The following is a 72,089-nucleotide window of genomic DNA, read 5'->3' as shown; positions in this document are numbered from 1 at the left end:
TATATCAACAGCAAAACAACTCCATATGTGGAAAGGGGCTGGAATGTTCCTAGCTCCTGCCCTTGAGTGTATGGAAACCAAAATATAGTACAAAGAGAATATGTGAAAGTTGTTAAGGGCCCTTACATAAAACGTTTTTGCCTAGTGTATTGGGTCCCCTGCAGAGGGTACAATAAAGCTTTTTCTTTGCTCTCGATAGCATTTGAGTCGAGTCGATTTGATTTCCACGGCAATCGCTCAGCAAAAGCGACAGCTCTGCTAGGTATTGGGTCAGACAGCAGTGTGGGTTTCTTCCTATGTTTGAATCACTCCATGTGGTCATTGCCTCTATCTTTCCTCCCTTTTAAAGTGCTATTATTTTGATATTTTTCCCAAAGTACAAAACAATGCCACAGCTTGTAAATGAGAAATTACTGCTCTTATAATTCAAAAGAAAAATCTCCAACACTCAAAATAGGAGCAACTCTTGGAGTGACAATTGTTTCCTGTCCTCCATCTTGGATTATCCAAAGGAGAAAGAACACGACAGCACAGGAACAAATCATTCGGCAAATCAAGACTGCACCAGTGCATGATGCCATTGTTAAAGCAGTTCAAGATATAATTCTCATATATATTGCAATTATTAGCTCTCTTAAGAATGCATCTGTTTGTATTGTACTCATCATTTGCTGCATCAGGAAATCTGACCACGTTCTGGAATATTGTTGGCGCTTCCTGCATTTGCAGTTCTGCAGTTACCTCAGGTCTCTGGATTTGTATGTGATGGCCTTCATCACTGATAATCTCCAATGTTACCTAACTGGGATTTTAAAAGTTTACCTGTGATTCTATTAAAACATTTAGGAAACACAAATGAAACTTGCCAAAATATTCACAAATAAATCGCACGTGTGGTCTTACATACAGGATAACGTGCATACCAGCACAGTAACAAATTATTTGGAAACCAAGAATGCACAGAAACGTGATGTCATTCTAAATTTGTTTTTCTTACCTCTATGCAATACCTCTTCCTTTTATTACAATGACATAACTTTGGTTAGCAGCAAACCCTCTGGAGGCTTGCCATCCACCGTTTCATTCTGCTTTGTGTGTTCTGATGTAATGCAATCATAAAGGATTTCACCCACTTCTCATTTCTCCACGTCTTCATGTTTTGCCCTTGAGTGGACCTAGCCTTTCCCAATTCTCTTGTTCTTAATATATCTATAAAACTCCTTGGGAATTTCCATAATTCTATTTGTCAAAAACAAGGATATAATATGATATGGGAAAGAATGAAAGAATTGGGATAGCAATTGCAAGATAATGTTTCAAAATAAAGTTACCTCTCTGCCCATTAGCAGCAACCCAACTTGTGAGAGACAAAAAGCTGTGGATTCTGCTTCACGTAACCTCACAAGTTGCAAACAGCAGTTCACCCACAGGTATAAATGAATTACTCAACTTATCCGAGTAATAAATGAGTCATGAAGTCATGGAAAGTTAGATCGTCTGTTAGTTCATTGAACTGTAATTGAACACAAATGTTATAACTTTCTTAATTGTCTCTAACAATGAATAAATGTGGGACTCTTTAAACAAGTTATGTTCAACTGCTCTGAAATTCATATAGTTTCAAAGATGGTACTTGGTTCAGAGAATGGGCTCTTTCTTGCCAATTGGATCCCTTCTCACTCGTACTGAGGCGCCTGGTAAGTAAAGTGTCACAGTTTAGTCGTTTCTCTTTGCCACATCTCATGACATTTTGCGATTCTTTTTCATGATTAATTTGTTATTTTTTTCAATTGTTCAGCGTATCCTGACTATGATAAAATTAACTATGAAATGTTGCAAGACGCTATTCAAATCATTTTGTTCTGCATTTACAAATTATGTAAGTTATTGCATTCCTAACATATTGACCTTCATGTATGGCATTGCATGAATATGAATTTATTCAGTATGAACATATGCAAGTGAAAGTCAGCAGTGTACCAATTCGACTCCATGCCGGCTCCACCTTTTAACACATCATACTGACATAAATGTAACCCCTAATCGACATTTACTCTAAACCAAAAAAGCATTTTGCTCTTTCACTTATAAAGCATCTATTAACATCTACTGAAATATTCTACTCCTCTGAAACCAGCACATGTTCTTGAAAGAAAAGAAGACTAGAGACTATAGTAGTGAAAAACAAACGGGTCATTTCTGTTTTGAGCGGGCCATAAAACATTTCTGAACTATGACTGCACACATGCTTTCCACATCCACCTTGTCAATCCAACATAATGTATGCATCAAGTCGTTGACTATTCTTCAAAATAACAACTGATAAAAACCAATACTGTCATAGAACGTTAAACATTACAGCTCATTACAGGCCCTTCGGCCCTCGATGTTGTGCCATCCTGAGAAAACAATCGGATGCCTTTCCAACCTAAACTATTCCAGTTTACTTCATATGTTTATCCAATGACAATTTAAATGCTCTTAATGTTAACGAGTCTACTACTGTTGCGGGCAGAGCATTCCACACCCCTGGTTCTTTCTGAGTAAAGAAACTACCCCTGACATCCGTCTGATACCGATCATCCCTCAATTTAAAGCTATGCTTTCTGTGCTGGCCATCACCATCCAAGGAAAAAAGCTCTCACTGTCCACCCTATCTAACCTTCTTCTCCTTAACCTTCTTCTCTCTAACGAAAACTGCCTTATGACCCTCAGCCTTTCCTCGTAAGACATTCCCTCCATACCAAGCAACATCCTGGTAAATCTCCTCTGCACATTTTCCAAAACTTCCATATCCTTCCTATAATGTGGTGAACAGAACTCCAAGTGCGGCTGTGCCATACTTTTTTACAGCTGTAACATGACCTCATGGCTCCAAAACTCAATCCCTCTACCCATAAAAGCCAATACATCATTTGTCTTCTTAACAAACCGATTAACCTGGGTGGCAACATTCAGGGATCTATGCACATGGACAACAAAATTTCTCTGTTCATCTAAGAATTTTAAAATTAGCCCAGGACTCAGTATTCCTGTTGCTCCTTCCAAAGTGAATCAAGTCACACTTCTCTGCATTAAACTCCGTTTGCTACCTCTCAACCCAGATCTACAGCTTTTTATATCTGCCTGTCACCTGCAACATACTTCGGCATTATTCAGAACTCCATCGACCTTCGTGTCATCTGCAAATTTACAAATCCATCCTTCCGCGTCCTCATCCAGGTCATTTATAAAAATGAAAAACAGCAGTGGCCCCAAAGCACATCCTTGCAGTACAACACTAGTAACTGGATTCCAGAATGAACAACTTCCATCAAACACCACTCTGTCTTATTTCAGCTCGCCAATATCTGATCCAAACCACCAAATCATCCTCAATCCCATGCCTCCGTATTTTGTGCATTAGTCTACTGTGGGGAACCTTATCTAACGCCTTACTGAAATCCATATACACAACTGCTTTACCCTCATCCACGTGTTTGGTCACAGTCTCAAAGAACTCAGTAAGGTTCATGAGACACGTCTTATTATTCACAAACCAACTTATTCCATTCTAGGTTATTATAAATCCTACCTCTTATAATCTTTCCAACACTTTACCCACAACTGACGTAAGGCTCACTGGTCTATACTTATCAGAGTTTTTTTTCTCTACTCCCCTTCTTGAACAATTGGGCAACATTTGCTCTCCTCCAGCCTTCTGGCACTATTCCTATAACAATGACGACATAAAGATCAAAGTCAAAGGCTCTGCAATCTCCTGTCTGGCTTCCCAGAGAATTCTAGGATAAATCCGGGAAAGGAGAGTCGCTAATTTACATCTTTAGAATCTTTTTTCGAGCGTCGGAGCCCTCCATTCTGTTTTCAGCAGCGGTAAGAGCGGAGCTTGGACCAGGGCCTGCCGGGAAAGGTGAGTCACTAATTTAAAGCTTTGCATCTGACATTGGAGAGCAGAGGTTTCCGGGAAAGGAGGGACTTCTTCCCCTCGGCTAAATAAGTGAAAGCTTTCTAAACATGATATCCTACTCTTGTAGGCCTCCCGTTCATCCATCTCCTCTAAATTTAAACACCAGGGACACATCAGGTAAGCTTCTCTTGAGGGGACTAGAAAGGATGACAGTGCAGGGAGAGAAATATTCTTCCTGCATGATGTTTGAGGTGTAGGATGCCATTAGTGTCCTATCCAAGTACATCTGCAGAACGTGCACCTAACTCTTGCTCCTCCAAGACCGCATTAGGAAGCTGGAGCGAAAGCTGGATCAACTTGTTTATTTTTCGGTAGGCAGAGTCAGTGATAGATAAGAGTTACAGGGAAAAGTTACTCCTATGAATGAAGAAAGCTGGGTAACTGTTAGAAGGGAGATAAAACAATCAGTGCAGGGATCCCCTGTGATCATTCACCTGGAAAAGAAGTATACCATTTTGGATACTGTTGGTGGTATGACTTCCCAGGGGCAAGCATTGGGGTGCAGGTCTCTGATGCAGAGTTTGTCCCTGTTCTACAGAAGGGAAGGGGGGAAAGGAGGTTAGTCATTGGGAACTCAATAAACAGAGGGTCAGACAGAAGGTTTGTTGGGAATGAAAGAGACTCACCATTGGTGTTTTGCCTCCCAGGTGCCATGGTCCATGTTGCCTTAGATCGGGTATTTGGGTTCCTGAAGGGAGAGGGTGACCAGCCATAAGTCATGGTCCACACAACATATGTAGAAAGAGGGATAGGGATGTAAGCCAGGATTTCGGGAAGCTACGGTGGAAACTGAGAGCACAAAGTTGTTATCTCTGGTTTGTTACTTGTGTCACGTGATAGTGAGGCGAGAAACAGGCAGAGATATGACCTTATCACATGGCTGCAGGGATAATGCTGGAGGTAGCATTTCAGGTATATGCATAATTTGGGCTCATTCTGGGAAAGGTGGGACTTCTACAAACAGGATAGTTTTCACTTGAACCACAGGGGTACTAATATCCTGGGTGGAAAATTTGCTAGAGCTATTCAGGTGGGTTTAAACTCGCTCAGCAGGGGGATATGAACCTGTGGTGTAGTTCCAGTGCACAGGAGACTTTGAGTAGGGAGGGCATGGGCAGGATTTCACAGCCAAGGAATGTGCTGGCAGACAGCAAGGTGGTTTGAAGTGTGTCTGCTTCAAAGCCAGAGGTATTTGGAATAAGATAGGTGAGCTTGCAGCATGGATAAGCACCTGGTACTTTGATGCTGTGGCCAATTCAAAGACATGGATACAGCAGGGTCAGGAATGGATGTTGCAGGTTCCAGGGTTTAGACATTCCATTAAGATCGGGAAGGTGGTAAAAGAAGGGGAGGCGTGGCTTTATTAGTCAAGGATAGTATAACAGTGGCTGAAAGAGCTTTTGACAAGGGCTCGTCTACTGAAGTGGTATGGGCTGAGGTTAGAAACGGGAGAGGAGAGGTCACACTGCTGGGAGTTTTTTTTATAGGACTCCACAAATTTCCAGGAATGTGGAGGAGGGGTTTGGCAAAATGATTCTGGGTAAGAGTGAAAGGAACAGGATGATCTTTAACTTCCCAATATTGACTGGAAAAGCTACAAGTCTAGTGCGTAGGATAGATCAATTTTTGTCCAATGTGTACAGGAGGGTTTCTTGACGCAGTATGTCAAAGGGCCAACAGTAGGGGAGGCCACATTGGATCTGGTGCTTGGTAATGAACCAGGCCATGTATTTGCTTTAGTGGGAGGTGAGCACTTTGGAGAGAGTGACCATAATTTGGTTCTGTTTAGTTTAGCGATTGAAAGAGGTAGGTGCATGCCACAGGGCAAGACTTATAGTTGAGGGAAGGGCAATTATAATATTAGGCAAGACGCAGGAGATATAGAATGGGGTAGCAAAATGCAGGGGATGGGAACTATCGAAATGTGGAGCTGGTTGAAGGAACAGATATTGCATGTCCTTGATAGGTATGTCCCTGTCAGGCAGGGAGGAAGTGATAAGTTAAGGGAACGGTGGTTTACTAAAGAAATTGTATTCCTGTTAAGCGGAAGAGGAAGGCTTATGTGACATTGAGATGAGATGGTTCAGATGAGGCAATGGAGAGTTACAGATTAGCTAGCGAGAATTTCAAGAGAGAGTTAAGAAGAGCAACGAGGGGACATGAGCAGTCATTAGCAGGAAGAATAAATGAGAACCTTAAAGTTTTCTATGGGTATGTGAGGAATAAACAGATGACTTGGGTAGGAATAGGGCCAGTCAAAACAGAAGTAGGAAATTGTGTGTGGACCCTGTGGTGATCGCAGAGTTGCTAAACGAATATTTCTCATCTGTTTTCACTCAGGAAAAGGAGAATATTGTAGAGGAGAAGACGGTGGTATGGCTATTGGACTAGAAAGGATGGAGGTTAGTAAGGAAGAGATGTTATCAACTCTAAAAGACGTGAAAGTAGCTAAGTCCCCTGGACAGAGGTGGGATTTATCCAAAAATTCTCTGGAATGCTAGGGAGGATATGGCAGAGCCTTTGGCCTTGATCTTTGAGTCGTCTTTGTTTATAGGTCTAGTACCAGAGAACTGGAGGATTGCAAATGTTGTGCTCTTGATCCCAGCCACCGCAAATACATCCATGTCATCAGGAATCAGCCTGTGTGTGGATACACACAAAGTGATTCTGTAGCCCATCAGCCATTTCTTCAGTTTCAACTGCTGTTTCTCTTTCGAAGCACAAACAGGCAGTCAAACGAAGTCTTTTTCTGATGTAATCAGAGTCTTTTGGCACCATAATTGTTTTAAATATTGGTCTGGGTATTAGGTTTACAAGCTAATGGGTTCAAATCTTCCCGACATTGTGTCTCACCATATTCAAACATTAAACAGGCGTCTAAAGAAATAATTTGCCAACATCGGGAAGAAATGCTTGTAAACATAGCTAAGGAATTTTGGTTTGCTAAGTTTTGATATTTAAGTAGAAGGAAGGGATTTTTGCCTCGAGGCTGTTTAATTTGAAGATCTGTCCACATGTAAAAAGCCATCCCAATGCTTCCCAATGCAGGACTGCCTGATCTTTAGGGAGGTTTCTTTCATAAACTGTTCCCAGGGGCTTCCAGCTACACAGTGATGTCATATGACACACAATGTGATGAGCTTCAACTATTGTGACGCAATAATAATGCTGGTCGTAGAATATGAATATGAATTAGTCATGGGTTACGTGGTACTGAATTATACAATAAAATGTTATCACATCTCCAGGGATTGAAATTTGCACATTACATTCACAAGCACTTCCGTGTCTGGCATCAATTTAAGCAACTGTTCTGGGCCTGTATTATTATTTCTGATGTTCATGATGTCTTTTCTTGATGAGGTTCGAAATATATTGTATCTTGATGGCTGATTTTATTGGATAATAAATGGAAAATGGCAATGGAACCAGTCCGCACCTTTTTGTTCCCCCTTGCAGATCTTTTGTCTTTCGATGTGTTCGTCCCCAGTCCGCTCTGTGACATAAAGACTGGAATCAGTCTCCACAGAGACAAGGTAAGAGCCGAATGTATGGAGAAGAAAGAGGAAGACCGATGAGAGAGAAGGTGACACAATGAAAGGGAGAAGGGCAGAATGAGGGCGTCAGAGGAACAGGCACAGACAGAGGGAGGAGGGGTAAGCTATTTGCAGAGACAAAGGGAGAGAGACAGAACAGGCATTAACTTTTGATCTCCGTTGTCAGTTGTAGTATTAAATCATTGCACTACAATCACTTCCCTTCACCCTGCATACCAGAAGCTTGTGGGGCAACGGTAGCGAGTCTAACTCCAAATTGGGAAATTGCGTGTTCAAATCATGTCAACGCAATGGACGCCTAACTACCTGGGCTTTACATTATGGCAGAGATTGTTCTCTGCATTTATTTATTGATCACAATTTTCTTTGTCGACTTTCGATCACGCATAAAGGTTTGCTGTCAGTTTTATTTGGAAACAATGTTTCATGCATGTGGTGTGCCCATTGATAGGTAAAAGTTCAGTTCCCCCAATGTGAGAAGTAAAACGCAAAAGGATCGTCACGGGGTTTAAACAAACATCTGCCTTCCTCTGGGCAGCCGTTTTGTTCAGTTGTGACAGCGTGGAGTTAGTATCATTTTACTGTTATTTTATTACTAAATCTATAAGCACCAAACTTTACTGGTTCAACTTATCAGGAGATTCTAGCTCCTCCTGTTATGGTAGAGTGAATGTGAGTTCAGAAGCAAATGTTTTCAACCAACAATTCCTTTTCTCTCAATCGACACAGTTACTCAACAGCGGGAGCGGTAACGGCAGTCTGACGGCCCGTCCACACATTAAAGGTGACCCTAAACTTTATAGATTGAGTCAGTAAAATCCAATGGCGGACATTTATTTGGTTCAATCGTTGTCTGCCAAACTTAATTGACAGGGAGGATGCTGATGTGTGAAACAGAGTGGGGAATTATTGGAGTATATAGTGCGCATGGAACACGCCACAACTGGTTACGACGTGACCAGTTTATCCCATCTGTTATGAGGTTGAAGGCGTGTACTATACCTTTGACAGAAAGTGAATGCTGTTTTTTCACTGACCGCTTACAAGCACCTGTCATATGACATAATAGCAGTCTCAGAGTGTGCTGAAAAATTGAAAATATGCAACATTTATTGGGGAAAACGACATCTGGGCTTTGGTTGCTATCTTGACAACAATTCGAATTTAGCCAATCAGTTTAAATTGTGCGCCATGATGCTAAAACCCAATTGCATTTGAATTTATTGTTTTGCCAACATTGAACCAATGTCACAATCTGATGTTGGTGTTAATAGGATTGGCAGGCAGGTTGAAATTTAGACAGAGTAACCACCATCTAGAGATACACCGCCATTCAAATCACTCTCTATCAAAGGTTCCTTTTCTCATATGAAACATGTTTGCAGTAGAAGACAGAAGATGTCCCAGGGAAGTCTTCAGCCAGAGGGAGACAAGACAGCGACGATGACTGTTGGTGAGTGCTTTTGAAATTAAGTTGATGTAATTTGAATGTGTTTATTGGAACAGTATATTATTACAGAGTAGAAGGTGGATAATAAGTAGTTAAGAGAAAAGGGGTTTAGAGTTGTAAATAGTTGTTGTGTAATATTCACTTTTAGAGCTAAAGAATAAATAGTGGATTCTTTCTTGATTATATATTTTTGGAGATAAGTCTCTTGATTAAACTTAAAATATAAGCCATAGCTATTAATTTAACCTGGGGCAGTGTTTGTAGAGGAATAAGACGGTGTTATTTTCTGGGTCTGGAGATTGTGAAGGAGCAAAAATGGCCTTTGCAGTGATATGTACTTCTTGTCAGATGTGGGAGTTTAAAGAGAGTTTAAGGGTTACTGCGGATTATATCTGCCATAAATGCTGTTGGATGTGAATCTTATCAGATCGACTGGATCAGTTGGAGAGACAGAAAGAAGCGATGAGGAATTTGCAACAGCAACAGTATGTGATGGATGGCAGATATAGGATGGGGGGAAGTCTCAGACAAAGTCACATAGATGGGTTAACTCCAGGAAGAGTAAGAGAGGGAGGCAGCTAGTGCAGGAGTCTTTTGTGGATATACCCATTTCAAACAGGTATGCTGTTTTGGAAAATGTAGGGGTTGATGGATTCTCAGGGAACGTAGCACGAACAGCCAAGTTTCTGGTGTTGAGACTGGCTCTGATGCAACGAGGGGTACGTTGGCTTCCAAGAGATCATTTGTGTTCGGGGATTCTGTAGTCAGAGGTACAGACAGACGTTTCTGTGGCGAGCAGAGAAAAAGCAGAATGGTGTGTTGTTTCCCTGGTGCCAGGGTCAAGGATGTCTCAGAGAGGGTGCAGAATGTTGTCACAGGGGAGAGGGGCCAGCAGGAGGTCATAGTCCACACTGGAACCAACGATATAGGAAGGGAAAAGGTTGAGACTCTGAAGGGAGATTACAGAGAGTTAGGCCGAAATTTAAAAAGGAGGTCCTCAAGGATTATTCCCAGTGCTACGAGCTCGTGAGGGCAGGAGTAGGATAGAGCAGATGAATGCATGGCTGAGGAGTATGGGAGAAGGATTCACATTTTTGGATCATTGGAATCTCTTTTGGGGTAGAAGTGACCTGTACGAGCAGGACTGATTGCACCTAAATTGGAAGAGGACTAATATATTGGCAGGGAAATTTACTAGAACTGCTTGGGAGGATTTAAACAGTAATGTGGGGAGATAATGAGGAAAGAGATCGATCTGAGACTGGTACAGCTTAGGACAGAAGTGAGTCAAACAGTCAGGGACAAGGTAGGACTAATAAATTGAACTGCATTTATTTCAATGCAAGGGGCCTAACAGGGAAGGCAGATGAACTCAGGACATGGTTAGGAACATGGGACTGGGATATCATAGCAATTACAGAACCATGGCTCAGGAATGGGCAGGACTGGCAGCTTAATGTTCCAAGATACAAATGCTAGTGGAAAGATAGAAAGGGAGGTAAGAGAGGAGGGGGAATGGCATTTTTGATAAGGAATAGCATAACAGCTGTGCTGAGGGAGGATATTCCTGGAAATACATCCAGGGAAGTTATTTGGGTGGAACTGAGAAATAAGAAAGGGATGATCACCTTATTGGGATTGTATTATAGACCCCCCAATAGTCAGAGGGAAATTGAGAAGCAAACTTGTAAGGAGATCTCAGCTATCTGTAAGAATAATAGGGTGATTATGTTAGGGGATTTTAACTTTCCAAACATCTACTGGGACTGCCATAGTGATAAAGGTTTAGATGGAGAGGAATTTCTTAAGTGTGTACAAGACAATTTTCTGATTCAGTATGTGGATGTACCGACTGGGGAATGTGCAAAACTTGACCTACTCTTGGGAAATAAGGCAGGGCAGGTGACTGAGTTGTTAGTGGGGAGCACTTTGGGGCCAGAGACTATAATAGTGATAGAAAAGGATAGACCAGATCTAAAAGTTGAAGTTCTAAATTGGAGCAAGGCCAATTTTGATGGTATTAGGCAAGAACTTTCGAAAGCTGATTGGAGGCAGATGTTCACAGGTAAAGGGACAGCTGGAAAATGGGAAGCCTTCAGAAATGAGATAACAAGAATCCAGAGAAAGTATGTTCCTGTCAGGGTGAAAGTGAAGGCTGGTAGGTACAGGAATGCTGGATGACTAAAGAAATTGAGGGTTTGGTTAAGAAAAAGAAGGAAGCATATGTCAGGTATAGACAGGATAGATCGAGTGAATCCTTAGAAGAGTATAAAGAAAGTAGGAATATACTTAAGAGGGAAATCAGGAGGGCAAAACGGGGACATGAGATAGCTTTGGCAAATACAATTAAGGAGAATCCAAAGGGTTTTTACAAATATATTAAGGACAAAAGCGTAACTAGAGAGAGAATAGGGCCCCTCAAAGATCAACAAGGCAGCCTTTGTGTGGAGCCACAGAAAATGGGGGAGATACTAAATGAATATTTTGCATCAGTATTTACTGTGGAAATGGACATAGAAGATATAGACTGTAGGGAATAGATGGTGACATCTTGCAAAATGTCCAGATTACAGGAGGAGGAAGTGCTGGATGTCATGAAACGGTTAAAGATAGATAAATCCCCAGGACCTGATCAGGTGTACCCGAGAACTCTGTGGGAAGCTAGAGAAGTGATTCTGGGCCACTTGCTGAGATGCTTGTATCATCGATAGCCACAGGTGAGGTGCCGTAAGATTGGAGGTTTGCTAACGTGGTGCCACTGTTTAAGAAAGGTGGTGAGGACAAGCCAGGGAACTATAGACCGGTGAGCCTGACCTTGGTGGTGGACAAGTTGTTGGAGGGAATCCTGAGGGACAGGATGTACATGTATTTGGAAAGGCAAGGACTGATTTGGGATAGTCAACATGGCTTTGTGCGTGAGAAATCATGTTTCACAAACTTGATTGAGTTTTTTGAAGAAGTAGCAAAGAAAATTGATGAGAGCAGAGCAGGAGATGTGATCTATATGGACTTCAGTAAGGTGTTTGACAAGGTTCCCCATGGGAGATTGATTAGCAAGGTTGGATCTCATGGAATACAGGGAGAACTCGCCATTTGGATACAGAACTGGCTCAAAGGTAGAAGACAGAGGGTGGTGGTGGAGGGTTGTTTTTCAGACTGGAGTCCTGTGACCAGTGGAGTGCCATAAGGATCAGTGCTGGGTCCTCTACTTTTTGTCATTTACATAAATAATTTGGATGCGAGCATAAGAGGTACAGTTAGTAAATTTGCAGATGACACCAAAATTGGAGGTGTAGTTGACAGCGAAGAGGGTTATCTCAAATTACAACTGGATCTGGACCTGGTGGGCCAATGGACTGAGAAGTGGCAGATGGCGTTTAATTCAGATAAATGCGAGGTGCTGCATTTTGGGAAAGCAAATCTTAGCAGGACTTATCCATGGGCGGCACGGTGGCACAGTGGTTAGCACTGCTGCCTCACAGCGCCTGAGACCCGGGTTCAATTCCCGACTCAGGCGACTGACTGTGTGGAGTTTGCACGTTCTCCCTGTGTCTGCGTGGGTTTCCTCCGGGTGCTCCGGTTTCCTCCCACAGTCCAAAGATGTGCGGGTCAGGTGAATTAGCCATGCTAAATTGCCCATAGTGTTAGGTTAGGGGTATGGGCGGGTTGCGCTTCGGCGGGTCGGTGTGGACTTGTTGGGCCGAAGGGCCTGTTTCCACACTGTAATTAATCTAATCTAATCTAAGTTTAACGGTAAGGTCCTAGGGAGTGTTGCTGAACAAAGAGACCTTGGAGTGCAGGTTCATTGCTCCTTGAAAGTGGAGTTGCAGGTAGTTAGGATAGTGAAGAAGGCGTTTGGTATGCTTTCCTTTATTGGTCAGATATTGAGTACAGGAGTAGGGAGGTCATGTTGCGGCTGTACGGGACTTTGGTTAGGCTACTGTTGGAATATTGCATGCAATTCTGTTCTCCTTCGTATCAGAAAGATGTTGTGAAACTTGATGTTGTGAAACTTGATGTTGCCAGAGTTGGAAGATCTGAGCTACAGGGAGAAGCTGAACAGGCCAGGGCTGTTTTCCCTGGAGCATCGGAGACTGAGGGGTGACCTTATAGAGGTTTTCAAAATTATGAGGGGCATGATAGGATAAATAGACAAAGTCTTTTCCCTGGGGTCGGGGAGTCCAGAACTAGAGGGCATAGGTTTAGGGTGAGAGGGAGAGATATAAAAGAAACCTAAGAGACAACATTTTCACACAGAGGATGGTACGTGTATGGAATGAGCTGCTAGAGGATGTGGTGGAGGCTGGTACAATTGCAACATCTAAGAGGCAATTGGATGGGTATATGAATAGGAAAGGTTTGGAGGGATATGGGCTGGGTGCTGGCAAGTGGGACTAGATTGGGTTGGGATATCTGGTCGTCATGGACATGTTGGACTGAATGGTCTGTTTCCATGCTGTACATCTCTATGACTCTATGACTATGACTCTATTTGGGAGTTCTCTGTCACTCATATTTTAACAGATTATGAGGCGCAGTGAGTTTTTCTGGGTGTTTGGTTTAATTGACAGAGGGGTTCACCACTCATTTCAGAGTAGAGCTTTTATGATTTAGATCATGATAGACAGAACAGCGAACAGGAGAGGACCATTCAGACGTTAACATTCGAGTTGCCTCAGCTGTGTAAACTTGGTCCATGTATCAAGATGAGATCTCCATTTGCATCTACTTCATGGAAGCACAGCAAATTGGAGTGCTCCTGGAACTGTCACACGGGAGAGGATTGCTTTGATTCATTGATCGCAGGGTTACACATCCAATATGCTCCCACTGCACCACTCCACTCACCTGAGCTACACAGCTGTAAAAAATTTGCTCAGTGATTCAAAAGGAAGTTTTCCATTCGGCATATGGTATGTACCTATCAGCATGATATCAAAAGACATTCATTGTTGTTGTGTAATATTCTGTTGCGTAGAATATTCATTTTGCTTAACTTTCCACATTTTGTTGGTCCAACTTTGACTTCATATTGAATCAGAAAACTTCCACAGCACAGACAAAGGCCATGAAGCCCACCTTATCTGGGAGGTTCTCCAAAATCTTGTCTTCTCTGTACATTGTTACGTTTAACACAACCATAACATTTTCTTTTAAGCTCATTGTATCTTACTCTTTGTCACTGTGATTTACAGGCCCTGATCACTCCCTGTGTGAAAACATTCTTCCTCATTTCATTTATTTTCCTAAACACTTTAAATTTCTGCCTAAACGTTTTCAATCCTTTCAGATCTGGGAGAATTTTCACTCTCTTATTTCCTTTGTTCAAACCCCTCATGACTTGGAAAGCTTCAATCAGATCAGCTTTCATCTTTCTGTTCTCCAACGAGATCTGTCCCAACTTTCCAATCTATATTCATCACTGACATTCCTTATAAATGGCACCATTCATCTGGACCTGTTCAGCTCCAAACACTTCACCACCCCACTTCCTAAAGTTTCACATTCAGAACTGAGCACTAATGCAGTTGGAGGATTTATTCAGAGTCGGATTATGTGGGCAAGCAACCTGAAACACTTGTTTTCACTTTGAACAAGTGTTTTCCTTTGCTATGTTCGTGCAATGATAGCTTTGTCTCATCCCTACTTCAGGCAGTCTGATCTTATTTAATGAAACTGCTTCTTCAGAAAATTGATTAGGCATTACTGCAAAAATGATGACAAGAAATGAGCGCTTGAGCCAACTTTGATTCCAGGACCTCTCACACAGCAACACTACACAACGCCCAAAGCAAAGGTCATACCCCTAACCTAAAGAGCCACAACCAGCCCATGCTGTCCAATGCTGAACAAGCTGAGACTCTCCACTTTGCTGTAGGAATTCCAAGCAGCAAAGAGTTTCCAGAACATCTGCTTATCATTCTGTCTCCTTCGTCCCGCAAAGCTGCTGTCTGTACCTTCGCCAGAGATTAGGCTCTCTCCACTGGCTGACACTTGAATCATTCTTTTTCTACTTACAAGCTTGATGTCCAGAATTTGTCTTCACACAGCAATCCTGCAGAAAGTCTTTTGCAAAGTGAGTGTCAGTTTCTTTGCTGCGACCGAGGAGCAGTTAACATCTGACCCCTATATGCACAGATTAAGAGAACTGAGTGAAACGCTCACTCACTGAGACTCATCCCCACGGCCTTGTGCTGCAGAGAGTACCAACGCAGAAGGGAGGGTTAAACATGAGCCATTGTTTCTCCCTCAGCTGCTCTGTCCCAGGGACAAGGAGAGGGATGGCATAAATGTGTGGCGTCAGTCCCACACAAACAGAAGCCATTTAGCCTATCAGGTGTACCACGACTTTATGTCTCTTGTTACACTCTGAGGTTGTTCACAATCGATGTCTGTCCTAATAATGATGAACTGTGTCTGTGTGTTGATGCTGTCTCATTCATGTCTGAACCAGCGTGGGAATGACTGCAGGGTATGGACAAAACTGCAAGCAATATGCTTTAACTTCACCAGTTTATTCAAGTCTGTTCTCTGTTTATGTAGTTCAGCTCCCAGCATGCCCTCTGGCACTGCACTCATAGAATCCCTACAGTGTGGAACTGGCCATTTGGCCCAACAAGTCCACACCGACCCTCCAAAGAGTAACCCATCCAGACACATTCCCCTATCCTATTACTCTACATTTACTCCTAATTAATGCACCTAACCTACAAATCCATGAACACTATGGGCAATTTAGCATCACCATTCACCTAACCTGCACATCTTTGGATTGTGGAGGACACTGGAGCACCCAGAGGGAACGCACGCAGACATGAGGAGAATGACACGGACTGTTGCACGAGGCTGGAATCGAACTCTGGTTCCTGGTGCTGTGAGGCTACCGTGTTGCCCTGTTTGGTCGAGATAGACTATAATTGCACGATAAAGCAGGTTTCCTGGTGGCAAGTTAGTAACAAATATGCAAGGAACTGATATATGAAGCTTTGCAGGATGAAGAAAAATTATGTGGTCGTTGCCATGCCCAACATATGACCATGCTGAATTGCCCGTAGTGTTAGGTGGATTAGTCAGGGGTAAATATAGGTTTCTCTTCAGAGGATCGGTGTGGACTTGTTGGGCTAAAGCGCCTGTTTCCACACTGTAGGTACCCCAAATCTAAATCTAAATGTGAGCTGACTAGGGACTGTGAAAACAAATCTCAACCGCAGTAGTGACCTCCTGTGCCTCCACGTGTGAAAGCAACCCATAGCACTGTGGATGTTCCTGAGGATCAGATCCTAAAGCCGACCTGCCGCGTGACCAGAGGCAGAGTGACGTCATGAACTACAATGGAGAGCAAAAAAGATGTGATGAACTTCGACCATCTAAAAAGAAACCCAAAATGGACAACTTCCTCATGGATTTAGAAAATACATTTCGGCTTGTAACATTAAATGATAAGAGGTTTTGCTTTACATTTCCACCAACGTACATTAATAAGTAAAAATGGGAATTTGGCACACTATCACAAAACGATGTACGGTAAATTCAAGGATTTTCCTTATAAAGCATGCTTCAGATGAAGAATGTTGTCTAGGTGCAGACTATTTTGAAAGCTCACCAGTTGATTTTCTTTTATTGAAACCAGCTGCAAAACGTGCAGTCTGCGTTGAATCTCCTAGCAAAACACAAATCATTCACAAATGGTGATGCAGTCTTAAAAAAAAACAATGACTGTGTGTCACTGACCTTTTATTCAAAGACTTTAAGAATAAAGGAGAAATAATGGAAATAATAAGACCATTGCTAATCCATTCCTTCAAGCCATCATTGGTGGCTTGATCACCACATTCCACCAGACATTTGATTTAAAAAGCAGTGGAGTTGATACAGAGATAATTGTTTTGCCAAAATGATACTGAACTGAAAGTCAAATAAGGGGACAGCGATTTTTGGCAACTCATAGACAGAGAAAAATAATCACTCCCCAGCATACTTAGTTTGGGAAATTTGATCGTCTTGGACTAGTTGCATGGAAGGGTCTGTTTCCATGCTGTATGACTCTACCTGCTTCGAAAGTGGATTTAGTTCCACATATCTCTGGTTCCACATACGTCTGGCAGACCATATGCACCCAAATGAAGATAATCAGGTCCACGTATTGCATTCCCCTCTTGGTTGCCTATTTGACGAACAGTTCACAACAAGCAGTCTCAAGCCACAACCCAGACTTCATGGCAATGGTAGAGCCTAAGTGGGTGACACTGAGACTTATTGTGTTGAGGACAAAATGAATTATCATCTATAGTGATTTACAGCTCTAAAAGTAAACTGTCTATTCTTTATTTTCTGGGGGTAGATTCAAAGTGATCTTGTGCTTAGACAAAGTTGGAGCTGCGCTTTTCTTACAATATTCAATAAATTTCTGAAGATTTTATGAAGTTAATGGAAGGGGATTTCTACTTGGTCAGCAATCAACCACCTCAGGCGATGCAGTGGGAAGGATCGTCATCACTCAACTCAACCATGACAGGAAGCTGCAGGAGTGTGTCAAATAGAAATAGGAAGATGTCTGTTTGATAGGAGTATGTTCAATAGTATATTAATAGTAATGTTCAACAGAGCAGACCATCTTTGGTCGATGAGCACTTCCCCATCTACTGATCTCAGGGGTTATGGTTGCACCAAGAATCCCATCATACACAGCATGTAGACTTCCACTGTCAGAGGCAGCTCAGCGTTCTGACCATGATTGATACAGTGTTTATTTGCACTGTATATCTGGTTGGCATGGACGGGTTGGACCGAAGGGTCTGTTTCCATGCTGTACATCTCTATGACTCTATGTATCTCTCTGAATTGGCAACTTTTAACTGATACAGTTTCTAACTGTTAGATTTATGTTGTCTACAAGGGCTTTTTTTTATCTGCTGCTGATCAGGTCTCAATACAATCTTTGCCCTGGGATCCACTTTTTCAAAAGGTTGCTGCTGCTGGGTCATAAACAATTGAACCTCCTGATTTCCAGATGTCATCAGTATCAAGTGTTGATTGATGAGGCTTTTATTGATAGTCTGTAAAATATTTCACAATCTGGTTTCACGATTCCTTGATAATTTAATTTCAAAACGAAGTGTCAATGACTGCAATGTATTAGTAAGAATTGTCAGAGAGAATTATTCTGCACATTTTCATCAGAGATGTTAATCAATGGAACCTTTTCAGATATTGAAGTTAGAATTTGAAAGATTAATGATTTAAAGTGACTTTAAATTTAAGCAAGGGTGATGTGAGAAGAAAACGTTTTCACAAAGCAAGCTGTTGGGGCATGGAATGCACTGTCTGGAAATGTGGTAGAGATATGTCCAATTAAGACAATCAAGGGGGCACTATTTGTTTTGGATAGTAATTATGTGCACGAATACGGGAAAAGGTAGATGATTGGTACTAGATAGTAGAGCAGACTAGATAAAAGGCAGTGCAGGTATATGGGCCAAATGATCATACATGCCTGTGATCAATTTAAGATTGAAGTAAAAGTTCATAATTTTATTGAAAAGGCTTTCCAATACTGAGAGTTCTTGATTAAAGGGGAAATATGATGATTTTAAAATGGGACACTGCAGCCGTTAAAAGAATTAGCTACACACTCAAAACATGAAACTCCAGCCATTTACAGAGGTTGTCAAAACAAGCAGAAACAAACCCAATACTGTCAGACCATCAATGGTGGAAGTGACAGGACAATCTATTAACTTGTTGATGGTTTAACAGGTTGAAGGACTAAGTGAATGCTTTCCAACACACAGAGCAGCTGAATGGCCTCTCCACAGGGTGAGTGTGTTGGCATACAGAAAGGTCAGATGACTGCCTGAAACTCTTTTCACAATAAGGGCAGTTGAGTGGCCTCTCTTCAATGTGAATTCAGAGGTGCAACTGGAGGATAAATAATCCAGCAAATCCCTTCCTACAAACAGAGCAGGTGAATGGTTTCTCCCCTGTGTGAGTGTGCTGGTGTGCAGTGAGGGCAGATGACTGTTTAAACCATCTTCTGCAGGAAGCACAGTTGAAGGGCCTCTCCTCAGTGTGAATTTTTGATGCATTGATGGGCCAGGTGACCAAGTGCCCACAGACAGCACAGGTGAATGACTTCTCACCAGTGTGAATTCGCTGGTGAGAGTGTAGATCGTTAGTGTAGATGGGCTATTGAACGTTTGCCTCCAGTAAGTGCAGCTGAAAGGCCTTTCTTTAGTGTGAATTTTCAGGGAGATTGTCTGTGTAAATTTCTTCCCACACACAGAACAGATGAATGGCTTCTCTTGGTGTGAATGTGCCGGTGGATTTCCAGCAGGAATGAATAATTGAATAATTTTTCGCAGTCCTCACTTTTCCATGGCCTCTCACCAGTGTGAATACTTTGATGGTTTCTCAACAGGGATGGATAACTGAATCCTTTACCACAGTCCTCACATTTCCATGGTTTCTCCATGGTGCCAGTATATTGGTGTTTTTCTTATTGGATGATCGGTTATCCCTCATCCACACACGCTCCTGCTCTGAAATGTGCAATGTTTTTAGCTCTTTCAGGTCTCAGTGCTTTGGCACACTCTCATTCATTGGTAAATATCCAACTTCTTTTCCAGTGAAAGTGACATTTGAAATGTCTTGAATCAAGAAACGTTATCAGATCTGGACATCAAGTTTGAAGCTATCCTTCTGCAAAACTTCCATGCCTTACAGCCTGAAAAAGAAAAGTACAAAGCTCTTTATGTCTTGGTTCACCATTTCCTTCTTACTTTTACTCTGGCTAGTTTCAGTTCTCAAGCCTCAGTGTGCACAGTGGGATTAGACTGAATGAGAAGCAATCATTTTCTCTAAAATCTGATTGAAGATTTGTAGCTCGGGTATCCGTTGTTGTGGTTCTGCTCGCCGAGCTGGAAGTTTTTGCTGCAAACGTTTCGTCCCCTGGCTAGGGAACATCGTCAGTGCTGTTGGAGCCTCGTGTGAAGCGCTGCTTTGATGTTTCTTCCGGTATTTGTATTGGTTTGTTCTTGCCGCTTCCGGGTGTCAGTTTCAGCTGCAGTGATTTGTATGTGGGGTTCAGGTCGATGTGTCTGTTGATACATACAAATCACTGCAACTGAAACTGACACCCGGAAGCGGCAAGAACAAACCAATACAAATACCGGAAGAAACATCAAAGCAGCGCTTCACACGAGGCTCCAACAGCACTGACGATGTTCCCTAGCCAGGGGACGAAACGTTTGCAGCAAAAACTTCTAGCTCGGCGAGCAGAACCACAACATCATTTTCTCTCCCAAATGCAGGGATCTTGATGCTCTTGCTTCACCAACACGGTGGCATGCTCCGGAAAGTGACCTGTTCCCCGGAAAAGCCGCAAACCCAGGACCCTCAGAGATTCCTCCTCCAGGTTTGCAACCTGCAGTGGATGTTTCTGAATCCTCACTGTACATGTTATCCCTCCTCACCAGAAATCAAAGGACTCATTGATTTCCTCCCAACAGTATTTTTTTCTTCACTGTCCCCTTCACTTGCTGCCCCACGATGGAGGACGTAATTTTGGACTTATTCTCGGGAAGGAGAGGCCCACCACCTGCAGTACAAACCTGGGAGCTGCTAATGTTGGAGTAAAAAGTGAGGTCTGCAGATGCTGGAGATCAGAGCTGAAAATGTGTTACTGGTTAAAGCACAGCAGGTCAAGCACCATCCAAGGAACAGGAAATTCGACGAATTTCCTGTTCCTTGGATGCTGCCTGACCTGCTGTGCTTTAACCAGCAACACATTTTCAGCTGCTAATGTTGGCCAGAGTCTGCAGCTGTACAAAGTGTTACTCACATCACCCGAGCCAGCACGACTCCATCGCGCCCTCTACCGACGGCAGAAGTTACAAACATCCGGCACGCGATCTGTATCTCTGAGCATTGGTCAAGGAGTGATTGACGGGAACACGGACCAAGGACAAACGGGACATACACAGTAGGCGGGACAGGTGTCCAGCTGTGCGGCTCATAAAAACAGTGGCCGTTAACGGGGCATCGAAATCACGGAAACTATCCAAGCGTCTGTCGCCGGATTAAAACTCCAATCACTCGCTTCCAATTCAGAGTTTAAAGCCTTGATGTTCATATGAAACCTCCCAACCTACCTACTGAATTCCATCCCTCTCCCCCAATCCATCCGCCATCATGCTTTGGAGATGCCGGGTGTTGGACTGGGGTGTACAAAGTTAAAAATCACACAACACCAGGTTATAGTCCAACAGGTTTAATTGGAAGCGCACTAGCTTTCGGAGCGACGCTCCTTCATCAGGCGGTAGTGTAGGGCTCAATCCTAACACAGAATTTATAGCAAAAATGTACAGTATGATGTAACTGAAATTATACATTGAAAAATTGATTGTTAAGCATTTCATCTGTTAGAATACCGTGTGAGTTTCACTTCTTTCATGTGTAAATCACAAAAACCTTTTTTAAAAAAAGTTGCATTCTCGGGTTAGCGGTTAACAATAGTGATAGCTAGACAATATGTTGAAGGTGTTGGCCCCCTGTGTTCTCTGTCTATGCCATGATGTTTAGATTGATTCTAATCAAAAAAGTGCGATAACAGAGTTTTACATGAATTCATGCAGTTTTTGAGCATAGTACAGTGTAACCCTGCAAGTACAAATTCACCCCACAAAATATATGTATGCAGGGGGTCTTTGTCTGTGCATGTGTCTGTCTGGGTTGGGGGTTGTGAGTGTGAGAAAGTGTATGTGTGTGTGTGTAGTTAAGTCTGTGAGGGGGTGCATGTATGAGTGTGTGTGTGTGTCTGTAAGGGTGTGTGTGGCTGTCTGTGTGCGCATCTGTGTGTCCGTGTGTATGTGTGTACAGGAGTGCCTGTGCGTGTGTGAGTGCGTGTAGGAATATCTGTGTGTGTGTATAGTGCAATGGTGATCACCTGCAATGTGACATGAACCCAAGGCCCTCCCTACGGGTACCGAACTTAGCTATCAGTCTCTGCTCGGCCACTTTTCTCTGCTGCCTGTCCCGAAGTCCACCTTGGAGGATGGTCACCTGAAGGTCCGAGGCTGAATGCCCTGGACCACTGAAGTGTTCCCCAACTGGGAGGGAACACTCCTATCTGTTGATTATCAATGAGGATGAGTACCTCACCAAGACCTTCCCCACACCTCCAATACTAGCCTTTAAACAACCGCCAAACCTCAAACAGATCGTTGTTCGTAGCAAGCTGCCCGGCTCTCAGGACAACTCCATAGAACCCGGTCACGGTAGGCGCTGCAAGACGTGTCAGTGTGGACATAGATACCACCATTATGCGTGGGGACACCTCCCACCTTGTACATGGCAGGTACTCACGTGACTAAGCCAATGTTGTCTATCTTAAATGTTGCAGGCATGGTACATTGGGGAAACCGAGCAAAGGCTACAACAACGGATGAATGGGCACTGCACAACAATCAACAGACAGGAGTGTTCCCTCCCAGTTGGAGAACACTTCAGTGGTCCAGGACATTCAGCCTCGGACCTTCAGGTGACCATCCTCCAAGGCGGACTTCGGGACAGGCAGCAGAGAAAAGTGGCCGAGCGGAGACTGATAGCTAAGGTCGGTACCCATAGGGAGGGCCTCAACTGGGACCTTGGGTTCATGTCACATTACAGGTGATCACCATTGCACTATACACACATACAGATACTCCTACACACACACACACACAGTGGCACTCCTATACACACATACACACGGACACACATACACACAGACACCTCCACACACCCTTACAGACACGTATACTCCCACACTCACACATGCACCCTCTCACAGACTTAAGACACTCTGCCTCACTACACACACATACACTTTCTCACACTAACAACCCAGACAAAGACTCACATGCACATATATATTTTGTGGGGTGAATTTGTACTTGCAGGGTTACACTGTACTTTGCTCAAAAACTGCAAGCATTCATGTAAAACTCCGTTATCTCACTTTTAGATTAGAATCAATCTAAACATCATGGCATAGACAGATGGGGGGCCAACACCTTCAACATATTGTCTAGCTATCGCCATTGTTAACAGCTAACCCGAGAATGCATTTTCTTTTTAAAAAAAAGATTTTGTGATTTACACATGAAAGAAGTGAAACTATCACGGTATTCTAACAGATGAAAGGCTTAACAGACAATCAATATTTCAATGTTTAATTTCAGTTACATCACTGTACATTTTTGCACTAAATTCTGTTAGGATTGAGCCCTCCACTACCACTTGATGAAGGAGCGACGCTCCGAAAGCTAGTGTGCTTCCAATTTAACCTGTTGTTGTGCGATATTTAACTTTGTACATTCTCCATTATAACTGTCCAAACATTTCTATGACGCCCCATGAGCCCAAACTCAAAGACACCACCGAGCATGCGCCTGGCGGAAAGATGATTGACAGATAATTCGGGCCAATAACAAGAGGGAAAGGTGGAAACCCGACTGGGAACGTTTGGTCTACCAACCAATTGGACTAAATGAGGAGCGAGACTCGTCATAGAAAGAAAATAGGAGCGGGAGAAGGTCACGGTCCTTCAGAGTCAGCGCAGACACAAACCCTTCGGTCCAACCCAGTCCATGCAGATCATAATCCCAAACTAAACTAGTCCTACCTCCCTGATCACATCCCTCTAAATATTTCTTATTCATGTTTTTATCCAATTGTCTTTTAAATGGTGTAACTGCATCTGCATCCATCGCTTTCTCTGGCAGTTCATTTCCACACATTAACCACTCTGTAAAAAAAAAGTCGCTCATGTCTTTTTTAAAATTGTTCCCTTCTCACCTTAAAAATATGCCCCATAGTCTTGAAATCCCCCACCCTTGGGAAAAGGCACTTGTCGTTCACCTTTTGTATACCTCATGATTTTATAAACTTCTACAAGGTCATCCCTCAAACTCCAATGCTCCAATGCAAAAAGTCCCAGCCTATCCAGGTTCTCCTTATAACTCAAACCCTCCATGCCAGACAACATCCCAGTAAATATTTTCTGAGGCCTTTCCAGCTTAATATCCTTCCTATAACTGGGCAACCAGAACTGGACACAATACTCTAGAAGTAACTTCACCAACACCCTCAGCATAATATCTCAACACCTATACTCAAAGGTCTTTGTAATCTTAGATAACCTTCATGACTGTCCACCATACCACCAATTTTGGTGTTGTTATCTGAAAGCCTTTGAGTAATCTCCACCAATCAATACGATCATAGCAAATCATCAAACTCAGTACCCTGAACCTGCTTTGTCCCCATAGCCTTTTATCCTTTTAGCCCTAAGAACTGTATGCAAGTACTTAAAGTCCCTAAAACTGCAGATGCTGGAAATCTGAAGCAAAAATACTCATTACTCTTTTTGTACTTACTCACTGTGTTGCCATGATGGTATTGTGGCTCAATGTCACAATGCTCAGGAAAAGAACACAATGCAACATTGAGCTGTAATGATGGCCTATTTGGATCATCACTGAACAATTAATCTAGAGACCTAGATCATGTCTGGGGACTTGGGATGGAATTCAGGCACAGCAAATGTTGGAATTTGAATGCTGGTGTGGTTCATTAATTTCCTTTTGGGAAGGAAACTGCTATGCAATGCATTTGATTCTTAGTTACACTCTGGGATTAGCTACCAATTAGGGACAGTCTAGGCAGTGATGCCCTCATCCCATGAATGAATAAAGTATAATAAACTTCATTGATAAAGAGGAGTTCCTGTGTCATTCTGTATTGTTTAGTTTACTTATGAATTTTGTCTCATTTAGATTTTGAAATTGTCCATTCGCTAGACAAGTGTAGATTAATTTGATCCCAACACTGACACTGAGTACTGTGCACACTCCTGGAGCCTGGAAACCAATTCCTCGTAGTCTATTTTACATCTCCACTGTTACGGGGCTTTTAATTCCATTGTCTTCAATTCTTCATAGAATTCAATTCAGTGACACTTGACCAACTTCCTCTGCAAAGTTCCTTCAGACAATGGGATGTTTACTACACGCACTATCGTCAACTTTCACCATTATTTCATTCAAGGACACGTAAAACTTGCATGACTACTGAATGTACAAGAATATAATCCAAAGATAAGTTAAATTTCACAGTTAAAATTGTAATTTAGTAGGAGGCCAGAACTGGATTTGGTATGTCGGGAGATCATGTTCAGCACTGCAGTCACTGCACAGACCAGCAAGTGAGAAATCTACTACCTGAATTCCTAGCATTCACACAGACACTTCTGTGGCCACTTGGAAACCTGCATTAAGGAGCATACAGGCTGAGAGAGCGTCTGTGACAATCCTCCACTGTTTGATCTGAAGCATCAACAGGAACTGTCTATTCCAGCTGTGACAGCAATGCAATAAGAAGGATGAACTTGATATTCAATGGTGCAGATTCACCACTGTCTTCATCATGATAGCAACATTTCAGAGGCATTTAGACAGACCCATAAACAGGCAGGAAATAGGGGGATATGGATCCATGAGCAGGCAAATCGGATTAGTTTAGAATGGCAGTTGCCACAGACTTTTGTTGTACTGTTCTATGTTCCACGTTACTGTTGAAAATTCCCTGCCTGAAGCAACACCGAATGATATGAACATTGGAACAGAAATAGGCCATTCAATCCATCTCACTTGGCTCACCATTCTATAACTTTATGGTTTATCAAAATCTTCAGTGAGTTTCCCTCCTCCCACCCATTCTTCCAAATCAGTATACCATTGGGAACTTGAAATTTAAAGATCTCTACTTTAAACATATTCAAGGTGACAAATTAAATGTATGACTGGGATGTTATTTTGGATTTGTCCATCCACAATGCATGTTTGCCAGTTGTTTCTGGTCTACTCTCTAAAAACTTACGTGAGCGAATGAAGAACTTCCTCTAATCAGCAGCAGGGACTAGAATTCCAGATGACAGGAAGTGACAATGAAGCAATTTCCACAGAATATCATTGATTCATTTGAAACCTACAATGAAAGTGGACTTGAACCTACAACCATAGAATGTGCAACTGCTTAGAAGTCCAACCCATTGCCTATTGTGACACAGAACCCTAACTCTGGGTCTCTGGATAGAACATTCCAGAATAGAAAGTTGTCTTTAGCCCATTGTGTTCACATCTTTCCTTTCAAGTATCTGTCTCGCCACCAGGTTAATAAGGACTGTCGGAAATATTGATCAGAATCTTGAGTCGACTGTAAGCTTAAAATACTCATCAACAATTCCATTGGATAAAACCTACGCTGCCACTCACTTGTTATTTATTTATCTTATTTCTGTTTCATTTGATGGGGGTCCATAATATGACAAGTTGGAAGGAATGGTGGGAGAGAAAATTCTGTTCCTTTGCATTATCCCACTTGAATAGAGATTAGATGGCAGGTTATAATTCTTGATAATTAATTTACTGTAGTGTAATCTGTTCAAAATCTCTGGTGAGGTAAATTGAATTCCAGTCCCAAATAATCTCAAGATGGTAAGATGCAATGAAGACGGCAACATCGAGTATCCTTGAAAACAGTAATGAGGATGTCAATCCCAGGCGTATAGAAGACCTTACCAATCCAAACAGTCTAACGTCTTAACCACCTCACCAAAAGAGCAACATGCAGGGCATGTCATCTCGACAAGACCTCATATTTTTCTTGTTCTCAAAGCAGTTGAGTAAATTGTGCAGAGCAGCAGATATTTCACCTAGGTGTTAGTGAAATGATGAACAGCAGGGTACAGTTCCCAAAGTATGGTCCTACATCTAGGTCATTCTTACTGCAATACTCTGCTCGCATGAACTAAACAAAAATGAAAAAAAATCTCAGTGACAAGATTTGATTAATTGAATTCTATGAAGAATTGATGTCAATGGAATGAAAAGACCCGTGACTCGAGGAGTGCACAGTGGCATTTCCAGGAATCACCATTCGAACCACCTCTCCTCCTGATGGATAATAATGAATGGGCAAACCTCACTTCTTTTTACTAAGTTCAAAATCCATCGAGTACTTTTCTAAAGTATGTTTGGAAACATTTCTTACAATTTTGAAAATGGTTAGCTCATTAAAGTCTGAAACAGTGAGAAGGGAGTAATCAAGGGTCCAACCCATTAGATTTTTAAAACAGCGCCCAAAACATTCGACCACCCTTCTGATACTTAGAGCAAAACTACAGTCGGATTACAGCAAAGACTCCATTTGGGTTGTCCTGTTCATGCCTCAAAAGAGAAAACTAGTGATGCTGGACGTGAAATAGAGGAAATAGCAGACAGGCTGCCAAATCACTTTTAGTTTACCCACACATGTGCCTGGTTCCCAGTGACATGTGTTTGCAGAGGTTGGGATCATATTGTTTCCATGTCTCCACAATTAAAGTTTCAGCCTTTATTTTGAAACAATAACACTGACAGAGTTCATTTTGAATTTCAGTAACTGCCATTCTAACGTTTGCACTTGCTGACACCCGGGTATGGTGATCTTACAGGTTTGTAAGATCTGAAACAGTGAGAAGGGAGTAATCAACAGTCGAACCCATTAGATTTTTAAAACTCAGACTCTGAGTTGAAACGGCGCATCATCTGAGAATTACAGCCATAAGTTCAGGAGAGATGATGTGGATGTGTCAGTGTTGGACTGGGTGAACAAATTCAGAAGGCATACGACATCAGGTTGTAGTTCAACAGGTGTTGTTTAAAGAAAAATGAGCTTTTGGTCCATCATCAGGTGAAAAGGAGGGAAGTGCACAGACACAAAAGACCCAGGCAAGCACATTATAGCAAGAGAATTCTAGGGAATTAAACAAGTCTACAGATAAGTAGAAATAGTGTAAATGGCCTCCAGTTCTCCCTTCAAATAGCCACCTAACCTCAAACAGACCATCGTTTGCAACAAACTACCCAGACTTCAGGAGAACAGTGACCACAATGCCACACAAGCCCGCCACAGCAACCTCTGTAAGACATGTCAGACCATCAACATAGATATCACCATTTCATGTGGGAACAGCACCCACCACGTGGATGGTATAAACTCATGTGACACAACAAATGTTGTCTACGTATATGCTGCAAGAAAGGAAGCCCCACTGCATGGTATATTGGTGAGACCATGCAGATGCTAAAGCAATGGATGAACAGACACCATGTACAATTGCCAGACAGGAATGTTCCCACCCAGCCAGCGATTAAGGACATTCAGCCTCTGATCTTCAGGTAAGCATGCTCCAAAGCAGCCTTCAAGATACACAACAAAACAGAATTGCCGAAAGAAACTGATAGCTATGTTCCATACCCATTAGGATGGCCTCAACTGTGATCTTGATACTACACATAACCCCACCACACTGTTCTGCTTGTAAAATATTCCTGATTATCAAGGTGAGGCTGTCAAAATTGAACAATTTATTATCTTTCTACTTTAAATAGATTATACAGGTTTGGATTACTTGTTACTTTGGTTAGAGGCCAGTCATGTGACTCTGATATCTAGCAGATTATTCCAGCCATTTGGTTTTTCTTGAACACCATTTTATCTTTCGTAATTACCTCTTTACCTTAATGAATTGGCTCATGGATCATCCCTTCACTTGCTATTCAGTTGTTTACTCACACCACTTGCCGCTTTTGATCACCTGGAAAGACTTGTTATTCAGCCTGCCGACACTCCACTCACACTATCCGTAATTATCTGCCGATACCTGATTATATTGCCATTATCTCTCCACACATTATATATATTTTGAGCCTGTGCGCTTCCCTCCACTTTAGCTGATGATGGAGCAGCTCTCTAAAACATTGTGATTTCAAATAAATCTGTTTGACGATAACCTAGTGTCGTGTGAATTCTGAATTTATTCAGGAGAGATGTCAGGAAGCACTCCTCCACACAAAACGGTGCATGTGTTTTAACTCTCTTACACAATTAGCAATTGATGCATGTTAATTTTAATTCTAAGATGATACAGAGGTATTAGAGATATGTGTCAAAGGCAGGAAAATGGAGTTAGACCACAGATCAGCCTTGATTTCATTGAATGTTAAAGTGGACTCAATAGCCTGAATATACTCTTCCTGTTTCTGTGTTCCTATAACTTACTGTTTTCTTGTCACACATTTCCACCTATTAATAGCAACATTAAGAGCAAGAAAATATTATTGAGTTATTAACTATTCTGTGAACATTTGGGACATTTATGTCCAAGCATCTGATAGCAATATTCTTACAAACACAGGAACAAAACAATTAACTGACCATATTCTGACATAAATCTGTGCATTATTCATTTACACAAACCTGATCATGATTGGCTTTCCTCATTTTCATATGGAGCAACACAGTGAACTGCGGAGAACAGAACATTCCAGTCCCACACTCTCTAATCCATTCTGAATAAAAACTGCAGCTTCAATCAGTCAATTACTGTACGTCCTTGAGACTCGAGATACTTCAACCCGGGCCATACCCTACCAATGCACCAAGCACAGGCTCCGGAAAATGAAGGGAGATTAGGTCTTGATTACTAAATGTCTGAGCGTCATTTGTAAATTTCCCAGTGACTCCTCCAGAAAAGTCAGGCATCAATTTTGTAAAGGTGCCAATTGTGCAATTCGTTCATTTCATAAAATATTGGTCATTGTAAACCTGAGCATGAGCACCGAGAACATCTGTTAGCAGTCTCTTTGTCGGTTGTGGAACAGCCCATCTTCCGCAATTCCACAACTTAAGGTGGTACGGTGGCGAGCACTTCTGCCTCACAGCACCAGCCTCAGGCGAGTGTCTGTGTGGAGTTTGCACATTCTTCCAGTGTCTGCGTGGGTTTCCTCCGGGTGCTCCAGTTTCTTCCCACATTCCAAGATGTGCAGGTCAGGTGAATTGTCCATGTTAAATTGCCCATAGTGTTAGGTGCACTAGTCAGAGGGAAATAGGTCTGGGTAGGTTGCTCTTTGGAGTGGACTTGTTGGACTGAAGGGCCTGTTTCCACACTGTAGGGAATCTAATCTAGACTGGCACCATTCCCTCACTTTATCCTCCACTACAGCGATGACTGACTGACAGTACTGGCATGATCTTGTGCTCCCACGAGGAGATTGAACAGTTCATCTACTTTGCCAATACATTGCACCTCGACCTCAAGTTCACCTGGACTATCTCAGACACCTCCCTCCCCTCCCTGGATCTCTCCAACTCCATCAAAGGTGACTGATTCAACACAGACATCTTCTACAAACCCACTGACTCCCAAAATCTACCTGGACTACACCTTCTCCCATCCTGCCTCCTGTAAAAACACTATCCCGGATTCCCAATTCCTCAGTCTCTGCTCCCAGGAGGACCAGTACCACCATAGAACACGCCAGATGGACTTCTTCAAAGATGGCAATTTCTCCTCCGACATAGTTGATGATGCCTTCCAGCACATCTCATCCACTTCCCGCACCTCTGCCCTGAAACCCCACCCCTCCAACCAGAACGAGAACCAAATCACTCCGGTCCTCACCTTCATCACACCAACCTCCATATAAATCGCATCATCCTCCGCCATTCCCACCACCTACAAATGGATTCCACCATCAGAGATATATTTCCCTCCCCACTTCTACCCATTTTCTATAAAGATCATTCCCTCCTCGATGCCCTTACCAGGTCCACACCCCCAATCAACCCACCCTCCCCTCCAGGAACCTTCCCCTGCCATTCATAGGAATTGCAGAAAATGCACCCACACCTTCCCTCATCTCCGTCCAAGATACCAAAGGAGCCTTCCACATCTATCAGAGTTTTACCTGCACTTCCACACGTCATTTACGGTATCTGTTGCTCCCGTTGCGATCGCCTCTACATTGTGGAGACAGGACGCCTACTTGCAGAATGCTTCAGAGGACCTCTCCGGGACACCCACATCACTCAATCCCACTGCCTGTGGCCGAACACTTCAACACCCTCTCCTACTCTGTCAAGGACATGCAGGTCCTGGGCCTCCTCCATCACCACACATCCGATGCCTGGAGGAAGAACGCCTCAATTTCCACCTTGGGACCCTCCAACCACACACCATCAACATGGATTTCACCAGTGTCCTCATTTTCCCTCCCCTCACGTTATCCCAGATCCAACCTTCCAACTCTGTATCGCCCTCATCACTTGTCTATCTTCCTTCCCACCCACCTGCTCCACCCTCCTCTCCGACCAACCACCATTACCCCAATCTGTATTTACCTATCACACCCCCCTCCCGTTTATCTCTCCACCCCATTGGCTCACAAGCCTCATTCCTGATGAAGGGCTTTTGCCCACATCAATTCTCCTGCTCCTCTGATGCTGCCAGACTCTGATCTCCAGCATCTGCAGTCCTCGCTTGTTCGAACTCAATTACAGAGTCATAGAGATGTGCAGCATGAAAACAGTCCTTTTGGTCCAACTCATCCAGGCCAACCAGATATGCTAAATTAATCTAGCCCCCAAATCCTCCCTAGTCAAATACTCATCTAGATACCTTTTTAATGTTGTAATGTACCAGCCTCCACTACTTTCTCTGGCAGCTTATTCCATACATGCACCATGCTCTACATGAAAACATTGGCCCTTCGGTCCCTTTTAAAATGTTCCCATCTAACCTTAAACCTATGCCCTCTAGTTCTGGACTCCACCAGCCCAGGTAAAAGACTCTATCTATGCCCCTCATGGATTAGAGTGTAAGCCAACCAATTACCATCGTCATGACTCCTGGAACTAACTGAGAGCCATGGTGTAACAAATCTCACACAGATACAGGGGGCGAAAGAATAGCTTTGGAAGACATGGAAGAAATACTCGAGGACCAGGATGCGTTAAATCTGATGTACATATTAGTACCATCCTGCTGCAATAGCAATACCCGGCAGCTCTTTGACTGGAAACAAGTCAGTAGTGGTGAATTTACATATAGTCATATAGCAGCACACCCTTCAGTCCAACCAGTCTATGCTGAACATAATTCTAACTAAGCGTGTCCCACCTGTAAGCTCCCGGACCATATCTCTCAAAACCTTTCCTATTCATGTACCCATCCAAATGTCTTTTAAACTCTAATTGTACCTGCATCCATCACTTCTGCATGGGCAGCACGATGGCTCAGTGGTTAGCACTGCAGTCTCTCAGTACCAGGGACTCTGATTCAATTCTCACCGCGGGCAACTGTCTGAGTGGAGTTTTCACATTCTCCTAGTGTCTACATGGGTTTCTTCTGAGTGCGCTGATTTCTTCACAACCCAAAGGTGTGCAGGTCAGGTGAATTGGCCATGCTCAATTGCCCATAGTGCTAGGTGCATTAGTCAGGGATAAATATAGGGTAGGGGAATGGGTCTAGGTTCGGCGAGTCGGTGTGGACTTGTTGGGCCAAAGGGCCTGCTTCCATACTGTAGGGAAGGTAATTTTTTTTTAAAAATTCATTCCAAACGTAACCCACCCTCTGTGTTAAAAAAAATTGCCTCAATGTATTTTTAAAAACTGTCCTCTCACCTTAAAAATATGTCCCCGACTCTTGAAATTCCCCATCTCAGGGAAAACTGCCACTAACTCTATCCATATCTTTCATTACTTCATAAACTTCAATCAGATCACCTCTCAACCTCCTGCACTCCAGTGAAAAGAAGTCGCAGCCAATCCAGCCTTTCTTTACAACTCAAACCTTCCATAGGCGTGTGGGCGGCACAGTGGTTAGCACTGCTGCCTCACAGCGCCAGAGACCCAGGTTCAATTGCCACCTCAGGCGACTGACTGTGTGGAGTTTGCACGTTCTCCCTGTGTCTCCCACAGTCCAAAGATGTGCGGGTCAGGTGAATTGGCCATGCTAAATTGCCCGTAGTGTTAGATTAGGGGTATGGGCGGGTTGCACTTCGGCGGGTCGGTGTGGACTTGTTGGGCCACACTAAGTAATCTAATCATAGCAAGCAACAGCATAGCAAGCTGCCTGTCTCCAGCTTGATAATTTCTTTCCTATAACTGGGCGACCAGAACTGGACACAGCATTCCAGAATAGTCCTCATCAATGTCTTGTACAATCTAAACATAATTTCTACATGCAAAGGACGGAACAAACAAGGCAAGCGTGTCAAACACTGTTTAAACCATCCTGTTGATATGTGACGCAAACTTCAAAAAGTTATGTACCTGTTACTGTAGGTCCGTGTGTTCAACAACACTACCCAAAACACTAATTGCATATGTTCTACCCATGGTTGTTGCACCAGAATGCAACACCTCACCTTTATTCAGACTGAACTCCATCTGCCATTTTTTAACCTGTTGACCCATTTGATCAAGATCCCTTTGTAATCTACACTGTCCACTGTGCCACAAATTATCATCCACAAACTTACTGACCATGCCTTCTCTATTCTTATCCAAGTTATTTATATAAAACGACAACCAGAGGACCCAGAACCGATCACTGTGGAACACCACTAGTCACAGGCCTCCAGTCTGAAAAGTAACTCTCCACCATTACTCTCTGCCTCCTGCCATTAGCCTGTTATGATGCAGAGGTCGAACCCCTCTGCTACTTTAAACTACAACACCCTGATCAGCTCATCTCGCAATCTGCTAAAAAGTGAGAGTGAACAAAAGAAAACCCGATTTCCACTGCTTATAGAAAAATAGTAAGTTTATTTTCTTAATTCTAACAGTGAACACTAAACAAAAACTATTAACAAACCCAAACCTCCCTTTTTTCTTAACTAAATCACTATCTGACCCCAACTCTATTAAAATGCTGATCCAATAACAATTATTAAACATCAAATTACCTTAAGCTCTCAGAGTCCATACAGTCTGTTATGCAGTCTTCCTCCTGGTGTTCCAAATCCACTACTTTCTTTCATCCTTCCAATTCTGCCGTTTTCTCCTGTCTTTCCAATTCCCTGTCTTCTCCCAGGGTCATCTACTATGATCTTTCTTTATTACTGCATCTTTGTATAAAATTTCTTGGTACCTTTAATGGACAATGCCTTTGAGAGATTTCTTTTACAGTATTATGATGTTTATTTCTGCGGAGGCAGTTAGCTCAGACTAAATTTTAAAATACCCTGACGTTTTATGTCCCCAAGATTCATACCTTCGCATTAATCCGACGTTTTCAATACAATCAAATTCAAATGGCTTGTGGTATCCTGGGAAAATTTAAATCAATTAGTTAAATTCAAATCCAGTTGCCTCAACACCAAAACACAACCCAAACTGATGGTTACGTATCAATTCTCAGCACTTGTTGGCTAATGACAGACATATGCTGTCACAATCTCTCAGCTCAGAAAAAGCACTTCTCTTCAAGTGACCATACACTCTCTCAACTTTGTAACAAGCCATTGTGCATCTGATTGGCAAGCTTACCTTCAATCCCATGTGATGTAACTTTACTAATTAGTCTACCGTGCAGAACCTTGCAAAAGGTTTTACAAAAATCCAAATAAATGTCTACTGCTCTGCCATTATCAACCTCAAAAACCTCAAGTTTGTGAGAAACTATTTTCCCCACATAAAACCATGCTCACTATCCCTAATCAATTTGTGCATCTTTAAATATCCATAAATCCTACCTTTTGTAATCACCTCCAAAGATTTACCCACAAATGAAGTCAGACTCTCAGGTCTATAGTTCTCCAGTTTCACCTTAAAGCCTTTCTTAAACAAATGAACAACATTAGCCACTCTCCAGTCATCAGGCACCTCACCACTTTTGCCCGGAACATTGATTTTCCTGCTCCGTGGATGCTGCCTGACCCGCTGCACTTTTCCAACACCAAACTCTCGACCTGAACCGTAGTTATAGATGATACAAATATCTCTGCAAGGCATAATTTTCTTCCTTAAAGTTCTGGGATACATGCAATCAGGTCCTGGAGATTTATCCACTTTCATATTCCCTAAGATCTCCCCAATGTTCTCTTCTGTAATGCAAGCTATTCTTCAAAATTCAATGTTTATTTCTCTGCACTGTCTATTTCTTTCTCCACAGCAAAAACAATGCAAAATATTCATTTAGTATGTCTCCAATCTCCTGGAGTTCAACACAAAGACAATCTCCTTGATCTTTAAGAGGCCCTACTCTCTTTCTAGTTACCCTCTTGTTCTTACTGTAGTTGTACAATCTCTTTGGATTATCCTTAGCATTGGTAGATTAAGTTATCTCATATTCCCTCTTTGCCTTCCTGATTTCTCTCTTAAGAATGCCCCTGCACTCCTCATATTAACAGATTCAATTGAGCCAAGTTTGCTACACTTGAAATAAGATTCTCTTTTATTCTCAACTAGAATCTCAATATCTTTGCTCATTCATTGTTCCTTAATCTTACCAGCCTTATCCTTCTCTCTAACATGCTGAACTCACACCTCCTACTTGTCAGACATCCTATTCTCTGCGAACAATCTACTCCAATCAACTTTTGAGAACGTTCTTGTCTCAAATCATTAAAACATGCTTTATTCCAATTAAAAACTTTTAATTTTATGCAAGGTTTATCCTCTTCCATAACCATTTTGAAATTAATAGAATTATGTTTGCTAGACCCAAAGTGTTCATTTTTACTATAGTCATTTGCCTTGCGTTACTGCCCAAAAGGTCTAAATTTTGTTCCTTCTCTACTAGCAGCATCCAAATATTGATAAAGAAAATTTCATTTACACACTTGTCACATTCTTAGTTACTTTAACACTATGGCTGTCCTAGTCAATGCCTGGAATATTAAAAATCCCCCATTATTTCAACTTATTATGTTTACATAAAATTGAGATCTCCCTATATATTTGTTTCTCGTTTTCTATCTTACTATCAGGGGGCCAAGTACAACCCCATCAAAAGTGATCTTTCCTTTCTCACTTATAATTTCTAACATATATATTTTGAGGAGGAGGAAGAGAGGGTTGGTACAATTCGCATGAGCAGGCGATGCATCAGGACTGGCCACTGTGAGCACCCTTAAAACAGCAGACTTCGAGGATCAGTTAAGTTCCTTGGAGGAAAAAAAGGATAATAGTCAGCCAGGAACACCAGGATCAAGGAAAAGTGTATAGGGTATGCCAGCAAGCAGCACAGATAGCCCTAAGCACCAAAATGCTGAGACACTTCAGAATATTACCAATGACATTGTAGCTCATGAGGCAACCTGCAATAATACAACAGTATTTTGTTCAACATATTAGCTGGCTCCTTGTCTATGGTTAGCACAAATATGCTGCAATTAGATGCTCGTAGAGTACTGAACTGGGTGTCAAATGAGCAACTGAGGACCTGGGTGGGGACAAAGATGCCCCTGTCAGCTCAGAAGCTTCAATTTCACCAACCAGGTCTTAAGCACGTGTGACAATAATAAAGGTCAGCTTTATATTAGTGTGGTTCTTCATATACCTCAACATGGGGAAAATCTGACACACCCATAATGCGAGTTCATAATGTGGGTAAATACCACGAAGAAACTGGATCACAAAGTAACCCAGCAACTCATGCTACAGTTCTAAAGGGATTCCAAAAAGGGATGGATTGGCTTCAATCCAAGGGAACCACTGGGCATGTCTGAAAGAAATGATAAAAGGGCTATCTCAGTGTGGATTTTTCTGTTACAAAAATTGATCATTGTCTATCCTGCTAGTGAAGAACCAAACTTTTAAGTATACCTTCCTGGGAGAAACCTACTATGTCACCAAGATAGCCTAAGGATAATAAAAAGGAAGGACGTGGTGCATCCGAGATGAACAAAACGTGGCGATCCACAATACTTATCCAACAGTCTGACTTAACTGGTAGCCACAAAATTCTGTTTAAGCCAGAACCCGATGAGAAACTGTATATAGCTCTATCTGTCCACCCAAGTGATGTAGCTGAAAATTTATGGCAGTTTGTACCCCCTGGACTTCCATTATTCCACACTTCACTGCAGATTGAAGACAATTTTCGAGACAAAGAAGTTATCCATTAATGGGCAATGCACGAAAGAAGATTAAAGCTGACACAGAAGGCGTAGGCACTGACTTGCAGGCTCCATGTTTCTCGTGGAAAACCTGGAATGAGGAACTGAATATTCAAGTCTATCCGTGGATCAGAATTGCATTTCATGTGATTTTTCTCCCGTAATTGTTATACAATACCTATTGTTGCAATTGTTTTAACAAACAAAACGTTGGGGCAGCATAGTGGCTCAGTGGTTAGCACTGCTGCCTCACAGCGGCAGGGAGCAGGCTTCGATTCCCGCCTTGGGCGACTGGCTGTGTGGAGTTTGCACATTCTCCTAGTGTCTGCATAGATTTCCACCGGGTGCTCCAGTTTCCTCCCATAGTCAATCGCGTGCAGGTTAGGTGGATTGGTTATGCTAAATTGCCCATAGTGTTCAGGGATGCTAAGGTTAGGTGCGTGCATCAGGGATAAATATAGGGTAGGGGAATAAGTCTGGGTGGGTTACTATTTGGAGGGTCGGTGTGGACTTGTTGGGCTGAAGAACCTGTTTCCTGACTGTAGGGATTCTATACAAAAAAAAACTGAAAATTAAGAAATGGAAGGGATTGACAACAGGGATTGATCTCAGACACTAAAAGATAACTCATGATTGCTGACTATCGGGTAGGAATAATATAGATGTGGCTAGTTAGTGGCATTCCTCACTATTTGTTCATTTGTACTGATATGCAAGATGTTGAAAGCTTATAATAACATATTTTGTGCAAAAAAGGGAAGTGAGTAAGATATTGTAAACTGATTTGTAACTGCTTACACTTATGACTGTAGTTTTAGTAAATGCAATGATCTAAATGGATTTCAAATAACTGAAATAAAGTAACGTTATGCTGAGAATACATCACTGCAAGAAGGTAATGCTCACCACTGTCTGCAGGTACCCTGAACGACAAAAACCCAGTAGGGATGATCCTCAGATAAACCTTTGAATTAAAAGGGAGGAAGATATTGGATAAAGCTGAAGATAACAGGAACTGATACAATGGGCTGTGAGTAGAATTACACCGAGTGATTCAGCTCTGCTAAGAGCTAAGATTGCAGAAAATCAGTAACTGCCAACTGTATCAAATAGGGACAAAACATTCAGGATTGCTCACATGCATGGATAATTACAAAAAAGGCATACAATTGGCACAGAGACCAATAGAATGTAAGGACTGCAGATGCTGGAGATCAGAGTCAAAGAGCGTGTTGCTGGAAAAGCACAGCCGGTCAGGCAACATTTGAGGAGCTGGAGAATCGATGTTTCGAGCATAAGTCCTGATGAAGATTTCTGATCAAGGACGTTCGCTCGAAACGTCAATTCTCCTGCCCCTCTGATGCTGCCTGACTGCTGTGCTTTTCCAGCACCACACTGTTTGACACAGAGACCAGTGCATAAAGCAGGCCAGGAAAATCCTTGATTTTCAACAGAACTTTGAAGAATATCTTTGCCAGAGGTACCCCATGTCAGGAGGCATTGGGAAGGGTTAAAGAAGAGTTCCAACCTAGCAAGTTGTGAACTCTGATGGGTAATAATGTTTGGGGTGAGTTGCAGAACCCAGAGTGGTGAAAAATATTGATTGAGATATCTCTAGCAGTTAAAAGCTTGTTAATCGTTGAAGTACTTCATAAATTAACTGAATTTTATAGAGCTACAAGCTTCTCTGCTGCATGGCTATCTAAAAATACACTGTTGTTTCTCAGAGACGGTCAAGAGTATTGTTCATTAGGTCTTCCAGCAGTGAAGGAAGGACATGATGAAGCAGGGATACATTCAGAGTAAAAACCAGTCAGTCCCTTGCTCACAAACTCACTGATGACACAGCAGTTTAGATTTCACAGTGAATCCCATGTGCACATGAATGGTATCTCCCCAGTGTGAGATCGCTGGTGATGCTGCAGCTCAGATTTCATACCAAATCCCTTCCCACAGTCAGAGCAGGTGTATGGCCTCTCCCCTGTGTGCGATCGCTGGTGTACAGTGAGTTGCGTTGACCACTTGAACCTAGACCCACAGTGAGAGCACCTGAATGGTCTCTCGTCAGTATGAACACGTTGATGGGACACCAAGTTCCCAGATCTTTTAAAGCACTTCCCGCAATCTGGGCATTTAAAAGGTCTCTCCTCTGTGTGAAGTTGCTGGTGTTTCTGCAGGCTGGATATTACAGCGAATCCCTTCCCACACTCAGTGCAGGTGAATGGTGTCTCCCCAGTGTGAGATCGCTGGTGTACAGCAAGTTGGAATGATCGCCTAAACCCAGTCCCACAGTGAGAGCACCTGAACGGTCTTTCATCAGTGTGAATACGTTGATGCAACATCAGGTCCCCAGACCTTTTGTAACACTTTCCACAGTCTGGGCATTTATAAGGTCTCTCTTCTGTGTGGACATGCTGGTGACTCAACAGGATGGATTTCCGTGCAAATGTTTTCCCGCATTCTGAGCAGATGAATGGTCTCTCCCCAGTGTGAATCCGCTGGTGATTAATGAGGTCACATGCCTGCTTGAACCCAGCTCCACAGTGAGAGCAAGTGAAAGGTCTCTCATCAGTGTGAACACGTTGGTGCAACTTCAGGGCCTCAGATCTTTTATAGCACTTTCCACATTCAGGGCATTTAAAAGGTCTGTCCTCTGTGTGAACTTGATGGTGTTTCAACAGGGTGGACGATCGAGTGAATCCTTTCCCACACTCGGAACAGATGAATGGCCTCTCCCCAGTGTGACTGTATTTATGTTGTGATAGGGCAGATGACCTGCTGAAGCCTTGTCCACACGTACAACACGTGTACGGTTTCTCCCCACTGTGAACAGTGCTCTTTTCTTCCATGTTCAAAATCCAATGATATTTAGGCTGCAACAAACTGGGCGACTCTGTCAGATCCTGAAGTGATGCTCGGTTTTAACTCTCCTCACTGCAGATCTTCCTAACACCCTGCGAAATTAGTTGAAAACATTAAAAAAAGGGAAGCAAGTGAGAACCCAGAAAAAGAAAAAAAAAATTGATAAGGCCATAAGACATAGGAGTAGAAGTAAACAATTCAACCCAGCGAGTCTGTTGTCACTATTCAATGAGATTAAGACTGATCTGGTAACCCTCAGCTTGACTTTCCTGTCTTCTCCCATAAAACTCAAATCCCTTACTGATTAAAATCCTGTTTATCTCAGAGTTGGATACACTGAGCAGCCCAGCTTCTCCAGGCCTGCAATTCAGTACCCCCTTGGTCCATACCTTGGTCTTAAATATGTGACTCCTTACTCTGAGATTGTGTCCTTGGGTCCTTGAGCGTCAAAGAAGGAATAATCTCTCTGAATCTACGCCGTCAAACCACTCTGAGAATCATTTTCTCAGAGGTCTTCTCTCATTCTTCTAAACCTCAAAGAGTACAGTCTGCTCAATCTCCTGAGAAAATCCTCCCATGATCGGGATCAAACTCCTGAACACGCTTTGGTCTGCCTACCTTAAAATAAGGAGACTAAAACTGTTCACAGTATTCCGGGTGTGATGTGACTAGTGTTTGGTCCAGTTTCAGCAGACATCCTTATTTTTATCCCCTATCCTCTTTAAAATAAAGGCCAACAGACCACTTACCTTTCTGATTACCTGCTGGATGCCATCTCTTTGTCTTTCAAACACAAGACCCACAATTCTCTCCACTTGCAGCTTTTTGTCTTCCTGCCAAAATGCCTAAACCTTAATTTTGTTTTTCCCCACGTTGTATTTTCCATCTAATAAGTTTTGCCCACTTGCTTAACTTGTCCCTATCTCTGCTGTTTCATTGTGTCACCCTAACTACTGCTTTCCTATCCATTTTGTGTCATCTACAAACTTGACAGCAAAAAACCCAAGACCACTTCTACCTGGAACGACGAGGGCAGCAAGTGCTTGGGATCATCACCACCTGAAGTTCCCCTCCAAGCCACTCACCACCCTGACTTGGAACATACCACCCTTCCTTCATAGTTATTGGGTCAAAATCTTGGATTTACCTTCCTATTGACATTGTGGGTCAACCCAAAGCAAGTGGTCTGCAGCGAGTCAAGAAGGTAGCTCACCACCACCTTCTCAAGGGCAAATAGGGATGGGCTATCAATGCTGGCCAGCCAGCAATGTCCAAGTCCCACAAATGAATAAAAAAAAGTGAAATAGAATCAGAAGGGGGAGAATCCATGTGGGTAGAGTTAAGGAACCACAAAGGTAAAAAGACCTTGAAGGAACTTGCGTACAACCCTCTTAGCAGTCATCAGGGTGTGGGGAAGAAAATAAATCAGGAGACAGAAAAGACACGTAAGGCACTATTGCAATAATCATGGGGGACTTCAAAACGCAGGCGGACTGGGAAATTTAGGTTTGCAGCAGATCTAGAGAAAAGATTTTGTGGAATGTCTGCAAGAATGTTTTCGGAGCAGATTGTGGTAGAGCCCACTAAGGGACAGCAGGTCAGGCAGCATCCGAGGAGCAGGAAAATCGATGTTTTAGGCAAAAGCTGTTCACCAGGAATAGAGGCACTGGATGGAGGTAAGAGAAGTGGTGTACCAGCAAACATAGAACATAGAACAGTATAGCACAGAATAGGCCCTTCAGCCCACGATGTTGTGCCGACCACTGATCCTCATGTATGCACCCTCAAATTTCTGAGACCATATGCATGTCCAGGAGTCTCTTAAATGTCCCCAATAATGACCTTGCTTCCACAACTGCTGCTGGCAACGCATTCCATGCTCTCACAACTCTCTGTGTAAAGAACCTGCCTCTGACATCCCCTGTATACTTTCCTCCAACCAGCTTAAAACTATGACCCCTCATGTTAGCCATTTCTGCCCTGGGAAATAGTCTCTGGCTTTCGACTCTATCTATGCCTCTCATTATCTTGCATACCTCAATTAGGTCCCCTCTCCCCCTCTTTTTCTCCAATGAAAAAAGTCCAAGATCAGTCAACCTCTCCTCATAAGATAAGCCCTCCAGTCCAGGCAATATCCTGGTAAACCTCCTCTGAACCCTCTCCAAAGCATCCACATCTTTCCTATAATAGATTAGATTAGATTAGACTTACAGTGTGGAAAGTCTACAAGTCCACACCGACCCGCCGAAGCGCAACCCACCCATACCCCTACATTTACCCCATTACCTAACACTATGGGCAATTTAGCATGGCCAATTCACCTGACCCGCACATCTTTGGACTGTGGGAGGAAACCGGAGCACCCGGAGGAAACCCACGCAGACACGGGGAGAACGTGCAAACTCAACACAGTCTGTCGCCTGAGTCGGGAATTGAACCCGGGTCTCAGGCGCTGTGAGGCAGCAGTGCTAACCACTGTGCCACCGTGCCGCCCAAAAAAGCAGCATATCGCCCAACGTGGGGCTGGTCGCAGTATTCCAAGTGCGGTCTAACCAAAGTTTTATAGAGCTGCAACAAGATCTCACGACTCTTAAACTCAATTCTTCTGTTAATGAAAGCCAAAACATCATATGCTTTCTTAACAACCTTGTCCACTTGGGTGGCCATTTTAAGGGATCTATGTACCTGCACTATGTACCAACAGCTGTTCCTCCACACTGCCAAAATCCTATCCTTAGTCATAGAATACATAGATTACATAGAACAATACAGCACAGAACAGGCCCTTCGGCCCACGATGTTGTGCCGAACATCTATCCTAGATTAAGCACCCATCCATGTACCTATCCACTTGCCGCTTAAAGGTCGCCAATGATTCTGACTCTACCACTCCCACGGGCAGCGCATTCCATGCCCCCACCGCTCTCTGGGTAAAGAACCCACCCCTGACATCTCCCCTAAACCTTCCACCCTTCACCTTAAATTTATGTCCCCTTGTAACACTCTGTTGTACCCAGGGAAAAAGTTTCTGACTGTCTACTCTATCTATTCCTCTGATCATCTTATAAACCTCTATCAAGTCACCCCTCATCCTTCGCCGTTCCAACGAGAAAAGGCCGAGAACTCTCAACCTATCCTCGTTCGACCTATTCTCCATTCCAGGCAACATCCTGGTAAATCTTCTCTGCACCCTCTCCAAAGCTTCCACATCTTTCCTAAAGTGAGGCGACCAGAACTGCACACAGTACTCCAAATGTGGCCTAACCAAAGTCTTGTACAGCTGCAACATCACTTCACGACTCTTGAATTCAATCCCTCTGCTAATGAACACTAATACACCATAGGCCTTCTTACAAGCTCTATCCATCTGAGTGGCAACTTTCAAAGATCTATGTACATAGACCCCAAGATCCCTCTGTTCCTCCACCTGACTAAGAACCCTACCGTTAACCCTGTATTCCGCATTCTTATTTGTTCTTCCAAAATGGACAACCTCACACTTGGCAGGGTTGAACTCCATCTGCCAACCCTCAGCCCAGCTCTGCATCATATCTAAGTCCCTTTGCAGCTGCCAACAGCCCTCCTCACTGTCCACAACTCCACCAATCTTCGGATCATCTGCAAATTTACTGACCCACCCTTCGACTCCCTCATCCAAGTCATTAATAAAAATTACAAACAGCAGAGGGCCCAGAACTGATCCCTGCGGAACTCCACTTGTAACTGGGCTCCAGGCTGAATATTTACCATCTACCACCACTCTCTGACTTCGACCGGTTAGCCAGTTTTCTATCCAATTGGCCAAATTTCCCTCTATCCCATGCCTCCTGACTTTTCGCATAAGCCTACCATGGGGAACCTTATCAAATGCCTTACTAAAATCCATGTACACTACATCCACTGCTCTACCCTCATCCACATGCTTGGTCACCTCCTCAAAGAATTCAATAAGACTTGTAAGGCAAGACCTACCCTTCACAAATCCGTGCTGGCTGTCCCTAATCAAGCAGTGTCTTTCCAGATACTCATAAATCCTATCCCTCAGTACCCTTTCCATTACTTTGCCCACCACCGAAGTAAGACTAACTGGCCTGTAATTCCCGGGGTTATCCCTATTCCCTTTTTTGAACAGGGGCACAACATTCGCTACTCTCCAATCCCCTGGTACCACCCCTGCTGACAGTGAAGACGAAAAGATCATTGCCAACGGTACTGCAATTTCTTCTCTTGCTTCCCACATAATCCTAGGATATACCCCGTCAGGCCCGGGGGACTTGTCTATCCTCAAGTTGTTCAAAATGTCCAACACATCTTCCTTCCTAACAAGTATCTCTTCTAGCTTACCAGTCCTGTACTCAGCTTTCAAATTCGACCTTCCAAAATGCATCACCTCGCACTTATCCAGACGTTGCATCTTTTCCGGTTGCGCAAACCAAGGACTGTAAAGAGGAACGGTCCTTGCGGAAGGCAGAGAGGGATGGGGACAGGAAGATGCTCTTGGTGGTGGGGGTCTAGTTAGAGTGGGTGGAAGTCTTTAAGGATGATGAATTGGATGCGGAGAAAGGGAGTGGTAGACGAGGACAAGGGGAACCCTGTCTTTATTGCCTTGGGGAGTGTTTAGAGCAGTGGAATGGGGAATGGAGATGCTCCAGTGGAGGGCTGACTGGATAACAGAGGGAGGAAAAGCATCTTGTTCAAAATAAATGGGCATCTGGGATGCTCACAAGTGGAATGCCTTCTCATCCGAACAGAAGCATTGGGCGGAGGAATTCAGAGAATGGGATGGAGTTCTTGCAGGATACTGGGTGGGAGGTGGTGCATACAACACATCATCCTTAAAGACTTCCGCCAACTCCAACTGGACCCCACCACCAGTATCGGAACTGGGTTGTTATGTTGAGGTTGACAAGGATGTTGGTGAGGCCTTATCTGGAGTACTGCATCCAGTTCTCATCACCCTGTTATAGGAAGGATATTATTAAGCTGGAGAGAGTTCAGAAGAGATTTAGATTTTTTAGATTCGATTCCCTACAGTGTGGAAACAGGCCTTTCGAACCAACAAGCCCACACCGACCCTCCGAAGAGTAATCCCACCCAGACCCATTTCCCTCTGACTAATGCACCTAACACTAGGGGCAATTTAGCATGGCCAATTCACCTGACCTGCACATCTTTGGACTGTGGGAGGAATCCTGAGCACCCAGAGGAAACCCACGCAGACATGGGGAGAATGTGCAAACTCCATACAGTCAGTCACCTGAGGCTGGAATCAAACCCGGGTCCCTGGTGCTGTGAGGCAGCAGTGCTAACCATAGAGCTATCGTGCCACCCCTTTTACCTTTTCTTGTAAAAAGAATTTTATATACTTCTTCAGATACTCATTCAACCCTTTCTTTTTCCAAAATCTACTTGTGAACCTACATCTTTTCAGGAATTCCAAATTATAAACAATTTATTGTGTAAAGAAATTCTTAAGTCTCCCACCTATATCTCATCAATTCAATGTTATATTTACCTATGAAGTCCTTGACACTAATTCCTCTACACTGATATCTCATCAGCCCAAAGAGTCTATACTACAACGTTAAATATGAACCAACCAACCTTTCTGAAATCATGAAGTGAGGATGAGTAAAATTTACATTAGAAATGCAATTCATTTGTTACTTCGAGAAAAAACTTTTCAAATTAAGAGTGTTAAAACCCATTCCCACCCACATTCAAAGACTACAGACACCTATTAATAACTGTGATATTTTCTGTACATTCCATTTACAGTTCAATGGTCGGGTGTACTTTCCAATAAAAGGAGATGAAAAGTCAAATGTTAACTGGCTGTTCTAGTTATTCTGCCATTTCTTAGTCCCCGATGTACTTTCACATGTTTGGATAAGTGATCGCTGCGGGCAAATTTCTTCTCACAGATGTGGTATGGCTTCACTCCAGAATGGGATCGTTTCTGTCTGGATAACTCATCTGAATGAGAAAATCGCCATCCACAATCAGGCCAAGTGCATGACTAAGGTTTCTCCCCTGTGTGGCACCTGTAGTGGGCCTTTAAATGGTTGCTTTTTGTATACATCTTGTTACATCCCGGGAATGAGCACTTATGCACTGATTACATCAGCAGAGGATTTATCAGGATATTGCTTGGAATGAAGGGACTGAGTTATAAGAAGAGGCTGGATAAGTTCGGAAATCTTCCATAGGAGCATAGGAGAATGAGGGGTGACCATATAGATCTTTATAAAATCCTGAAGGGTATGGATAAGGTCAATTGCAAGCGAACTTTCCCTAGGGTGAGGAATTTCAAGAGTCGGGGGCATATTTTTAAAGGTGTATTATGAAGATATGGGTGTATTGTACCTTTAAGAGAATTAAAAGCGGGCAGAGGTGCCTGACAGCACCAAGTGTTCTCAGTAAGATAACAATGTAAATTAGCTGGTTGCCTGGAAATAACAAAACAGATTTGAATTCGGCCAATCAATTTAAATTATACACCAAAAAATTCCAAATTCTAATCAGGTTTGAATGGGGTAAATTGACAATTTTAAAAGCAAATGGCACAATCCAATGCTTTGAGAGCATAAGACCGGGGGAAATTGAACAGTAGAGAGGAGAACTGTCAAGCTACCAGCATGTAAAAAGGCTTCCTAAAAAATAGTTATCTTAAAAAGTACAGTTATCGATCAGTAGCCTGTGAAGCCGAATCCCTAAGAAGAAAAGATGACGCAGGAAGATCCAAATAGAACAATTGAAAGCTGCCTGATTTTGACATAAGAAGTTGTTTTTGTAAATTGGGTGTTTTATTGGACTAGTATTGGGGATGGGGAAAGTAAATGATAGGTTGGAGGACGGAGTTGTAAATAATTATTAATTAATTTATTTCTTACAGTATAACAGAAAATAAGTTGTTAATGTTTACTTCAAATTATTCTTGGCCTCTTGAATTTTCACAGATTACTGCACAGGATAAATCTTTTCTATTTGCTGGTTTTAAATTAGGGAGAGTTTACCCCACGTCCTAACATTTTGGGTGCCCGGGTCCGTGAGCTGAACTGGTTTAGACAGATTTGAATGGATCTGGGGGTACAAAAAAATCCCAGCAGATTTAAACACTTGCAAGTTAATGTCCTAGACCTTTAAATAAAACATAGACGAGACAATTTGTTTAATTTCAGTGATGAGTGCTTGATTACATTAAAAGTGACAGATCTGGCTCTTAAAATGGCTAAAGAGGTTCTGGGATTTGAATTTGTTCCTCAAATTTGCCAAGAAAAGTTTTGAAAGAAAGAAAAAGGCCATACTTTTAGAATTAGCAAAGAAATTAGATTTGGGTTTAACAAAGCACAAAAGGAAAGCTGAAATTGGAAGGGAATTACTCAAATACTCAGGTCTATCAGAAACACAGACAAGTGCAGCAGAGGCAGAAAAGCTTAAATTACAATTGAGGAAAATGGAGTTAGAAGATAACTAAGACAGAGAGAAAGAGAGAAGTTTCTTAGCTGAGCAAAGAGGGGAGGGGTGAGGGGGCAGAGTGGGGGGGGGGGGGGGGGGGGGGGGGGGGAGCGGATTTGACCTTAAGAAGTTGCAATTTAATCAGCAAAGTCAAGTTAACAGGATGGAGATTTTAAAAGAAGGTAGCTACAACTACAAATATGTCAAAACTCTGGCACATTTTGAGAGAAAGGTGTTGAAGCCTTCTTTATTTCATTGAAAATTTGGCTTGGCAGATGGAGTGGTCCGAGGATTTATGGGTAATGCTAGTTCAGGCTAAATTGATCGGCAGAGCTACTGAGGTATTTGCCGCACTGTCAGATGAGGAGTCGAGATTATAAAGAGGTGAACAGGCTATTTTAAGTGCTTATGAATTGGTACCAGAAGCATACAGACAGCGATTCAGAAACACAAAGAAGGAACCAGGTCAGATTTATGTTGAGTTCGAAAGAACTAAACAATCATTTTGATCGTGCTTTGAAAATAGATAAGACCTTTGAGGATCGACGAGAGATTATTCTGCTGGAGGAGTTTAAAAGCTCACTTCCAGAGATGGTAAGAATTCATGTAGAGGAACCGAAGATGCAGGAATTGAGAAGGGAAGCAGAATTAGCAGATGAGTACTTGTTGGTGCCTAATACAAGCTTCCAGCCAGAATTTCATCCTGTTAGGGATAGAAGTTGGGAGAAGGGAAGATTCTACACTATTAAACCAAGAGTAGAGAACACTGGTAAGAATTTACCACAGGATAAAAAAGTCCAAGAGGGTGGAAAGGTGGTGAAAGGCCTCAGGTATTTCCACTGTGGTAAAGTAGGGCACATAAAGTCACAGTGTTGGTTGTTAAAGAAAGGAGCTGTGGGGAAAGATGTGGTAAAAGAAGCTAAGCCAGTGGCATTAGTGAAGATAGTAAAGAAGACCCTAAGAAGAACTGAGGAGCTGCAGGACAGTGCACAGCCTAGTCAGGGGCTGGGTATGGAGTTAGTACCTGATCTCGACAAAGAATTCGTCACTGTGGGTAAAGTTTACTCAGAAAGAACAGGAGAAGAAGGACAAGAAGAGGAGTTAGTAGTTTTCTTCACATGGTATGGGCTACAGAGAGAGATTCAATCAGACCAAGGGTCAAATTTTACTGCTAAGCTGTTTGAGGTATAGATAGTTTTGGAATACAGCGCTTTAAATCCAGTGCATATCATCCTGAATCCCAGGGAGCTTTAGATAGGTGGCATCACACCTTGAAGACCATGTTGAGAGTATACTGTCAGGGTTACCTGAATGATTGGGATCAAGATATCCCATTCATACTGTTTGCCATTAGAGATGACCCAAACTAATCTACTCAGTTCACTCCCTTTGAGTTATACTTGGTCACGAAGCGAGAGGCCCCTTGAAATTAATTAAAGAAAAATTGACTGGACCAAAGTCAGAGATCTCACATTTACATTATGTATTGGAGGTGAGGGAGAGACCAAATCGAGTAGGTTAGTTAGCTAAACAGCACCTAAAGAGGGCACAGTGTAGAATAAAGCAGGTGGCAGATGAAAGCTCTGAGACTCAGACTTCTTCCCAAGGAGATGATAGGAGATCCCTTCAAAGCCAGGTTTAGTGGTTCCTATCAAATTGAGAAAAAGTTGAGTCAGGTGAACTATCTAGTAAAGATGCCAGACAGAAAAAAAAGGTAATGAGTATGTCATATGAACTTATTGAAACCGTATTGCACTAGAGAGAAAGAACTGGAGGAACAAGTTAGTTACTGCCCCACAAAATAAGGAATCAAATCCAGATGATGTGGATTTTGATACGCCTCAAAACAGATTTAAAAATGAAATCGTCCCTGAGGAGTGGGAGGGGTTAGTAGGCTGTCTGTCTTGGAATGCAGTTGAAAGATTTGTTACTGCAGTATAAGGACATATGTAAAAATCAGATGGGGAGGACTAATGCTATTGTACATAATACTGCTCTGATAAAACAACATCGCTATTGGCTTAATCCTTTCAAATCCAGATAGGTCCAGATGGGGTTGGAGGCCATGCTCAATGGCCTCCATGCTCATCGAACCAAGGTAGAGCGAGCGGAGTTCACTGATCGTCTTAGCTCCCAAACCAGATGGGACTCAACAATTCTGCGTGAATTATCAACGCCGTTACAAAATTGGACTCATAACCAATTGCTAGATTGAAGGACTGCATCGAGAAAGTCAGACAAGCCAGTTACATCACGAACTTGGACTTAATGCAGGGTACTGGCAGCTATCTTTATCAGAGATGTCGAAAGACATTTCTGCGTTTGTAACCCCAAATGGGCTAGATCAGTGATGCCCTTTGGAACGAAGAACACACCTGCCACATTCCAAAGATTCATGAACAGAGTTGTGGCTGGGTTCACAAACTGTGCGGTCTATTTGAACAATGTAGCGATCTTTAGTAAGTCCTGGAAAGATCACGTGGTACTGTTGGCAGAGCTCTTTGAACAACTACAAGCAAAATTGGTGATAAACTTAAATAAAATAGAACTCGCAAAAGTGGAGGTGATGTACTTGGGACACAACATCAGTCATGGGGATGACCCATGGAATGCAAAGACAAAGGCCATTGAGGAATTTCCATAACCCATCACGGAAAAAGAGGTGCTTTGATTTTTAGAACTCTGTGGATTCTATCAGGTGTTTGTTCCAAACTTCAGCAGTGTAGTGGCAGCACAAACTGATTTGCTGAAGAAGAACACAAAGTTTCGGTGGACAGAACAATGCCAGGAGGCATTCAACCTTTTGAAAGCCATATTAACCATCAAACCAGTTTCAGCTACATCAAACTTTTCAAAACCTTTTAGAGTCACCATTGATGCTCGTGACATATGAGTTGCAGCTGTAATCCTACAGGAAGATGAAGATGGGATTGAACTGCCAGTTGGTTACTTTTCAAAGAAGATCAACATCCACCAGGGAAATACTCAACAACCAAAAAGGAACTACTGAGTTTGGTACTGGCCTTATAACATTTTAATGTGTTTGTCACTAAAAATGTGTCAGAGATGGTTGTATGCACAGATCACAATCTGTTTGCATTTTTTGATGCTTTAAAGACAAGAATATGAGACTATTTCGTTGGAGTCTTATGGTACAGACTTTAAGTTTAAGTCATACATGTTGCGGTCAGAAGAATGTAATCACAGACACGTTATCGCAAATTTAACTGAAAGAGTTTAAATAAAAGACAAATCTCATCTAATGTATACACATCGACACACATATATGGGAAGTAGTTAAGGTGAACTTATATTAAAGTGATCTGTATTTTAGGGTAATGTACTTAAAAGCAGAGAGAAACAAAAACGAAGCCATATTTTCATTATTTTCTTAGGGTGGGGGGGGGGGGGGGGGGGGGGGGGGGTGTTATGAAGATGTGGGTGTACTGTACTTTTAAGAGAGTTAAAAGTTGGTAGAGCTACCTGACAGCACCACGTGTTCTCAATAAGATTATAATGTAACACTTGGTCTAAAGCTAAATTAGCTGGTTGCCTGGAAATGATAAAAGAAATTCGAATTACGCCAAATCAATTTAAATTATTATACCAAACTCCAATCAAGATTTAATTGAGTATATTGACAATCTTAAAAGCCAATAACACAATCTGATGCTTTGGGAGTATAAGACTAGGGAAAATTGAACAGTTAAGAGAACTGCTAAGCTACCAGCATGTAAAAAAACTGCCTGAAAATACCTCTCTTAAAAGCATCATTATCGATCAGTAAGCTGTGAAGCAGAATCCCCAAGAAGAAAAGACACAGAAAGGTCCAAATAAAAGAACCAAAAGCTGCCCCGTTTTGAGATAAGTAGTTTTGTTTTCGTAAATCTTAATTGGACTAGTGTTGGACTTATCGGACTAGTATTGTGGAAGGGAAAGTAAACGATTAGAGGATGGAGTTGTAAATAGTTTAGTTAATTATTCTCTGTTATACTTGAAAAAATAAAGTTGCTAATTTTTACTTCAAATAATTCTTGGCCTCTTGAATTTTCACAGATTACTGCACGAGATAAATCTTTTCTGTGTTGGTGTTTTTAAAATTAAGGAGGAGAGTTTATCCCGTGTTGTAACAGATGAGACAAGGAAAATTTTAAAAAAGGCATGAAGGGCAACTTTCTTTTCTTCACACGGATTGTCCGGAATTTCATTCCAAAGCAGTAAATGTGGATACAGTTACAATGTTTAAAAGACATCTGGATAAGTACATGAATACGAAAAGTTTAGAGAGATATGAGCCAAATGCATGCAGGTGGAAGTACTTGAGGTATAGAACATGGTTGGAACAAGCAATCGGTTTCTGTGTTGTCTGACTCGATGACTCGGTGTGATTGAAATTTACAGAATACTGAGAGGCCTGGATACAGTCACTGTGGGGAAGATGTTTTAACTAGTATACGATACTAGAACTTGATGGCACAGCCTCAGAGTGAAGGATGACCCTTTTGAACTGAGATGAGGAGGAACATCTTCAGCCAGAGCATGGTGATTCTGTGGAATTCGTTGCCGTAGAGGGTTATGGACGCCAAGTCTGTGAATGCATTTATGACAGAGATAGAGAGGTTCTTGATTAGTGAGGAGCTGAGAGGTTATGGAAGAAGGCAGGGGAACAGGGTTGAGAAGCATATAAGTCACAATTATAGAATCATAGAGATGTACAGCATGGAAACAGACCCTTTGGTCCAATCTGTCCAGATATCCCAACCCAACCTAGTCCCACCTGCCAGCACCAGGCCCATATCCCTCCAATTCCTTCCTATTCATATACCCATCCAAATGCCTCTTAAATGTTGCAATTGTGCCAGACTCCACCACCTCCTCTGGCAGCTCATTCCATACACGTACCGCCCTCTGCATGAAAAAGATGCCCCTTAGGTCTCTTTCATATATATCCCCTCACACCCTAAACCTATGCTCTCTACTTCCGGACTCCAGGACGCCAGGGAAAAGACTTTGTCTATTTACCCTATCCATGCCCCTCAATTTGGTAAACCTCAGGTCACCCCTCAGCCTCCGACGCTCCAGGGAAAACAGCCCCAGCCTGTTTCAGACTCTCCCTATAGCTCAAATCCTCCAACCATGACAACATCCTTGTACATCTTTTCTGAATCCTTTCGAGTTTCGCAACATCTTTCCGATAGGAAGGAGACCAGAATTGCATGCAATATTCCAACAGTGGCCTAACCAATGTCCTGCACAGCTGCACTATGACCTCCCAACTCCTGTACTCAACACTCTGACCAGTAAAGGAAAGCATACCAAACACCTTCTTCACTATCCTATCTACCTGCGACTCCACTTTCAAGGAGCTATGAACCTGCACTCCAAGGTCTCTTTGTTCAGCAACACTCCCTAGGACCTTACCATATCCTGCTAAGATTTGCTTTCCCAAAAATGCAGCACCACGTATTTATCTGAATTAAACTTCATCTGCCGCTTCTCAGCCCATTGGCCGATCTGGTCAAGATCCTGTCGCAATCTGAGGTAACCCTCTTCACTGTCCACTACACCTCCAATTTTGGTGTCATCTGCAAACTTACTAACTGTACCTCATATGCTCACATCCAAATCATTTGTGTAAATGACAAAAAGTAGAGGGCCCAGCACCGATCCTTGTGGCACTCCACTGGTCACAGGCCTCAGTCTGAAAAACCTACCACCACCACCCTCCGTCTTCTACCTTTGAGCCAGTTCTGTGTCCAAATGGCTAATTCTCCCTGTATTACATGAGACCTAACCTTGCTAATCAGTTTCCCATGGGAAACCTTGTCGAACGCCTTACTGAAGTCCATATAAATCACATCTATTGCTCTGCCCTCATCAATCTTCTTTGTTACTTCTTCAATTCCACGCACAAAGCCATGTTGACTATCCTGAATCAGTCCTTGCCTTTCCAAGTACGTGTACATCCTGTCCCTCAGGATTCCCTGCAACAACTTGCCCACCACCGAGGTCAGGCTCACTGGTCTATAGTTCCCTGGATTGTCTTTACCGCCCTTCTTAAACAGTGGCACCACGTTTGCCAACCTCCAGTCTTCCAGCACCTCACCTGTGACTATCGATGATACAAATATCTCAGCAAGAGGTCCAGCAATCACTTCTCTAGCCTCCCACAGAGTTCTCGGGTACACCTGATCAGGTCCTGGGGATTTATCCACCTTTTAACTATTTCAAGACATCCGGCACTTCCTCCTCTCTAATCTGGGCATTTTGCAAGGTGTCACCATCTATTTCCCTACAGTCTATATCTTCCATATCCTTTTCCACAGTAAATACTGATGCGAAATATTCATTTAGTATCTCCCCCATTTTCTGTGGCTTCACACAAAGGCCACCTTGCTGATCTTTGAGGGGCCCTATTCTCTCCCTAGTTACCCTTCTGACCTGAATATATATTTGTAAAAATCCTTTGGATTCTCCTTAATTCTATTTGCCAAAGCTATCTCATGTCCCCGTTTTGCCCTCCTGATTTCCCTCTTAAGTATACTCCTTCTTCCTTTATACGCTTCTAAGGATTCACTCGATCTATCCTGTCTGTACCTGACATATGCTTCCTTTGTTTTCTTAACCAAACCCTCAATTTCTTTAGTCATCCAGCATTCCCTATACCTACCAGCCCTCCCTTTCACTGTGACAGGAATGTATTTTCTCTGGATCCTTGTTATCTCATTTCTGAAGGCTTCCCATTTTCCAGCTGTCCCTTTACCTGCGAACATCTGCCTCCAATCAGCTTTTGAAAATTCTTGCCTATTACCATCAAAACTGGCCTTTTTCCAATTTAGAATTTCAACTTTTAGATCTGGTCTATCCTTTTCCATCATTATTTTAAAACGAATAGAATTATGGTTGCTGACGCCAAAGTGCTCCCCCACTGACAACTCAGTCACCTGCCCTGCCTTATTTCCCAAGAGTAGCTCAGGTTATGCACCTTCTCTAGTATGTACATTCACATACTGAATCAGAAAATTATCTTGTACACACTTAAGACATTCCTCTCCACCTAAACCTTTAACACTCTGGCAGTCCCAGTTGATGTTTGGAAAGTTAAAATCCCCTACCATAACTACCTTATTATTCTTACAGATAACAGATCTCCTTACAAGTTTGCATCTCAATTTCCCTCTGACTATTAGGGGGTCTATAATACAATCCCAATAAGGTGATCATCCCTTTCTTGTTTATCAGTTCCACCCAAATAACTTCCCTGGATGTATTTCCAGGAATATCCTCCCTCAGCACAGCTGTAATGCTATCCCTTATCAAAAATGTCACATCCCCTCCTCTCTTGCCTCCCTTTCTATCCTTCCTGTAGCATTTGAATCCTGGAACATTAAGCTGCCAGTCCTGCCCATCCCTGAGCCATGTTTCTGTAATTGCTATGATATCCCAATCCCATGTTCCTAACCATGTCCTGAATTCATCTGCCTTCCCTGTAATGCCCCAATAGGGAAGCAGACTAGATGGGCCAAATAGCCTAATTCTACTCCGATGTTTTATGATCTTATAGTTATTATCAGTCACTTACATCTGCATATAGAGTGAGCAAATTAAATCAGTACCAATGCTATGGTTTGAGTACTTTAGATGGGTCAATTTTTGTCCAATGTGTTCAGGATGTTTTCCTGACAGTATGTAGACATGCCAACAAGGGTGAGGCCACATTAGATTTGGTACTGGTAATTAATCCAGCCAGGTGTTAGATTTGGAGGTAGGTGAGCAATTTGGTGATCATGACCATAAATTGGTTATGTTTACTTTAGTGATGGAAAGGGATCGGTATATAATGCAGGACAAGAGTTACAGCTGGAGAAAAGGCAATTATGATGTGATTAGGCAAGATTTAGGATGCATAAGATGAGAAAGGAAACTGCAGGTGATAGGCAGAATTGAAATGTGTAGATTACTCAAGAAACACTTTCTGCGTGTCCTTGATAAGTATGTATCTGTCAGACAGGGAGGAAGTGGTCGAGACTGGAGGATAGCAATTCTTGTTCTAATGTTCAAGCAGGGCAGTTGAGACAACCCTGTTAATTACAGGCCAGTGAGCCTTACTTCGGTTGTGGGTAAAGTGTTGGAAAAAGTTATAAGAGGTAGGATTTATAACCATCTACAAAGGAATAAGTTGGTTATAGATAGTCATTATTTTGTGAAGCGTTGATCATGCCTCACAAACCTGATAGAGTTCCTTCAGATGGTAACCAAATAGGTGGATGAGGGTAAAGTGGTTGATGTGGTGTATTTGGATTTCAATAAAGCGTTTGATAAGGTTCCCCATGCTAGGATATTGCACAAAATATGGAGGCATGGGATTGAGGGTGATTTAGCAGTTTGAATCAGAAATTGGCTAGTTGAAGGAAGACAGAGGGTGATGGTTGATGGGAAATGTTCATCTTGGAGTGCAGTTACTAGCGGTGTACCTCAAAGATCTGTTTTGGGGCTACTGCTGTTTCTCATTTTTATAAATGACCTAGACCAGGATGTAGAAGGATGGGTTAGTAAATTTGTAGATGACACTAAGGTCGGTGGAGTTGTGGATAATGCCAAATGATGTTGCAGGTTCCAGAGGGACACAGATAAGCTGCAGAGCCGGCTGAGATGTGACAGATGGAGTTTAATGTGGAAAAGTGTGAAGTGATTCGCTGTGGTAGGAGCAACAGGAATAAAGAATACTCTTGGTAAGATTCTTGGTCGTGTAGATGAGCAGAGAGATCTCTGTGTCCATGTTCACAGATCCCTCAAAGTTGCCACCCAGGTTGAAAGGGTTGTTAAGAAGACATCTGGTACATTAGTGTTTACTGTTCGAGGGACTGAGTTTCAGAGTCATGAGGTCATGTTGCAGCTGTACAAAACTCTGGTGCGTCCATGCCTGGAGTACTGCATACAATTCAGCTCACCACATTATAGGAAGGATGTGGAAGCTTTGGAAAGGGTTCAGAGGAGATTTACTCAGATGCTGCCTGGTATGGAGGGAAGGTCTTATGAGGAAAAGCTGAAAGACTTGAGGCTGTATTTGTTAGAGAAGGCGAAGAGGTAACTTAATTGAGACATAAGGTAATCAGAGGGTGGACAGTGAGAGCGTTTTTCCTCGGTGGTGACGGCTGGCACAAGGGGGCATAGCTTTAAACTGAGGGACGATAGATTTAGGACAGATGTCAGAGGTACTTTCTTTACTCAGACAGTAGTCGTAGCATGGAACACACTGCCTGTAACAGTAGTAAATTCGCCAACGTTAAGGGTATTTAAAATGGTCATTGCATAAATATATGGATGAAAATGGAACAGTGTGGGTTAGATGGGATTCAGATTGGTTCCACAGGTTGATGCAACATCAAGGGGCGAAAGACCTGTACTGCACTGTAATGTTCCATGTTCTGTCATCGAGATGGCATTCTTGGAGTGTCAATGAGATGGTTTGGGACTAATACATTAAGGATCCAAATAGGGTACAGGCCATACTCCACTTTATACTGTGTAACGGTCAAGGGATGGTTAATTCAATTGGTTTGCGATGCAGAGTGTCACTAACAGCACGTGTTCAATTCCTGTACCAGTTGAGGTCACCACATTCTTAACATAGAACATAGAAAGATACAGCGCAGTACAGGCCCTTCGGCCCTCGATGTTGCGCCGACCGAATCCTACCTAACCTACACTAGCCCAATAACTTCCAAATGCCTATCCAATGCCCGCTTAAATGACCATAAAGAAGGAGAGTTCACCACTGCTACTGGCAGGGCATTCCATGAACTCACAACCCGCTGTGTAAAGAATCTACCCCTAACATCTGTCCTATACCTACCACCCCTTAATTTAAAGCTGTGTCCCCTAGTAACACCTGACTCCATTAGCGGTAAAAGGTTCTCAGTGTCGACCCTATCTAAACCCCTAATCATCTTATACACCTCTATCAAATCTCCCCTAAACCTTCTCTTCTCCAATGAGAACAGCCCCAAGTGCCTCAGCCTTTCCTCATAAGATTTTCCTACCATTCCAGGCAACATCCTGGTAAACCTCCTCTGCACTCGTTCCAATGCCTCCACATCCTTCCTATAGTATGGCGACCAAAACTGCACACAATACTCCAGATGAGGCCGCACCAGAGTCTTATACAGTTGCAACATGACCTCAGGACTCCGGAACTCAATTCCTCTACCAATAAAGCCCAGTACACCATGTGCCTTCCTCACAGCACTATTTACCTGGGTGGCAACTTTCAGAGATCTGTGTACATGGACACCAAGATCCCTCTGCTCATCCACACTACCAAGTAGCCTACCATTAGCCCAGTAATCCATCCTCTTGTTACTCCTACCAAAGTGAATGACTTCACACTTAGCTACATTGAACTCCATTTGCCACCTTTCTGCCCAGCTCTGCAACTTATCTATATCCCGCTGTAACCTACCACTTCCTTCCTCACTATCCACAACTCCACCGACTTTTGTGTCATCCGCAAACTTGCTTACCCAGCTTTCAAGCCTTTCCTCTAGATCATTTATAAAGATAACAAAAAGCAATGGTCCCAAAACAGATCCTTGTGGTACACCGCTAGTAACTGCACTCCAAGATGAACATAGTCCATCAACTACTATCCTCTGTCTCCTTCCAGCCAGCCAATTCCTAATCCAAACCTCTAATGTATCCTCAATGCCATACATCCGTAGTTTTAGCATTAGCCTACCATGGGGAACCTTATCGAAAGCCTTACTAAAATCCATATACACAACATCTACTGCTTTACCCTCGTCCACTTCCTTGGTCACCTTCTCAAAGAACTCAATAAGGTTTGTGAGGCACGACCTGCCCTTCACAAAACCATGCTGGCTATCCTTGATCACGTTATTCCTATCCAGATGTTCATAAATCTTATCCCTTACCATTCTCTCTAAGACTTTGCCCACCACTGAAGTCAGACTCACTGGCCTATAGTTACTAGGGCTATCCCTACTCCCTTTCTTGAACAAGGGGACCACATTCGCTATCCTCCTGTCCTCTGGTACTATTCCCGTTGACAATGACGACATAAAAATCCAGGCCAATGGCTCTGCTATCTCCTCCCTAGCTTCCCATAGGATCCTAGGATAAATGCCATCAGGCCCAGGAGACTTATCTATTTTCATCCTCTCCAATATTCCCAGAACCTCTTCCCTGCATATTTCCAGGCCATCCATTCTAATCATTTGTGACTCCATATTCACATCAGCAACAGTGTCCTGTTCCTGAGTGAATACTAATGAAAAGTATTGATTTAGTGTCTCTCCAATCTCCTCCGCCTCCACACACAACTTCCCACTACTATCCTTGACTGGACCGATACCTACCCTAGTCATCCTTAACCTTGCCCTTGATCTGAGACATGAAAACCCTCAGGTTGAAGCACAGTCGTCATCTCTCTCTAATGAGAGCGCAGTCCTATGATCTTCTGGGACGACAGCAACTTTAATTTCAAATTTCAATTGTGTAATGAGAAGGAAATAACTGGTAATCTAGCTGGGTGATTCCCCTTGGGGAAGAGTGAAGCACTCTGAATGATGGACAGTGACAGAGTTGATTCTGAGACTAGGGGGTCAAAATGTAAATAAAGAAAATTATGACGGTATGAGATACAAACAGGTTACATGGACTTTTGCCTGAAACATTGATTTTCCTGCACCTCAGATGATGCCTGACCTGCTGTGCTTTTCCAGCACCACTCTAATCTACAATAACTTGGGGAATATAGCTTCAAAGGATGACAAACATTTACAGACCAAATGGAGGAACTGCACAAAAATAAAATGGAAAAGGAGGCCCTGCCATGGCTAACAAGGAATACTAGGGATAGTACTGGATCCAAGGAAGGGGGGTACAAATTGGTTTAAAAGAGCAGCAGACCTGAAGATAGGGAGCAATCCAGATTTCAGCAAAACAGGACTGAGGGACTAGAGTCATAGAGATGTACAGCATGGAAGTAGACCCTTCGGTCCAAACTGTCCAGATATCCCAAACCAATCTAGTCCCACCTGCCAGCACCCAGTCCATAACCCTCCAAACCCTTCCTATTCATATATCCATACAAATGCCTCTTAAATGTTACAATTGTACAAGCCTCCACCACTTCCTCTGGCAGTTCATTGCATCACTATCAGAGGATCAATATGGAGGGAGTGCAGCATTGTCAGAGGGTCAGGATGGAGGGAGTGCAGCATTGTCAGAGGGTCAGGACAGAGGGAGTACAGCATTGTCAGAGGGTCAGGACGGAGGGAGTGCAGCATTGTCAGAGGGTCAGGATGGAGGGAGTGCAGCATTGTCAGAGGATCAATATGGAGGGAGTGCAGCATTGTCAGAGGGTCAGGATGGAGGGAGTGCAGCATTGTCAGAGGGTCAGGACGGAGGGAGTGCAGCATTGTCAGAGGGTCAGGACGGAGGGAGTGCAGCATTGTCAGAGGGTCAGGATGGAGGGAGTGCAGCATTGTCAGTGGGTCAGCACAGAGGAATGCAGCATTGTCAGAGGGTCAGGACGGAGGGAGTGCAGCATTGTCAGAGGGTCAGGACGGAGGGAGTGCAGCATTGTCAGAGGGTCAGGATGGAGGGAGTACTGCATTGTCAGAGGGTCAGGACGGAGGGAGTGCTGTGCAGTGAGAGGGTTAGTAATGATAAAGTGCGCACTCTCTGAGGGTCAGTACTAATGGATCGACATGCTGTCAGAGTGCCGCAATGTGAGAGGGTTACGACTGAGGGAGCGCTGCACTGTGAAAGGGTAACAACTGAGGGAGCACCACACTGAGGGGGTTAGCACTGAGGGATCTCCGCGCAGTGAGGTGGTCAGTACTGAGGGAGCGCCACGCTAAGTGCGTGACTAATTCAGAGAGAAAAATAAAGTTGAAGAGCAACCCTGAGTGGAATATGCAAAGTAAATGTTCGAGCTCCGAAAGGTATATGAAGCAAAAGACAATTAAGAGAGTCAGAGATGTACAGCATGGAAACAGACCCTTCGGTCCAACTGTCCATGTTTGACCAGATATCCCAACCCAATCTCGTCCCACCTGCCAGCACCCGGCCCATACCCCTCCAAACCCTTCCTATTCATATACCCATCCAAATGCCTTTTCAGTGTTGCAATTGTACCAGCCTCCACCACGTCCTCTGGCAGTTCATTCCATGCACGTACCACTGTGAAAATGTTGCCCCTTAGGTCTCTTTTGTATCTTTCCCCTCTCACCCTAAAGCTATGCCCTCTAGTCTGGACTCCCCCGCCCCAGGGAAAAGACTTTGCCTATTTATCCTATCCATGCCCCTCATGATTTTGTAAACCTCTATAAGGTCACCCCTCAGCCTCTGACGATCCAGGGAAAACAGCCCCAGCCTGTTTCAGACTCTCCCTACAGCTCAAATCCTCCAACCCTGGCAACATCCTTGTAAATCTTTTCTGAACCCTTTCAAGTTTCACGATAGGAAGGAGACCAGAATTGCACGCAATATTCCAACAGTGGCCTAACCAATGTCCTGTACAGCCGCAACATGACCTCCCTATTCCTGTACTCAATACTCTGACCAATAAAGGAAAGCATACCAAACGTCTTCTTCATTATCCTATCTACCTGCAACTCCACTTTCAAGGAGCTATGAACCTGCACTCCAAGGTCTCTTTTTTTCAGCAACACTCCCTAGGACCTTACCATTAAGTGTATAAGTCCTGCTAAGATTTGCTTTCCCAAAATTCAGCACCTCACATTTATCTGAATTGAACTCCATCTGCCACTTCTCAGCCCAATGGCCAACCAGGTCCAGATCCTGTTGGAATCTGAGGTAACCCTCTTCGCTGTCCACTACACCTCCAATTTTGGTATCATCTGCAAACTTACTAACTGTACCTCTTATGCTCACCATCCAAATCATTTATGTAAATGACAAAAAGTAGAAAATCCAGCATCGATCCTTGCAGCACTCACTGGTCACAGACTTCCAGTCTGAAAAACAACCCTCCACCACCACCCTCTGTTTTCTATCTTTGAGTCAGTTCTGTATCCAAATGGCTAATTCTCCCTGTATTCCATGAGACCTAACCTTGCTAATCAGCCTCCCATGGGGAACCCTGTTGAACACCTTACTGAAGTCCACATAGATCACATCTACTGCTCTGCCCTCATCAATCCTCTTTGTTATTTCTTCAAAAACAAATCCCTTACAATCAAACAGGGGAAGTTATAATGTGAAATAAAGATATGGTACACCAATTAACTATATATTTTGGCTCTTATCATCTCAAAGGATGACAGAAATAATATCCCTGAAATGTTGGGGAACATGAGTGGGATGAACCAAAGGAAATCAGTATTAGCAGGGAAACGGTGTTGGGGAAATTGATGGGATTAAAAACCAACAAATCCCAGCATCTGTTACTCTTACCCCCAGAGTTCTGAAAGTCATCCTAGATATTGTGAATGCATTCTGAAACTAGAATCTAAATAGAGTAAATGGAGTGTCATCTTTCAAGACTTATAAACTCTGGAACAATTTCTTTGGATTGGAAGGGAGCTAATGCGACCCAACCAATTAAAAAAGGAGGTAAGACAAAATAGGGAATGATAGACCAGTTAGCCTAACATTGGAAAACAGTGACAGGATTGGATAGTCAATCAGCATGGATTTATGAAAGGGAATTAGAAACGAGACCAAGTTGCTGAAAGAAAGCATGCAGGTGCAGCAGAAGGTGAAGAGAGCCAATGATATGTTGGCCTTCATAGGTGGAGGATTTGGGTACACGAGCAAGCATGTCTTGCTGAAATTGTACAGGGTCTTGCTGAGACCACACCTGGGGTATTGTGCGCAGGTTCAGAATATTTATCTGACGAAAGATGTTCTGGTTATGTAGCTGCACGACAAAGATTTACTAAACTGATTCCTGTGATGGCAGGATGGACATATGAGAACCGAACATAGAATGAAATGCACTGGAGTTGAGAAGGATGGCGTAGGATGTCACAGAAACTAATAAAATTCTAACGCACGAACACGGTAAATGCAGGAAGGATGCTATCAACGCAGTGAGGGGGGGTGTTGGTGAGGGCGGTTTGTGTGTGTGTGCGCGTGTGTGGGTTGGTGAGGGCGGTGTGTGTGTGTGGGTTGGTGAGGGCGGTGTGTGTGTGTGGGTTGGTGAGGGCGGTGTGTGTGTGTGGGTGGGTGAGGGCGGTGTGTGTGTGTGGGTGGGTGAGGGCGGTGTGTGTGTGTGGGTGGGTGAGGGCGGTGTGTGCGTGTGGGGGTGAGGGCGGTGTGTGCGTGTGGGTTGGTGAGGGCGGTGTGTGCGTGTGGGTTGGTGAGGGCGGTGTGTGCGTGTGGGTTGGTGAGGGCGGTGTGTGCGTGTGGGTTGGTGAGGGCGGTGTGTGCGTGTGGGTTGGTGAGGGCGGTGTGTGTGTGTGGGTTGGTGAGGGCGGTGTGTGCGTGTGGGTGGGTGAGGGGTGTGTGCGTGTGTGCATGTGTGTTGGTGAGGGTTGTGTGTGTGTGGGGGGGGCTGTGTGTGTGGGGGGGGGCTGTGTGTGTGGGGGGGGCTGTGTGTGTGGGGGGGGGCTGTGTGTGTGGGGGGGGCTGTGCGTGTGGGGGGGCTGTGCGTGTGGGGGGGGCTGTGCGTGTGGGGGGGGCTGTGCGTGTGTGGGCTGTGCGCGTGGGTGAGGGCTGTGTGTGGGTGAGGGAAGTGTGTGCGTGTTGGTGAGGGCGGTAAGTGTGTGTGTGTGTTGGTGAGGGCGGTTTGTGTGTGTCTTGGTGAGGGCGGTTTGTGTTTGTGGGTGAGGGCTGTGTGTGTGCGTGTGAGGGCTGTGTGCGTGGGTGAGGGCTGTGTGTGTGTGTGGGTGAGGGGTGTGTGTGTGTGTGTGTGTGTCTGGGTGAGTGGTGTGTGTGGGGGGTGTGTGTGTGTGAGGGTTGTGTGTGTGGGTGAGGGCTGTGTGTGTGCGTGTGAGGGCTGTGTGCGTGGGTGAGGGCTGTGTGTGTGTGTGGGTGAGGGGTGTGTGTGTGTGTGTGTGTGTCTGGGTGAGTGGTGTGTGTGGGGGGTGTGTGTGTGTGAGGGTTGTGTGTGTGGGTGAGGGGTGGGTGTGTGTGTGTGTGTGTGTGTGTGTGTGTGTGTGTGGGTGGCTGAGGGCTGTTTGTGTGCAGGTGAGGGGTGTGTGTGCGCGTGTGTGTAGGTGAGGGGTGTGTGTGTGTATGTTGGTGAGGGCGGTGTGGCGTGTGTGTTGGTGAGGGTGGTGTGTGTGTGTTGGTGAGGGCGGTAAGTGTGTGTGTGTGTTGGTGAGGGTGGTGGGTGTGTGTGTGGGTGAGAGCTGTGTGTGTGAGGACTGTGTGTGTGGGGGGGTTGTGTGGGGGTGAGAGTTGTGTGTGTGGGTGAGGGCTGTGTGTTGGTGAGGGCAGTGTGTGTGTGTGTGTTGGGGTGGGCGGTAAGTGTGTGTGTGTTGGTAAGGGTGGTGGGTGTCTGTGTGGGTGAGAGCTGTATGTGTGGTTGTGTGTGTGGGGGGTGTGTGGGGGGGTGTGGAGGGGGGTGATGTGTGGGGGGGGGGATGTGTGGGGGGGGATGTGTGGGGGGGGATGTGTGGGGGATGGGGGTGAGAGTTATGTGTGTGTGAGGGCTGTGTGTGTGTGTGGGTGGGGGCTGTGTGTTGGTGAGGGCGGTGTTTGTGTGTGTGTGTGTGTGTGTGTGTGTGTGTGTGTGTGTGTGTGTGTGTGTGTTGGGGTGGGCGGTAAGTGAGTATGTGTTGGGGAGGGCGGTAAGTGTGTGTGTTGGTAAGGGTGGTGTGTGTGTGTGGGTGAGAGCTGTGTGTGTGAGGGGTGTGTGGGGGAGTGTGTGGGGGGGGTGTGGGGGTATGGGGGGGAGTGTGTGGGTGGGGGGGGTGTGGGTGGAGGGGGTGTGGGGGTGCGTGTTGGGGGGATGTGTGGGGGGGGAATGTGTGTGTGAGAGTGAGAGTGGGGGGGGTGAGGGCTGTGTGTGTGTAGGTGAGGGCTGTGTGTGTGCGTGAGTGAGAGAGGGCTGTGTTTGTGTGTGCGTGCGCGTGGGTGAGGGGGGTGTGCGTGTAGGTGAGGGGGTGTGTGCGTGTGAGGGCTGCGCGCGTGGGTGTGGTGTGTGTGGGGGTGAGGGCTGTGTGTGTGGTGTGGTGTGGGTGGGGCGTGTGTGGGGGGCGTGTGGGGGGGCATGGGGGTGTGTGAGGGGGGGGATGTGTGAGGGGGGGATGTGTGAGGGGGGGGATGTGTGAGGGGGGGGATGTGTGAGGGGGGGGGATGTGTGAGGGGGGGGATGTGTGAGGGGGGGGATGTGTGAGGGGGGGGATGTGTGAGGGGGGGGATGTGTGAGGGGGGGGATGTGTGAGGGGGGGGATGTGTGAGGGGGGGGATGTGTGAGGGGGGGGATGTGTGAGGGGGGGGATGTGTGAGGGGGGGGATGTGTGAGGGGGGGGATGTGTGAGGGGGGGGATGTGTGAGGGGGGGGATGTGTGAGGGGGGGGATGTGTGAGGGGGGGGATGTGTGAGGGGGGGGATGTGTGAGGGGGGGGATGTGTGAGGGGGGGGATGTGTGAGGGGGGGGATGTGTGAGGGGGGGGATGTGTGAGGGGGGGGATGTGTGAGGGGGGGGATGTGTGAGGGGGGGATGTGTGAGGGGGGGATGTGTGAGGGGGGGGATGTGTGAGGGGGGGGATGTGTGAGGGGGGGGATGTGTGAGGGGGGGGATGTGTGAGGGGGGGGATGTGTGAGGGGGGGGATGTGTGAGGGGGGGGATGTGTGAGGGGGGGATGTGTGAGGGGGGGGATGTGTGAGGGGGGGATGTGTGAGGGGGGGGATGTGTGAGGGGGGGGATGTGTGAGGGGGGGGATGTGTGAGGGGGGGGGATGTGTGAGGGGGGGGATGTGTGAGGGGGGGGATGTGTGAGGGGGGGGATGTGTGAGGGGGGAAGTGTGAGGGGGGGAAGTGTGAGGGGGGGGAAGTGTGAGGGGGGGGAAGTGTGAGGGGGGGGAAGTGTGAGGGGGGGGAAGTGTGAGGGGGGGGAAGTGTGAGGGGGGAAGTGTGAGGGGGGATGTGTGTGGGGGGGCATGTGTGAGGGGGGATGTGTGAGGGGGGGGATGTGTGAGGGGGTGTGTGTTTTGGGCGGGTTGTGTGGGGGGTGTGTGTGGGGGGTGTGTGTGGGGGGGGTGTGGGGAGTGCGTGTGGGGGATATGTGTGTGGGGGATGTGTGTGTGTGGGGGATATGTGTGTGTGTGAGTGTGAGTGGGGGGGTGAGGACTGTGTGTGTAGGTGAGGGCTGTGTGTGTGAGAGAGAGAGAGAGAGCTTTGTTTGTGTGTGAGGGCTGTTTTTGTGTAGGTGAGGGGGGGTGTGTGCGTGCGTGGGTGAGGGCTGTGTGTGGGTGTGGGGTGTGTGTGTGCAGCGTGTGCGTGAGGGCTGTGTGTGTGTGTGTGTGTGAGGGTGAGGACTGTGTGTGTGCGCGCTTGTGTGAGGGCTGTGTGTGTGTGTGTGTGTGTGTGTGTGTGTGCGCGGACTGTGTGTGTGTGCGCGTGTGTGAGGGCTGTGTGCGTGTGTGTGAGAGAGAGAGGGCTGTGTGTGTGTGTGTGTGGTGTGTGTGTGTGTGCGTGTGTGTGTGCGTGTGTGTGTGTGGGCTGTGTGTGTGTGTTCAGGTGAGGGGTGTGTGTGTGTGTGCGCACGCGCGCGAGTGGGCGAGGGGTGTGTGTGCGCGCGCGTTGGTGGGGGCTGTGTGTGTGGGTGAGGGGTGTGTGTGCGTGTGTGTGTGTGTGTGTGTGTGTGTGTCTGTGCGCGCACGTGTGTTAGTGAGGGCGGTGTGTGCGTGTGCGTGTGTGAGAGAGCGGTGTGTGTGTGTGTTTGTGAGGGCAGTGTGTGTTTGTGTTTGTGTGGGCGGTGTGTGTGTGTGTGTTTGTGTGGGCGGTGTGTGTGTGTGTGTGGGGGCAGTGTGTGTTTGTGTTTGTGAGGGCGGTGTGTGTGTGTGTGTGTGTGTGTGCGCGCGTGTGAGAGAGAGGGCTGTGTGTGTGTGTGTTCAGGTGAGGGGTGTATGTGTGTGCGCGCGCGCGAGTGGGCGAGGGGTGTGTACGCGCGCGCGTTGGTGGGGGCTGTGTGCGTGTGTGGGTGAGGGCTGTGTGTGTGTGTGTGCGTGCGCGTGTGTTAGTGAGGGCGGTGTGTGCGTGTGTGTGAGAGCGGTGTGTGCGTGTGTGTGAGAGCGGTGTGTGTGTGTGTGTGTGTGTGTTTGTGAGGGCGGTGTGTGTGTGTGTGTGTGTGTGTTTGTGAGGCGGTGTGTGTGTGTGTTTGTGAGGGCAGTGTGTGTGTGTGTGTGTTTGTGAGGGCGGTGTGTGTGTGTGTTTGTGAGGGCAGTGTGTGTATGTGTTTGTGAGGGCGGTGTGTGTGTGTGTGTGTGTGTGTGTGTGTGTGTGCGTCTGTGTGTGTTTGTGAGGGCGGTGTGTGTTTGTGTTTGTGAGGGCGGTGTGTGTGTGTGTGTGTGTGTGTGTTTGTGAGGGCGGTGTGTGTGTGTGTGTGTGTCTGTGTGTGTTTGTGAGGGCGGTGTGTGTTTGTGTTTGTGAGGGCGGTGTGTGTTTGTGTGTATGTGTGTGTGTGTGTGTTTGTGAGGGCGGTGTGTGTTTGTGTGTGTGTGTGTGTGTGAGGGCGGTGTGTGTTTGTGTGTGTGTGTGTGTGTTTGTGAGGGCGGTGTGTGTGTGTGTTTGTGAGGGCAGTGTGTGTATGTGTTTGTGAGGGCGGTGTGTGTGTGTGTGTGTGTGTGTGTGTGTGTGTGTGTGCGTCTGTGTGTGTTTGTGAGGGCGGTGTGTGTTTGTGTTTGTGAGGGCGGTGTGTGTGTGTGTGTTTGTGAGGGCGGTGTGTGTGTGTGTCTGTGTGTGTCTGTGTGTGTTTGTGAGGGCGGTGTGTGTTTGTGTTTGTGAGGGCGGTGTGTGTTTGTGTGTATGTGTGTGTGTGTGTGTGTGTGTGTTTGTGAGGGCGGTGTGTGTGTGTGTTTGTGAGTGTGTTTGTGAGGGCGGTGTGTATTTGTGTGTGTGTGTGTGTGTGTGTGAGTGTGTTTGTGAGGGCGGTGTGTGTTTGTGTGTGTGTGTGTGTGTGTGTGTGTGTGTGTGTGTGTTTGTGAGGGCGGTGTGTGTTTGTGTGTGTGTATGTATGTGTTGGTGAGGGCGGAGTGTGTGTGTGTGTTAGTGAGGGCGGGGTGTATGTGTGCGTGTGCGTTAGTGAGGGCGGTGTGTGTGTGTTTGTGTTTGTGTGTGTGAGAGGGCGGTGTGTGTTTGTGTGTTTGTGAGGGCGGTGTGTGTTTGTGTGTGTGTGTGTTTGTCAGTGTGTGTGTGTTAGTGAGAGCGGTGTGTGTTTGTGTGTGTTAGTGAGAGCGGTGTGTGTGTGTGTGTGTGTGTGTGTGTAAAACGAGGGGTCCGTCGTCCACAGTTTAAAGTTATCAGGTAGGCCTTTTAGGACTGACATGAAGAAAGTGTTTCTTTATGCAGACTCGTGACCGTGCAGAATTTGCTGTCACAGAAAGCAATTAAGGCCAGAATGTGGAACGTTTCCCACAAGACAGATATAGTTCTAAGGTCTAAATGGATAAAAAGGTTTGGCTCTGAAGTGGTAGCAGGCTACTGAGTGGCAAGATCGTCATGATCATCCTGAATAGTGGAGCAGGATCGAACATCACAACAATCTACTCCTATACTTATTTTCTCTCTTATTTTGTTAAAGGTGGGATATAAAAACAAAATTTTTGTAACTAACACAGATATTAGCACTATCTTATCACTATTGAATTAAAATTGTGTAACTCCTTACCAAACAGCAATCTCAGAGCAGCTTCACCACACTGCCCGCAGCAGTTCGAGAAGATGCAGTGTGATTTTGGAAGCTTCTGCACTGGAGGCTCTGTCTCGCCTTTGATTCAATTCTCAATTGTTGAATATTCTGAGAAAAGCAACATAGTACACAGAAAATAAGAAAACATCCTTGGAAGTTTGCTGATACTGAGGAGCAGTGAGAGAAACAATGTGCCAAGTTTTGTGAGGTGTGGTGGGCAACGAATGACCACAATTTCCAAACACACCCATCCTGCTCAGGTCTCTCCCTCCACACAATGCTCCTTTCTCTCAGCCTCTTTCACAGTGGCAGTGACAAAGATGTGCACAGGGACACTTATTCATCAATTTTGGTCACTAACACATACACAAGCATCTCCCAACAGCACACTGCCCATACTCCTTACTGAACACAGCAATGATTTAGCCCATTTATATCAAAGACAGATAAACAGTGAAACAATAAATTAACAAACAAGACAAAGAAACACAGTGTTTTGGTTAATAATAACTCTTCAAGAAGGTGGCATTCAGTGTGCCCTTTTTCATCATGTGAAACTCTTTGAGAATTGATATATTTTAATCAGATCTGTTCTCACTCTTACAAACCTCTGGGTATGGAGAATGATGCACTTCAGAAGACAGTTATGGCTGTTGGAGATCAGTCATCTCAGCTCTAGGCCATTTCTGCAGGAGCTCCTCTGGGTAAAAATTTTTAATCAGCATGTTCAAAGATCTTACGATGCATTCCTGCAGATGAGACTTGAACACAAAGTTGCCACCCAAGTTGATAGGGTTGTTAAGACATTTGGGGTGTTGGCTTTCATTAGCGGAGGGATCGAGTTTAAGAGCCATATGGATATTCCACAGCTCTACAGAATCCTGGTGAGGCTACACTAGTAATATTGTGTTCAATTCCGGTCACCTCATTATATGAAAGACGCAAAAGCTCCAGAGAGGTTGCAGAGAAAATTTATCAGGATGCTGCCTGGACTGGAGGGCCTGTCTTAAGAAGAAAGGTTGAGGAAGCTAGGATTTTTTTCTCATTTTAAAAAGAATCTTCTTCCTGACCTCTCCGCCCCCACCCCACTCCGGCCCATCACCCTCACCTTAACCTCCTTCCACCTATTGCATTTCCAACGCCACTCCCCCAAGTCTATCCTCCTACCTTAGGGCGGCACGGTGGCACAGTGGTCAGCACTGCTGGCTCACAGCACCAGAGACCCGGGTTCAATTCCCATCTCAGGTGAGTGACTGTGTGGAGTTTGCACACTCTCCCCGTGTCTGCTTGGGTTTCCTCGGGTGCTCTGGTTTCCTCCCACAGTCCAAAACATGCTAAATTGCCCGTAGAGTTAGGTGTAGGGATGAATGGGTCTGGGTGGGCTGCTCTTCGGCAGATCGGTGTGGACTTGTTGGGCCGAAGGGCCTGTTTCCACACTGTAATTAATGTAAACCTTTTATCTTAGCCTGCTTGGCACACTCTCCTCAATGAAAAGAAAAAATTCCTGAAGAAGGGCTCATGCCCAAAACGCCGATTCTCCTGCTCCTTGGATGCTGCCTGACTTGCTGCGCTTTTCCAGCAACACAGTTTCAAAAAAAGAATGAGAGGTGACTAGAAAGAGGTATACAAGATGATGAGAGGCATTGACAAAGAGTCTTTTCCCTGTAGCAGACATGTCTATCATGATGGGGGCATCATTTTAAAGAGGAAAGGGGAGATGCCAGGGATTCTTTTCACAACGAGTGGTGGGTGCGTGGAATGTACTAGTAAAAAATGAGGTCTGCAGATGCTGGAGATCACAGCTGCAAATGTGTTGCTGATCAAAGCACAGCAGGCCAGGCAGCATCTCAGGAATAGAGAATTCGACGTTTTGAGCATAAGCCCTTCATCAGGAATAAGAGAGAGAGCCAAGCAGGCTAAGATAAAAGGTAGGGAGGAGGGACTAGGGGGAGGGGCGATGGAGGTGGGATAGGTGGAAGGAATGTACTGCCAGCAGTGGTCAGATACATTACAGACATTTAAGTGACTCCTGGATGGGCACATGTGTAATTAGGTTTCTCTGATCTGGGATCAGAGAAGTGGCATTACACCAAGGGCCGAAGAGCCTGTGCTGTATTATGTTCTAAAACAAAACTGAACCAATAATAGTGGCCATTGAATGAGGCCTGTTTCTGGGAAGAAACCGGAGGCTCTCTGCAGCTGAAATCACGGCCCGGGAAAGCACATGTTTGGAGCTACAAACGTAAACCGATCAATCATGAAACCTTCTCATCGGAATACGCTATACGCCTCCCTCCCTTTTAACCTTCACTCACCGCCTTTTGGATGGAACAAACGGATATTTCCTTCGGGCCCCTCACTCGCGACACGCATGCTCACAATCACAACTAACTATGCGCATGCTCCGATACCGTGCCAGCCCCATTGATGACATCATACAGGGCCAGCCCCATTGATGACATCATACAGGGCCAGCCCCATTGATGACATCATACAGGGCGGGGCTGGAGGATCGAGCTGGAGCTGCTGGTCCTCCAAGCATTCACAGAGACTGAGGAGAGTTAAAAATCACAGGTTATAGTCCAACAGGTTTAATTGGAAGCACTAGCTCTCGGAGTTACGCTCCTTCATCAGGTGGAGGGCTCGATCGTAACACAGAATTTATAGCAAACATTTGCAGTGTGATGTAACTGAAATTATACATTGAAACATTGATTGTCTGTTAAGCCTTTCATCTGTTAGAATACAGTGATAGTTTCACTTCTTTCATGCGTAAATCACAAAACCCTTTTTGTTAAAGTTGCATTCTCGGGTTAGCTGCGAACAATGGTGATAGCTCGACAATATGTTGAAGGTGTTAGCCCCTGGGTTCTCTGTCTATGACCTGATGTTTAGATTGATTCTAATCTAATAAGTGAGATAAGTGTTTTACGTAAATTCCAGCAGTTTTTGCGCAAAGTGCAATGTAACTCTGCAATACAAATTCACCACACTAAATATATGTGTGCATGTGGGTCTTTGTCTGTGTGTGTGTGTCTGTCTGGGGTGGGGGTTGTGAGTGTGAGAAAGTGTGTGCAGAGTGTCTTAAGTCTGTGAGGGGGTGCATGTGTGAGCGTGGGAGTGTATGTGTCTATAAGGGTGTGTGGGTGTCTGTGTGTGCGTCTATGTACACCTGTATCCGTGTATGTGTGTGTGTAGTGCAATGGTGATCACCTGTAATGTGACATGAACCCAGGGTCCCGGTTGAGGCCCTCTCTATGGGTACCAAACTTAGCTATCAGCCTCTGCTCGGCCACTTTCCTCTACTGCATGTCCCGAAGTCCACCTTGGAAGATGGTCACCCGAAGGTACGAGGCTGAATGTCCTGGACCACTGAAGTGTTCCCCAACTGGGAGGGAACCCTCCTGTCTATTGATTGTTGTGCTGTGCCCATTCATCCGTTGTCGTAGCCTTTGCTCGGTTTCCCCAATGTACCATGCCTCCAACGTATAAGATAGACAGCATTGGCTGAGTCACATGAGTACCTGCCATGTACAAGGTGGGAGGTGTTCCCACGCATAATAATCCGCAATCTGACACATCTTGCAGCGTCCACCGTGACAGGGTTGTATGGAGTTGTCCTGAGAGCCAGGCAGTTTGCTATGAACAATGATCTGTTTGTGGTTTGGTGGTTATTTAAAGGCAAGTAGTGGAGGTGTGGGGAAGGTCTTGGTGAGGTGCTCATCCTCATTGATGATGTGTTGCAGGTCACGAAGAACATGGCGTAATTTTTCAGCCCCTAGGAAGTACTGAACAACGAAGGGTACCCTGTCAGTTGCAGCACATGTCTGTCTCCTGAGGGTCATTACGGTTCCTTGCTGTGGCAAAGTGAATTTGTATTGCAGGGTTACATTGCACTTTGCTCAAAAACTGCATACATTCATGTAGAACTCTGAGCTCAAAAACTGCAGGAATTTAT

The 72,089-nt window shown here is 44.4% G+C and overlaps 1 protein-coding gene across 4 annotated transcripts; it reads right to left on the bottom strand.

Annotated features, from left to right (window-relative positions):
- Positions 1–18,521: 18,521 nt before the first annotated feature.
- Positions 18,522–70,530, bottom strand: LOC132836309 (zinc finger protein 229-like). 4 transcript variants are annotated; one of them, XM_060855717.1, is made up of 4 exons: positions 70,447–70,487; positions 68,740–68,831; positions 68,111–68,239; positions 33,695–39,914 (listed from the first exon to the last, which is right to left on the bottom strand). In XM_060855717.1, the coding sequence occupies exon 4, from the start codon at positions 39,807–39,809 to the stop codon at positions 38,820–38,822; it is 990 nt and encodes a 329-aa protein (XP_060711700.1). In that variant the 5' UTR covers positions 39,810–39,914; positions 68,111–68,239; positions 68,740–68,831; positions 70,447–70,487; the 3' UTR covers positions 33,695–38,819. The 4 variants fall into 4 exon arrangements, 2 of the variants coding, with proteins under 2 accessions (XP_060711700.1, XP_060711699.1); XR_009647367.1 differs by lacking the exons at positions 33,695–39,914; positions 68,740–68,831 and adding an exon at positions 18,522–19,697 and having other exon boundaries at positions 70,447–70,530; XM_060855716.1 differs by lacking the exon at positions 68,740–68,831 and having other exon boundaries at positions 70,447–70,530.
- Between the last annotated feature and the right edge of the window lie 1,559 nt (positions 70,531–72,089).

The sequence above is a fragment of the Hemiscyllium ocellatum genome, chromosome 46, assembly GCF_020745735.1.
Source record: "Hemiscyllium ocellatum isolate sHemOce1 chromosome 46, sHemOce1.pat.X.cur, whole genome shotgun sequence".
Classification (NCBI taxonomy): domain Eukaryota; kingdom Metazoa; phylum Chordata; class Chondrichthyes; order Orectolobiformes; family Hemiscylliidae; genus Hemiscyllium; species Hemiscyllium ocellatum.
The sequence above is the reverse complement of the archived record's forward strand: the minus strand, read 5'-3'. Positions and strand labels throughout refer to the sequence as shown.

Coding starts and splice junctions, on each gene's coding strand:
- LOC132836309 (XM_060855716.1), bottom strand. CDS start 39,809: ATGGAAGAAAAGAGCACTGTTCACAGTGGGGAGAAACCGTACACGTGT.